The sequence below is a fragment of the Peromyscus californicus genome, unplaced genomic scaffold, assembly GCF_007827085.1.
Source record: "Peromyscus californicus insignis strain IS unplaced genomic scaffold, ASM782708v3 Scaffold_21__1_contigs__length_65335640, whole genome shotgun sequence".
Lineage (NCBI taxonomy): Eukaryota > Metazoa > Chordata > Mammalia > Rodentia > Cricetidae > Peromyscus > Peromyscus californicus.
Genome location: NW_026294514.1, coordinates 35,459,342 through 35,531,430, shown reverse-complemented (window position 1 = coordinate 35,531,430; position 72,089 = coordinate 35,459,342). Strand labels below are relative to the sequence as shown.

At 40.4% G+C, this 72,089-nt stretch overlaps 1 protein-coding gene and 1 long non-coding RNA gene across 15 annotated transcripts; both read right to left on the bottom strand.

Annotated features, from left to right (window-relative positions):
• Positions 1-13,072: 13,072 nt before the first annotated feature.
• Positions 13,073-67,896, bottom strand: Agfg1 (ArfGAP with FG repeats 1). 14 transcript variants are annotated; one of them, XM_052750055.1, is made up of 15 exons: positions 67,652-67,896; positions 50,320-50,413; positions 37,609-37,724; positions 33,983-34,145; positions 33,119-33,272; positions 29,332-29,451; positions 28,618-28,689; positions 27,230-27,439; positions 26,034-26,214; positions 23,519-23,595; positions 23,253-23,345; positions 18,852-18,899; positions 16,749-16,907; positions 15,785-15,870; positions 13,073-15,238 (listed from the first exon to the last, which is right to left on the bottom strand). In XM_052750055.1, the coding sequence occupies exons 1-15, from the start codon at positions 67,816-67,818 to the stop codon at positions 15,179-15,181; spliced, it is 1,800 nt and encodes a 599-aa protein (XP_052606015.1). In that variant the 5' UTR covers positions 67,819-67,896; the 3' UTR covers positions 13,073-15,178. The 14 variants fall into 14 exon arrangements, with proteins under 14 accessions (XP_052606015.1, XP_052606019.1, XP_052606013.1 ...); XM_052750059.1 differs by having other exon boundaries at positions 15,785-15,876; positions 26,034-26,151; XM_052750053.1 differs by having other exon boundaries at positions 15,785-15,876; positions 67,652-67,895.
• On the bottom strand, positions 51,290-67,326 carry LOC128117766 (uncharacterized). The gene is made up of 3 exons (XR_008220901.1): positions 67,180-67,326; positions 66,763-66,817; positions 51,290-65,229 (listed from the first exon to the last, which is right to left on the bottom strand). It is a non-coding gene; the product is annotated as an uncharacterized LOC128117766 (long non-coding RNA).
• Positions 67,897-72,089: the final 4,193 nt, after the last annotated feature.

Genomic DNA, 72,089 nt, shown 5'->3' with positions numbered 1-72,089 from the left:
GCAAGAACAGCAGCACACACATCACAACTGAGAACTGAGTCACAGTGACCCAGTTTCCCCGATCTCATTATCCCAGGAAATGAGACAAAGAAATTTTAGATTATTTACATATAGCTTCTCAGCCATTCTCTTGTTTGACTGCTTAAAAACATTAAGGAATGCCTACCACTTACTATGCACTAACTTTATGCCAGACATTCAAATGAAGTTTGCATGCTTCAGTACAGAATATTGGAGTGTGATATTTTACTATTGTATTTAAAAGTGAGATATATATTTTAAAAAAAGTGAGATATAGAGCCAGTGATGGCTCAGTGGGTAAATGTGTTTGCTTCCAAGCTTGATGGGAGCCATATAGTTAAAGGAAATAGTCCACTACTGAAGACTGTCCCAACTTTCCTATGTGTGCACTCATCCACCCCACATGCAAATAGATAAATGTAACAAAATGAGATAGAACTATCACACAATTAACATTTCTGATGGAGATGTCATTCTGCATGCTGTGAATATGTGTTGCTCTGATTGGTTGATAAATAAAGCTGCTTGGCCAATGGTGAGGCAGAATAAGGTTAGACGGGACATTCTAACTAGAGAGACAGGAAGAGAAAGGAGAGGCAAGACAGACGCTGCCAGACACTGTCTGCCGCCGCCATGAGAAGCAAGATGGGAAGGTACTGGTAAGCCACAAGCCACATGGCAAAGTATACATTTATAGAAATGGGTCAATTTAAGATATAAGAGCTAGATAGCAAGAAGCTTGCCAAGGCCATAGTTTAAAAATAATATAAGCCTGTGTGTGTTTATTTGGGTCCAGGAGGCTATGGGACTGGTGGGTGAGAGAGATTTGTCCTGACTGTGGGCAAGACAGGACATAGGAAAACTTTCAGCTACACATTTCAATTATAATTAAAATTTTATAGTACATGAAATATATCTCAATTTCAGTCTATTCACAAAATCTATATTAATTTCAGGACATTTTAGCACTCCCACCCCACCCCACCCCACCCCCCATCATAAAAACAAAACCAAAAACAACTGTACCCATTAGTGGCCACGTACTACTCTTTCTCTACCCCCATGTCATCACCATTCATCTGTCTCTTTGGTGCTCCATTCTAGTTAGCTTTCTATTGCTGTGATACACATAGTCAAAAGCAACGTGGGAAGGAAATTGTATTTGTCTCACACGTCTCAATCACAGTCCATTATGAAGAAAGGAAAGTCAGGGCAGAAACCTGGAAGCAGGATCATAAAAGTTCTGTTACTTGGCTAACATGACTACAAACTCCTTAGTTGATTGATACAATGGGCACTTGTCATTTCACTGGTCATTTAATTTTATTTTGGGGGTTGATACAGTTGACTGCACATTCTTCTGTCTTCAAAAGATGGAACTGAATTCTGCAACAAGTTAATAATTTCCAGACCAACTCTCCAGCCACTTCTGTTACTCAATGTCTTTCTCAAACATCCCACCACAGATCTGCTCACTTTTAGACACCTACTCCTTTGAGGCCTAGAAGGTATTCTTTCACAAGTTTACTTTTCTGGGCTCTATAAATTCCTTTCCAAAGATCTGTCATGTTAGCCTTCAGTCTTTTTAGTAGTGAATGAGTGGAGGCAACACACTCTTTGCCTTCACTGATCTATCTGTATCTCTGTATTCCCAAAAAACAGAGATGCTGTTTATTGGACAGCTTTCCCCCCTCCATCATTTACAAGATCTGGCTCTAGGATTCCCCAGACACAAGGCTTCTGAAGTCAGATGAGGTCTTCCACTGGCATGATCACTTTCTCCTGAGCTTTCAAGATTCATTCGTTTTGTTTTCAGCTTGACTATGAGGTGCTCAGAGACCTTTAAATTACATACATTTTAGAGGAGATTCTCACAAAATGAGCAGATGGTAAAAACTTCCCATATACCTCTGCTGCTACTGAGAGCTTCCTTCACTCCTCACGCCTCCACGTATGCAGTATTTGTTACAACCAATAAGCATATAATGAGAATCTCCTTATCCCCTAATGCCCATAATTCACATTAGTTTCATCCTTTAGTGCAGCAGGGTTTCTGTTTGGAGAAATGCACAATACACAAATCCCATGAAGGAACTGCCTTGCTCTTAAAGAGTCATGTGATGGGCTAACAGGATGACTGAACAGGTCAGAGTGCTTGCTGTCAAACCTGATGACCTGCACTCATTCCCTGGGACTCACGTGACAAAACAGACTCCCAAAAGTTGTTCTCTGACCTCTAGATCTCACACACACACACACACGACCAAATAAATGCAATTATAAATGACCAATGTAGGGGTTCATTCTTGAACACTAGCAAAGCACACATTTGGGGCATATCTGTTGTCTCCAGAGACTGCTGACTGAAGTGAGGAAGACCTGTCCTGAACAGGAGCTGCACCATTAGCTGGGCTTAACAGAGAAGCACTGGGCATCTACATTCCTTTTTTCCACTTCCTGGTCATTCCTTTTGACATGTGAGCAAACAGCTTCCTGTTGCCACAAGCAGGCCTGCCTGTTCCCATCTCCATCCTTCTCCACTTTGAAGGGCTGTATCCCCTGAATTGTGAACCAACACACATGCGCGCGCGCGCACACACACACACAATTTGTTCCTCCATTGCCAGCTACTTGTCAGGTATTTAGTCACAGTATTGAGGAAAGCACATCAACATACTCTTGCTCCCAGCAACCACTGATCTTTTACATTATTCAATTTTTATCAAGTTTTTAATTTACCTTTCTGGAGGGATTCTCCAAGATTTCTGAGTCATCTACCTAGGGGTTTCAGTAAATACTTACCCATTAGTTCCTCAAAATTTTGTTCAATATTTTTTCTTTGGAACTCAATTACTCAGAAATTAAATCTTTTGATATTTTCTGATGGGTAACTCAGTTTGTTTCTTATCTGTTAATAACTTTACACGGTGGTATCTTCAAGATTACAGACCCTTTGTTATCTCCAAGCTGCTATTGAATTCACCAGACTTAAAATTCTATTCTTCAGTTCAACTATATGCCTTTGGTAGTTTCTCTGTCTCTCCCTCTCATACATGAAAATAGGTTCCAGTCATCCTGTATCCCAGGCTAACCTCAAACTCATGGAAATTCTGTCAAGCTTGGCCTCTCAAATGCTGGGACTGACTACAAGCATGCATCACCACACCTAATTTACTCCATACTAATGATGTGCACACTCAAATGTATCTCTCAGGCTCAGACCTCTCACTTGAGTCTCATTTCTTGATGATGATTAGCTACATGCCCAGGGCATGTCTAAAGCTGAGCTCGATGTCTTCCCATCACCCAGCTGTTTCCCTAAATCAGGAGAGAGCACTCTTCATCCAACTTTCCCACTAGTTGCCTGAGAATTAATTGCTCTCACCCTTACAGTCTCATTATGCAGATTCAAGACACTAAGATATTTCTGAAGTTAACACAGCCTTGTAACTTGCCTCACTGTGTTCCTTTTTACATCCCCTTCCCTCTGCAGCCAGTCATATCTAAAATCATAAATCTAGCTGTATTCAACTCTGTAAAGTTAGAATTGTCGACAGCCTAGGGAATCTGCCCTACCTTCTCCTACCAGTGCAGCCTGGCCACATGTTGCCTCCAGCCTTCCTTTTCTCCATGCCATTATTAGCTAACCTAAAAGTTTGCACGAGCCCTAGATTCTTGCACTACCTAACCTCCATGCCTGTGATGCTCGACTGTGAACGACATCATTCTTCCTTGACTTCACGTCTCAGCTGGAGATTTCTTTTTTATAGAAGCCCTTTACCAATGCTCTACTTTGGTTTAGGCACTCCTCTGTACCCGTAGCACCTCAGCTTTCATCTTGGGAAAAATTATTTCCCAAGAATTTGTCTATATTCCCTCACTGTACTATGACTTGAACATAATTCCATGTTTGCCACTAGATTTCTGGAACAGCGCTGTATATTAGCTACAGTTAAGTCCTAATACCAAATCAGTACCTGGCTCATGGTACATTCTAGATATTTGTGCAGATGAAGATAAATTGTTCAAAAGGTATGAAGCAATAATTTTCAAGAACTGTTACTTTTAAATGTTAAGCTTATTTTTTGCATCACTGAATCCAAAAGAACACTCATCGACCTAAGTAACACTGAGTATTAAGCACATATAGCCAAGGGGATGCCACAACTGTAATTCAGTCAATTACTGAAGAACTACTGTCATGGAAGATGTCACTGCCCAGTGGGCAAATCAGTAAATGACTTATAAAACTATGCTACTCGACTAGACATCATGGGACATAAATATCCCAGCACTCAAAAGACAGAAGTTAAGAGGCAAGCTAGTGAGAGCCTGGTCCAGGCTACATGCTAAATCCAGGATCAAAATAATTTAGGCTAATCGAGAAGCATGCATGAAATACACAGAAATGCAAGTGACCAGCAACCGTATTCCAGTTCCTCACATGGCTGAGGTAGGATCACCTGAGCCCAGGAGTCTGGGCCCCATCTGTGGAAGTGACCTAGGGAGGGAGGGAGGAAAGGAAAAAGACAAACAGATCAGACTTTATTGTCAGAAATAAATCTGTACTTCCAGTGTCGACTTCCATGTGCCATGAAGAAATCTGCTAAGGTTGGGATTAAGCAAATCAACAAGAACCAGAACAAGCAAATGCAGATCTTAAAAAGGACCTAGGGCCACTTTGAAAATGTTACAGTGGTATGTATTAAGGAAAATGAACACCTCTATCTTAAGGGTGAAATGTGTGAACCCAGAAAATACCTTTGTAGTTAACAGGGCCTTACAAAGAGGAACCATGAAAGTTAATCTGCACTTAAGATTTGGATCTTTCCAAACAACACTATGGACACACGTGTGTATGAAGGTCTCCACTAAAATGGCCTGTATTCTGGGATGCAGATATAGTTGTTAGCCGAGTGCTTCCCTAGCATGCGTGAAGCACTGAGTTTGGTCCCTAGCACAAATACAAAACAAAGCAAAACTAGGTAGAGTAGTTCAACATCTTCAACCGCCCAGGGAATTTTGAGGCCAGCCAGGGATACATCAGATCCTGTCTCAAAAAAGAAAAGAAAAAAAAAAAAAAACCAACCAACCAACCAAACCAACCAACCCCTGGAAAACAGAGAAGGGAACACTTAGAAAGTATGTACCTCATTATGAGATACTATGTGGTTATCAAAATCCTTGTTTCAGCCAGGTATGGTGGTACACATCTTTAATTCCAGCACCAGGGAGGTAGAAGTAGGTGGATCTCTACATTCAAGGCCAGCCAGGGATACATAGTGAGACACTGCCTTAAAATTTTTTTTTTGTTTGTTTGAACTGGGGTTAATACTCAGGGAAATGGGCAAGGCCAGCCTGAGCTTTTGGCAAAGCTGTCTCAACACGCCACCCCCACAAAAAAACCAAAACAAAATCCATCCCAAACTCGTTTCCTACACAATTATGTACAATCATTTTCATTTTGGTGGGTTAAATGGGAACATGTAAACTCATAAAGAATAAAACTGTCGACTATTTAAGATGTTCATCTTTCTACATTTGTCTGATAATCAAAGCACGTCAGCAGCTTGTTTGTAAACTATTTCAAGCTCTGTTGTCCACTGCCACAACTACACAGTTCCCTTTTTTAAAGGCCAGAGCAACAAAATAAAAAATGGATTGGGGTTGTATCACAATAAAATTTTGCTTATAAAAAAAAAAAAATGAGCAGGATGTCAGATTTACCCAGCGGGCAGTACAGGGTTTGCTGACCTGTGACCAAGCCAAAAAAAAAAAAAAAAAAAAAAAAAGTGACCTGCCTTTTAATGGATCTACAGGACTAGGAGAAAGTTAAGCTTTCTACTTGATTTTTTATGTCTGTTATTTCGTGTGCAGGTGTTTTATCTGCCATGTATGTCTGTGTATCATGTGCATGCGTGGCGCCCAGAGGCCAGAAGAGGCATCGGATCCCCTGAAACTAGAGTTCCAGATGGTTGTGAACCATCATGTCGGTGCTAAGAATTAACCCTGGTTCTCTGCAAGAGCATTCAATGTTCTTAACCACTGTGCCATCTTTCCAGCCCCTTAAATGCATTAATTACAGCAGCAAACTTATGCTCAGTACTCTTTACATACTTTAGTTGTCTAGTCACACACGTTATTTGCTTTCAAAAAACAAGTGATTAATTTCTACTTATACACTGAGTACCCTTCTGTGAACCCAAACTCAAACCCTTGTAGCCAAGATATGAATTTACATAGTACCCACTAGTTTTCTTGAGGATTTTTTAGAGCAACTAAGTGGGCACTTTTTTCAACCAGTTCTTACATCAAATTCCCACCAAATCATCCAACTCCCCAAATAATCGAGTTACTATTTTAGCCCCTGAATGTTCCCTACTTTATTTTTTATTCTTTTTTTTTTTTTTGGTTTTTCAAGACAGGGTTTCTCTGTGTAGTTTTGGTGGCTGTCCTGGATCTCACTCTGTAGCCTGGCGTTCCCTACTTTAATTAGCAAGGGCAGCTGATGTGCATCCATGGGGCCAGCACTAAGAATGTGAAGACACTGGCTGGCATTTTTAGCATCTGACTGCATACAAGCAGCACATAGAGAAAACCAACACTGTTTTAAAAAACACAAGCAAATATGCTTGCTGAGCAGGCATAAAACACCCTGGGTTCAATTCCAAGCACTTTAACCAAAAACTACATTTTGTTATAGATGTTTTAAAGTCTTGACAGCATTTTTAAAAAAGAACTGTATGGATGTGTATGAATGTCCAAAATGCAATGTACACAGGTATAAAATTGTCAAAATTAAAAAAAGTCATACTGAATATCATGTGTCATTATTAGAGCTGCTTACATTGTGTTAATTTGTAGATATTCTGCTAAACATCTTTTAAATACCCTGTAATTCTCCTGAGAGAACTTTACGGAAATTTTGTATGCACTGACAGTGATAACTACAAACATTGTAAATGATGAAAATCTTGTAAGGATTCCCAAGAATTTTACCTTGTCCTTTAAAATCTTTTTTTGGGCAGAGCAGTGGTGGTGCATGTCTTTAATCCCAGCACTTGGGAGGCAGAGCCAGGTGGATCTCCGTGAGTTCCAGGCCAGCCTGGTCTACAAATCGAGATCCAGGACAGGCACCAAAACTACACAGAGAAACCCTGTCTCGAAAAGACAAAAACAAAAACAACAAAACAAAAAAGATAATAATAATAAATAAAAATAAAAATCTTTTTTGGGGGTGGGGGAGAGGGAAGTAATGTCTTGCTCTGTCACAGGTCAGCCTCGACAGCACTGGAATTACAGGTATATACCACCATACCCGGTACTTTGGAACTTCTACTGATCAAAGGTTACTACAAAAGAGAACATGTGGTGATACTGTGTTCCCCAAAATATTGTATGCCCTAATAGACTTATCTGGGGTCAGAGAACAGAACAGCCACTAGATATAGAGGCCAGAAAATGGTGGCACACACGCCTTTAATCCTAGCATTCCAGAGGCAGAGATCCCTCTGGATCTCTGTGAGTTCAAAGCCACACTGGAAACAGCTAGGCGTGGTAACAAGAGCCTTTAATCCCAGGAAGTGATGGCAGGAAGCAGAAAGGTATATAAGGCGTGAGGATCAGGAACTAGAGGCTGGTTAAGCTTTTAGGCTTTGGAGCAGCAGTTCGGCTGAGATCCATTTGGATGAGGACTCAGAGGCCTCCAGTCTGAGGAAACAGGATCAGCTGAGGAATTGGCAAGGTGAGGTGGCTGTGGCTTGTTCTGCTTCTCTGATCTTCCAGCATTTCACCCCAATACCTGGCTTCAGGTTTGTTTTTAATAATAAGACTTTTTAAGATTCATGATACGAGAACAGGATAAAAAGTAGGGTTTTTGTTGTTGTTGTTGTTGTCATTTGTTTTTTAAAGCAACACAGACTCAATTAAGATACCAGATTCCCTGAACAAACATTCACTATCCAGATGTGGTGAAACTAAGCAAAGACAAACCGTTTCTGTAGGAAGCAGACACAGGAGAGCCTCTGACTGTGTCAACCAGACACTGAGCACTCCTTCTCCAGCAGCAAAGAAACGCAGCATTGTGGTGGTATTGTGTTCCCCAAAATATTGTGCACCCTAATAAACTTACCTGGGGTCAGAGACAGAAGAGTCACTAGATACACAAAGGCTAGAAAATGGTGGCACATGCACCTTTAATCCTAGCACTCCAGAGGTAGAAATCTCTCTGGATCTCTGTGAGCTCAAGGCCACACACAGGCATGGTGACACATGCCTTTAATCCCAGAAAGCAAGCCTTTAATCCCAGGGAGTGGTGGTAGAAAGCAGAAAGGTTTATAAGGCGTGAGGACCAGAAACTAGAAGCATTTGGCTGGTTAAGCATTTGGCTGGTTAAGCTTTTAGGTTTTGAGCAGCATAGTTCAGCTGAGAGGCATTCGGATATGAGGACACAGAGGCTTCCAGTCTGAGGAAACAAGACCAGCTGAGAAGTGGGCCAGGTGAGGTTAGCTGTGGCTTGTTCTGTCTCTCTGACCATCCAGCATTTCACCCCATTAACTGGCCCTGAGTTTGATTTTATTAATAAGAATTTTTAAGATTCCTGCTACACAGCATCTCTACTCCTCTAACTGCATGCTTGGGACAGGAGTGCCACTGTGACTGACACACAGAGGCGCTTCTCCCAATCTTTCAGGCACTGTGTTATATGAGGACACGATTGAAGAGGCCATCCCAAGTGGTACACAAAGTCACGTCTTTATTTTAAAATTTTTTTTTCAATGTTTCACAATGAACAAGAAACTCGCTAGACTTATCTGTAGAGCATTTGCCTAGCATGTGCAAGACCAAGGGTTCAAATTCTTAGCATCTCCAAAAAAGAGAAGAAATAATTATCAAAATCAGTAAGTTTTATACCTAAAACCAATTCCTGCACCAAGACTGAGCTTTGAAAACCTTAACCTATGAGCATTTTCCAAACTCAGCCGCCCACAGCCAGACAGCCCCTTCCCACCGTCCTTGGAGCTCCCCACCGCCGCCGCCGCCGCCGCCGCCGCCACCACCGCCGCCGCCGCCACCACCACCACCACCGCCTCCGCCTCACTCTGCACTTTCACTCTTCACATGCAGAGTGAGTTATTTAATTGGTGATTGAGTTGTTCTTACTCAGTTATTCAGTAAGCTTTCTTCACTAAAACCAACTTTGGAGGAAGTAAGTCCTTTGCATAACTCTATAAATGCATATTAACTTCTGTAAGAAATCAGGATCCACTTGTAGACTTGTTCCTCAAGCTTTTCCAAAGCAAAGGCTAGCTTAACTTGGAAGACAATGAGTGAAGTCTGGGTGTCAACCAGTGGACTTGCACTTTCTTCTCATAAACACAGGGTCACTCTCCAGGCCGAGGTGCATGAGGAGGTGCAGAATACTGACAAACTGTAAAACAAAGTCTTCAGGCTATTCTTTTAGAAACAGCAGGAGTCACAGGTGGGGGTGACAGAAAGAGTAAGGTATAAAATAAGACACGAGATTCCACAGCAATCACACTGAATGGCTTCACAATTTAATTTAAATGCTGGGAAATCCCATTTGAGAGATCTGAAAAATCTCTCAGATGGAAATACAAAAACAAATGTAAATAGCTGGTGAGTCTCAAAATAGAATTATCTGTTTTACTGAAAGTTTCCTATCAGACAAAATCAAGAATTTTCATATAAGCATATATATTTTAAAACATGTTCCTCCAAAGGGACATCCACTCCTGGGTCCTGATGTCATTTATATGATGGGATAGTGCTGAATGTGGTAAAATAGAAAGGTGTCCAAGTTAAAACAAAGGAACAGACTGCAAAATTCTGAATTTTTAAAACGAAGAACCATGCATAGATACACAGACTGACATAATAAAAGACAGCATTCCTGAAAACTATGAAGAATACAGGAACAGTATTCCCCTGGGGTGTGAAAATAAGTCAAAGAGGGAAATGTTCTGTGGTTACCAAATAACCTGTGGACACTGCACAACGGTAAAAAAGCCTACACATGTCATTTAGAACATATAAAAACCTCTAAGCCTTTAAAAACCTGGCTCTACTCACCACACTCTAGAACACTGACTATGTAACATTAGTTTAACAACCTTTGCTGCCTCAAGCCACTGACTCAATAGTCATAATCACAAGGCTCCTTGAGTATTTGTTAAGATTGTAACTTAGATAACAAGTCACCAAGATTTTGGAGAACAAACCAATTTAAAAGTTTGATCAAATGAACATGTTTATCAGCAAATAAAATGTTCTGTCTAGGATTTTTTTTCTTTTTACAAAATTCTGAATCACAACATTCTGTTTTCATTAACCCCCCCCAAAGATCGAGGTGCTGAACAAGTACAGATTTCAAAACAATGAAACCACAGGCATAAAACAAGCAGAAGGGATAGGGTATTAGATGCACCATCTTGGCAGAAGTCTTCATTGGAAAAAACCAATATAAAGTCCTAAGTCAAAGGAAAAGGTGTCAGGGAAAAGCCCTACCTACCTTTTCTACCTATTCAAGGTCTACCTATTCAAAAGCTTATCCCTAAGCAGTGGAATTTATGACCAAGAACACTAGGGTGGGAGACAGAAGCCCTTCACAAGTACATGCTCCACCCATGGGACTCAAACTCAAGTCTTGAGAAGCACTATCCCAGCTGCACATCAGCAGAGAGCATAGCACCTGTACAGCCCTATACCAGAGAAGTCCATTGTCTTCTCCAAACCTTTCACAGCACTTGGACATTTCCAAATTATAGTGTCCTTTCAAGAGTAAACTAGTGTCCAGATGAATCACTAATAATATAAAACTCAAGGTTTTTGAAGTCTGCATACAGTCATCAAAGGACGGATAAACCTAGTCAATGGGTTGCGGACTCGCACATCACTGCTGTGCTGGAGGGTCTAACAGGCTCTGGAGATGCATGCATTTCACGATGTCAGACTGCTAGTCAAATGTGCCTGCTACTACAGAGCAGCTTCCTGTTCTTTTCTTCAGATGGCTGTGAAACACCAGCACAGTCCTGGGTATACACTGGATACATACAAGTATACCTTCACTTGTTCACATACAACACATGAAAGGCAAATTAATGATATCGCTTTTAAAATCAACAAAGTTCAACTGATTTGAAGATAAATTCAATACAATAAGCTAATGTATACAATTTTAAAATTTCCTTTAAAAAGCACATTTTAAAATTTTAAGGGGAAGAGACTACATAAATGAAACTCATTCTCTTTAGGCTGAGGATGTCGTAGCGGTAAGAACTAGTAGCTGGCTGCTCTGCTTCTCTGATCTTTCAGTTTTCACCCTGATATCTAGCTCTGAGTTTTTTATTAAAAGACCATCTAAGATTGGAACAACAGTAAGGTGCTCCACACAATGAGTCACTGTCAACTTGAGGGACAAGGCTATCCCACTACTCTAAAGGTTAGTAAGATTCTAAGCGGGGGAGGTGGCAAGGCGGGAGGACCTCTGTAAGTTCGAAGCCAGCCTGGTGTACATAGTGAGTTCCAGGACAGTCAGGGCTATATAACGACCCTGTCAGAAAAGAAGAAAACAGAAAAACAAAAACAAAAACTCAGACTCTACAGAGTAAATGGTACATAGTTCATCAAAATATCAAAGAATTCATGTTAAATGATTTAAGTATTTTTGAGAAATACAGGAAGTGACTTAAAATTTAAAAATAAAGAGAATCTAATCACACCTAAATATTAAAGTACAATTTAATCCAAGTACCTTCTCCCAAGAATAAAGGCTGTAATGAGCTTACCTGTTTGTTCTATGCCTTGTAGATTCCATTACATGAGCTGATAGAAGAAAACCACTCAGTGAGTACCTGATACAAGAAAGGGTGTAAAAACACCACACTCACAGTATCACCATTAGTATTTTAACAATAGTCACTAATGCTAACAAGTTTATGATTTCAACTGGAATTTCACTTCTTCCCAATCAAGGTTCAGAAGGAACAAGGTTTCCCACAGGTAAATATACCAGAAACACAAATTTAAAGTGCTGTGTTCTCAAAATGTGATCTGGGGGCCCGTCAAGTGCTGCACCAGGTCAAACTGCCCTTTACTAACTCTCAAGACGGTGTGCACCTCCCTCGCCATCTGGACTTCAGGCGCCCACAGTGCAGTTCCCAGTGCTTTTCTGTGGGGTGACCACGAGTCAGAATGTAAACAGTGTGCAGACAGAATGCAAACAGTTTCTACGAAGCCTGACATTGAAAAGGCCGGCAAAACAGGAACAATGTTTCTTTCCATTTTGGAAAAGTTATTTTCTATCAACTCTCTAGGTTAACAAGCAATAGGACTCCTACAGCCATATTTCAAAGCTATGTTGGAAATCCCTCTGTACTGATTTGCAATATAACTTAGGAAAACTCAAGTTTCATAAACAAAAGCTCTTTGGGGGATCTCAACAGTTAGAAAAACTATGAACAGAAAACATGGTTCAGAAATGCTGGCCCAGTGACAGCAGCCAGCTACTCTCTCTGCGACTGACAGGAACTACTAGCACCAAAGCACCTCCCGGATAAGGGGTGTTCTACTTACAGAACACATTATCTCACGGGAGAAATGACAACCTATCTTCTATTTTCAAAAGGATCTAAAATAAAACATGCCTTGTGTCAAAAATACGAGAATAAGATGTTTTTAAACTTAGCCCAGTTTTTGCCACCCTAAAAGACAAGTTAATTTCTGATCAAAGACACAACAGGGAACACGTTTCAAGCAATATGCCGGGAGTGTGAAGATCCTCTGCCTTGTCACCCGGAGCACTGTGCTTCAGATGCTCGACACAATGACTAAAACTAGGAGCAAAACAAATTTAAGCCTAAAAGAAGTGGACTTTTAAGAGAAAAATCATGAGAAAACCCACTTTAACACTGGAGCTCTTCTGAATCTAAGTACTTGTATTTTGATTATGAGTACTCATGGAAAGTTAATACAGGTTACCCCCATTTAATTACACATCTCAAGATCTACTAGAAAAAATAGTCTTTAAAACTATTTTGATAACAATTGTTTAATTTACTTAATAGATGGAAAACCTGGTAGGTTATTTGGGTAATGGCCTACAATTATATAGTATAACTTTTGTACATATGAATTGATTTGAATCTAATACAATCTCAAACAGAAGTTTAAAGACATTAAGTTCTCTTCCACGAAAATAGATGAAGCCCCCAAAATGTACAAAGAATTCAAGACTATGCCCAAGGTGTAGCTGAGCCTGAGCAGCAATAACTGGATTCTCAGTGGCAAGCTGCTCTGAAAGGGCTGAGTCTCAGGCATGTCACTTGTCAAGTACATATAAAGCACACCTTCCACTAAGGAGGACAGCAGACTGCAGCCCAAGTAAACACCCAGACTTTAAAGCATGAAGGCAATAGCAATCACTGCAAAATGCATCCAACATGAATAAAATGTTTGAGCAAGCTGATGCTTACATCACCTAAAACCAAACTTTAAAAATTGTTTAAATCACTTTCACACAGGCATTACATACTGTGTATGCAATTTTAGCTTTTTGGATGGCACAGAGTCATTACCAAATGTACTAATACTGCTGTCCTCTAGACCAGATTGGCTGTCCCTATGGCCTTTGCCAGTGCAGGCTCTCCATCGTCATTTTGGACTCCTTCCTTTCATCAACACAAATATGCTATGGATCAGTAAATCAAATTATCAAATTATTAAACTCACATTCAAAGAAACATGTATGCTCTACATACAGAATCATGACTTGGGGCATTGTTCGAAGCTTTTCTTTCTATTTTTTTTAAATCATTTCAGTTCTCTTAGTTGTGTTTCATTTTGAAGAGAGTGTCAGATTACCTTGGGATGAACGAGGCATTACTACATATAAATATTTAAACAAGTTCATTTGAATATTAACAAAAAGAAAAACTAAACTTAGTATTGCTACCTTTTTATACAAAGTATTTCATCACTTTAAGGTAACATTTGGGTTCCTGTTTCTTTACCCCAAAACAAACACAAACAAATGTTCTATAGATAGTTATCAGTCTGTCCAGAAAATGGGGGGAGGGAGGGGGCATGAACTCAGGTGCAATCATGTCACAGTCAAGGCATGTCTGCTTCCAATACATTCAAAGACAATTAAAACGGAGAACAGAAAAAAAAATAGTTAAAATAGGCCTTTTGCAGTCTGAGAATTCAAGATCTTTAAAAAATATTTGTAAATACACATACATGCAAATTCTCCATATTTACAAATTTCACAAAATTAAGAAGTTGCAGAGAAATTAGAAGTAGCATGGTGAATCTGACAAGCTACATGTAAATGCTTTTCCACTGTCACAGTCCTGAATATAGCAGTCCTAGTAGTTTTAATACATTTTCTACATGGCCTTTTAAAAAAAGTTAGTCACTAGAAGTCTTTAAGAATTCAAGATGTTCTCAACTCACTACTCATTATTTAAGGCCACTTTGGTAAAGGCATTGCAGCAAGAACACAAAAACAATAGCATATTTTCTAATATTTATTTTGTTCACCTGCAAACTGTAGCAAAACATGATCAGCTTTATTCCGCAGACAGGTGTCCTTCACATCTTTAAAGAATTTAGCCGTGTATAAATAGAAGAGCTCTTTAGAAGGAAAAATTCAAGAATGAATAAAACCTTCCGATTTTGACTTTGAACTTTCCAGAAGTGATGCTTCAAATGATTTTAATCATTCATTCCAAGATATATGACAGCACCTTAAAAGTGGCTGATCTATTCCCCAGTAACATTTCTCACATAACAATGTGTTAAAGTTACAAATACTGATATGCACAAATAGCTAATTTCTAAGAAAAATATGTACAGTACTGCAGCATAATGAATGTGGGATCTGCAATAACTTAACATTAGCCAATTTTTAATGTACATGATGCCGCTACCTTTTTCTGCCAATTCACAAGTGAAAAGTTGTTGCTGAGCCCTCTGTTTCGCACGCATTACCTGGTGTTTAATACACAATGCAGGCTTTTTAAAGACTTCTCTCATGTTTAAAGCTAAGATCAGTGAAACAAGACAACAGTGCAAGAGGCGGAGAGATGTAGTATGATCACAGAAAAGTTCGTTCCAGTACAGTGTCTGTGTAAGGCTATAAGAAAGGATTGGTTGATGAGCTTCCTGTTGGAAATTGTCCTGTTGGTGCACCAGGCTATCGGAAAAAACACAAGAACAAAATAAACAGAAATGATGTTTGTATGAAAGCATTAAACTGTACTGAAAAACTTCAAACTTTTGTTAAGAATTTTTTATTGCCAACCTTTATTCATTTCTGTTGCTGTCAACAAACTGTAAACCACCTCCTACTTGTTACAGACTATACGGTCCTTTCATATATATTTGTTTATACAAGTGCTTTAATACTGTCTAAAAAGGAGCCTGGCACTTAAAAGAAGTACTTGTACCTTCAAAAAACAAACAAAAATCTCATTCTTAAGACTCCTTTTCCCTAAATCCAAAGGTTTCTTCAAGTATAATTCTGGCAAAAGTGCATGTATTTCATATTATAAAATAGCGAATCTATTATCCACACTTTGATTTGCAACTAACTTCTTACAGGCACTGTAAGGGCCATACATAATCTATAGCATCATATTAACGGAACACTACGTTGTATGCAAGGATAGTCACATTCTGTTTTCCCATGTTAATAAACTGTAACTTATTTTCTAAGGTGCTAAAACTGAAATTCACTCACCATAAAAGGATTACTAGACACTCCAGCAGCTGCAACTTGACCAAAAGGGGTCACTACTGGTTTTGTTTGTCCAAATGTTGCAAAACCTGCACCTTGTTAAAAAGAGAGAGCCACCAGTTACAAGCGACACTGCCACCAAGAGACGATCTGATCCCAACCTTAGAAGTCTCATAAAAGTTCTTACCAGATGGCAAAATAAAATGCAACATTAGGTCTCATGTCTTTTCAGACACTAGAGACAAACTTCCTAAGGCATTTATTAAGAGCCTCAGAGCTCGGAAACAATCTAATTCAGCCCAGAGTAGGTCACTGACCTTTAAGGACTTAACTGACAGATGGGTGTGTGACTACTTGAGGGAGGCATATGGCCAATACAGTGGATTCTACACACCACCACAGTATTTCTTATGAAACACGTCATCATTTATGACTATTTGATGCACTGTATTTCCTAACTACTGAATGTATGAGATCCGAGAACATTCTTGAAAAGTATGGATTTCAAACTTCAGCAACTAAGAAACCGGGTAAGAAGAAGGGCTAAGTCAATCTCCTAGCCAGTCACCAAAACAAGCTGCAAGTACATCACTGTTGCCTACTTAAGAGAGTTTGTCTAAAACACCACTACACCAAAAAGGCACGCCAGCAACCACTCTTCACAAAAATGCAATTTCCATTTCAAACCAAGAAACATATGAGAACACAAGACGGACTTAAAAGACAGAGACATGGGTGATTCTAAGAAGAGCGTTACAGTCACTGGGGTTGCCTACCACATGGTCAAGGAAATGGATAAAACCACAATCTTCTCATGTACAGCCCAAACTGCCAAAGGCTCTCTTCTGGAGTCCCCACTCGGTGCACAAGACTACAGCAGTCTAAGACAGTCTTCATCTCAAGCACTTAACACCACACTATGTAAGGGGCACTGATATCATGCAGCTGGCCAGATGTTCAAGCTTACCATTGGGCTGTTGAGAGAAAGCTGTCTGCTGAGGAAAAGCTGCTTGGGTCGGGAAGGCAGGCTGCTGGAAACTGCCACTAAAGCTGGTGGGGAGACTGTACGGGGCAGGAGTTCCAAATCCTGCCGGCATACTCATGGACGCAGTGCCAAAGGTTGCCGCTGACAAGAGAAACATGGGGGGTCAGAGACACACAGCAATTCACAGTGTGCAATGCACCGCACCTACCTTGAAAACACTAAGACATACATTAAGGGCATCTGAAACCCCCAAATCCGACAAAGTCAGCATAGACTAGCACTGTCGACTGTAACTATAATAGAACCTAAGAAATTTTGTTCTGAAATGCAGTGACCAGAAAGAAACTACTAAAGCTATCATTTGAACTCCCCCACCCCAAATTTCCCTAAGTAATTACATAAAGTCCAATAATAGCCTGCTTTCAGAAGCCAGTCATACTGTGATGCGTACAGGAGCACACATCCTGGGTTTGAGGCAGTTTTCCTATATCTAACTTAAAGAAACCTAACTTTAATTACTAAGGTTCATGTTTCTGTAGAAAAAAATTTAAGACCTTTTAAAGAGTTCATTAAAAATAATAGGATTTATAGGGCAACTAGGGTGAAAGGCAGGGCCTTCAAAACTACAGTTTTATAACTATAGCCAAAGACAAAAGAAAGAAAGAAATTCTATTTAAAACATTAATGCAATTATAAGAACATAGTAAGTTCCTACTAATTATATATATGTATATATATACAACTTTATATGTATATATACACACAATATATATAGACATAAGTGTGTGTGTGTATATATATGTACATACATACACAAAAAACACACACACACACACACACACACACACACACACACACACACACACACACGGACACATACTTCTACACCCCCATTTCACAAGTCTAGAAGAGAATGGAGGCTATCTGGGGTTACTGAGCTGCACAAGTTGGTATCAATGCACGAAGATTGGAAAAGAAGCGCAAAGGGCATTTTTACAAGAGATGACTATCAGGCCCATGGGTCCTGTGTCCATGTTACTAGCTCCTCCTTGGCTTGCTGTGCTTGGTGGGTAAAGCATGAGCTGGACTCTATGTGGGAATCACCAATGTTTATGTGATATGCCTGCATCAAGCCCTATTTACATAAACAACCACATTTATAAACGAACTCTCACTTTAGAGACGTGCAGTAGTGGAATGCTGTGTGAGTAACTGGTAGGAAATACATAAAACAGCACCTTCCCATGATCCGATGGTATGCTTGTTATCAGGAAGGACTGAGTGAAATAAGTGACAATAATGTTGCTTTAACTGTGTACTCCTGCTTAAGGATACAGTGAAATATTACTGTCAAAGCATATCAACTTATTTACTGAATTTCCTCATTTCAAAAACTTTACCAAACTGGTGACTGATTCAAGGCAAAGAAATTAAATATGAAAAGCACTTCATAAAATGTTCTTATCTAAAAACCAACTGAAAAGTGTTATAGCAATCCTAATGTTTATGACAATGCAAATTTGCTCAAGGAACCAAATTAGACTCAGAAGGTTTCTGGTTTTTACATCTTTACTGATAGGATCGGGGGAGAAAAGAACAGGCTATTGGGAAGCAAGTGAATAAAAGAAAGAAAGTCTGAGCACACTGCAAGGAGACAGGAGGGTGTCACTGCAGACACAATGCGCTGATGCAGCTGACAGGTCACTGTGGAAAGCACTCAAAGCAAAGCTCGGACAGTTAGGCAAAACCAAACTCCATGAGATAAAGCAGGAAAATGATTTGGTGCATCAAAAGATATCACTTACAGTACTATGGATTAAAACATAAGAAAAACAATCAAAATAGGTATTAACGTTCTACTGTGACCATGGAGGTAAGCAATAATAAATAATAATAACATAAATCATTATATAGGATTTTCGTGTTACTTTAAATACAACATGACCTTGATGCCACACATCCATGCCCACTCCATATTAAAACATGGAAATAACTTAACTCTACATGCAAGGATCCAGAACACTAGCAGAAGCTTCCACAAGCAGCTAGACAAATTGCCACACATATCTAGTTGTGGCCACCTACCAAAATGAGCGTGAGGAAACACTTGAGAATGCATTGCTCCAGAAAGGCCTTATGGGAAGCCATAAAGAGACCAAGGTCAATCAAGTTATGTACAGTTACTGTTAAAGTAAAAGTTAAATGGTTTCATTAAAGAGCTCTAGAGTTAGAATGCAGTACTGCCCACTGGGGGTCACAGGAATATACAGTAGAAACTCACCCACAAAAAGAGACCTCTTGTTTCAATTACATTCACGACATTGTAGTATGTCACTTTTAACAGTTTAGAACAATAAATACCAAGTGAAGAAAAACTAATGAAATATATTCTTAAAAATAATCCTTCATAGCTGGGCACAACAGCTCATACTTTTAATTCCAGCCTGGGAGGAGGGATTATCTCTGTGACTTTGAGGCCAGCCATATCCTATATAATGAATTCCAAACCAACCAGGCCTACAGAGTGAGACTCTGTCTCAAAACACAAGTAATCTTAGCTTTGTTTTATCATGTGAAAATAGAACTATAACCATAAAAACAGTACAGTAAGAGCCAGGCATAGGGGCATACACTTGAAATCCTGACAAGTTTAGAGATGGAGGCAGGAAAATCAGTAGTACAAAGGCCAGCCTCAGCTACAAAGTAAATTCAGGGCCAGTCTGGGCTACATGAAACCTTATCTCAACACACACACACACACACACACACACACACACACACACACACACACACACACACACACGCACACATGCACGCACAGACACACACACAGTAAGCATCATGAGACACGTCCAAAAAAAAATGTTCCTTTACCAACTGAAACTCCAAGTCTTGAACAGAACACCTGAATAACACCAGAATGTTTTCTTCACAAATCAAGACATTAACTAGAAATATCTAAAAATAACTTAAATGAGCTAAGAATTATGAGGAGAAAAATCATCAAACATATAAAATTAGAAAGTGAGTCGAGCCCCTTTAGTTGACTGAAAGCATCCTGACTGACAGAATGGAGAAAGGCATCCTGTGCACGACTCACCTGGTGGGCAGGAGGACAGGGCCTCACGTATCTATGCAGGTAACAGAAGAGACTTAGCTTACTGGAGTCTACAGCTCTGTTCTGCTGTTGTTAAATAGTCTCAAATGGGGTTATTTCTAAAATATATTTCTGTGCATTTTAGACTGGAATACTTTTTAGATTAGCAAAAATCGGAGGCCCAGGGTGATAGAGGAAAACAAGTCTGAGTCTTGGTTCTGCCGCTTCCTACCTCTATATTTTTAACTAATACAAACTTCAGTTTCCTCATTTGCAAAGGGGTGATGGAAGGACAGAGAAAACAGGACCCATGTACTTCACAAAGCTACTATAAAAATGAAGTACAACAATGAGTTCATATACTATGTGGAAAGCAAAAAGTATTTTTCTTGCCTATTTAAATAGATTTTATATTGTGTTCTAAATTTAGCAAAATGTTGCAAAGGGGGCTGGAGGGATGGTACAATTGGTAAAGCTCCTACAAGTACAAAGTCCTGAGTTCAGTCCCAGAACCCATAGAATCACTTCTCTGCCTTTTGGCTAAAATCCATGTGGATATTATCAGACGTGGTAGCACAGGCCTGTAAACCCAGACCGAGGAAGCAGAGACACAAGAATCCCTAAGGCTTCTAGGTCAGCAACTGTAGCCTACTTGGTGAGCTCCAGGCCAATGAGAGACTCTGTCTCTAAAGAGGTAGATGACATTCCTAAGGATGACACCTAGTGTCATCTTCTTGCTTTATGAACACACCCATGTGAGCATGTGTACATGAACACAAACACACTTTTAGAGCTGAAAAAAAAAGGTTGGCAAAGAAGAGTTCTGTGATAAAAAGTTTGGTCAATTTAACTCTCTTCTTAGAAATCTAAAAGCTTCCACTAGTCTTGCATCAGTAATGCTTGCTAAACTGTGCTTTCTCAGCACTTCCTCTATGCACTTACTGAGGCACAAAACTCTCTCCCATTGAAAACTGCTTTGAAAACTTCTCAAGGCCAGCAATATGGCTCAGCAGATAACTAAAAGGGCTTGCTGCATAAGCCTGAGTCTTGAGTTCAATCCCTAGATCCCACAGTGGAAGACCTGATCCCCAAAGCTGTTCTCTGACCCCCACACAAGTTCTACAGGCCATTCACAGTTCCCACCCCCGCCCCCGGTTTCTCTCGAATAAAACAACTTTAAAAATTCTCAGTCAACAGTGACAGTTAACCAGTATTAAGCACCACCATACTTTAGTCTGAAGCAGCTGACAGCCCAGGTTGGTACTTATGTGTTATTCTTCAAGAGCAGAGAACTGTCCCACACTGTTCTTCCAAAGCTATCTCAAAAGAAGATTTCACAGGGCTATTAACACATTTGAGAGAAACAAAGAGCACTCCAAGAGTCCAAGCTCTGCAAAGGCCTGGAAATTCCCAAGGACCACAGTGTAGCTGTCACAGCATCGCAGTGCGGCAGCTTCAACATCTGTTTCAACTTAATCAATTTCATAATAACCTAAAAAAGATATCCAATGGGATACATCAAAACACCTTATAATGCAAAAATTACTTTGAAATAGCCAGGAATGGTGGCACACGCCTTTAATCCCAGCATTTAGAAGGCAAAGGCAGGCAGATTTCTTTCAGTTCAAGGCTGGCCTGGTCAACATACCAAGTTCTAGGACAGGGCAGTCAGGGCTCCACAGAGAAAACTTATCTCCAAAAAAAGGGGGGGGGGGGGGCAAAAAAGCAAAATAAACAAAAGTTATTTTGAAATAAAAATTTGTATAGTATTTTCTTTCTGATAAACTTCAAAATTAAATACTGCTTATCACCTGTAGATCTTATATATACTACTACATTCTATATAGAAGCTTACCTCTTAAAATACTTTCAAAGGCAGTAAAAAATAAAGAAGTGGGGGGTGGGGTCCCAGGCTCTGAACAAATCATTTTTAAAAATTAAATCTGATAGGAATTTCAAATACTTAAATTATGACTAATGTGTTTGTATAAATGAAAAATAATACTTATTATTCTGGCTTCTGGCATCACAATTTTTAATTTTTGCTGCTTTGTTTAGCTAGGTTCTCCCTGCAGTAGTCCAGACTGGCCTCCAACTCCTGATCTTCCTCTGCCTCTCACTGCTGAGTTAACAGACAAACACCACCACACTAGCTCTGCCATCCTAATTCCTAGTCTTGCCAATGATAAAGACGTTTATCATAATTACTAATTCTTAATGATTAGGTATGTTATAATGGTATACTCTTAGAACTTCCTATCAACACTTGCTGTAACTGGTGTGGAAGCTCTGGTTCTGACATTCTCTGAAACACACAGAATCGAAGTTTCTGGAGTCTAGTCACACCACTTACACCTGCTGATGTGCCATGCCAGGAGATGGCAGCAAGTCAAAACCAAGAAATGCAGTGAGAATGACGTGACTAGCCTGGGTGTGAAACAAGTATGGAAAAAAAGATAGGAAGGTAAACAGAATTAAGGCAAAAAAAATAGTGAAAGACAAAATGTTCAAGTACTGAACTCCAAAATGAACAGACATTACAGTTTAGTTCGTAGAATGCATGCCTAGGATGCAGGAGGACCCAGGCATAATCCTCAGCTCTCATAAAAAAAGAAAAACCAAAAAAAAAAAAACCACATAAAATACGAAGCTGAAAAGAGGCACTAGGGATATTTAATTAGAGTTAATATAACAAAATTCACTCATCCGATATAATCTCATAAGGCTTTTTATGAAAGCGTTTTGTTGATACTGAATGCCTAACAGCCATTCTAGCACCAAACAAGCAGAACTACTATTGTCAATCAAGTTCTTCTGCCCATATTTGAGCTTCCCAATCTGAAAACCCAAAGTTTCAGCCAGAAGGGTGGAAACATAACTTCTCAGGTCCTTTGTGACTGTTAAACCCCTAAATGTCAAAAACTTTCAGTAGCATTTGTCTTTTTTTTTTTAAGACAAGGTCTTTCTTTTTCTTTTTTTTTTTTCTCCCAAGAAAGGGTTTCTTTGTGTAACTCTGGATGTCCTAGAATTCACTCTGTAGACCAGGCTGGCCTCCAACTCACAGCACTCCACTTGCCTCTGCCTCCCAAGTGCTAGGATTAAAGGCATGCACCACCCACCACTGCCCAGCAAGGTCTTTCTATGTGGCTCAGGCTGGTCTCATACTATCCTCCTGCCTCAGCCTTCCAAGTACTGGGATGAAAGATATATGCACCACACCCAGCTGGCATCTGTGTTTCTGAACACACTCACCTACCCTTTCCTGCACTACGCTTCAGTAGAAAGAGGTCTCATGTTAGGTATGATTTATAATAAATGAGTAAATAAATAATAAATAATAAACTCCTTTCCCCACGGTTATGATTCCTTGATCTGTCTTTTCTTCTTACCTGTTGCTCCTCTGGCATTGGTCTGAAATGGGTTTGTAGACGATGCAGCAGAAGGACCAGTAGCAGCAACAAATGGATTCGTAGAAGGCGTAGCTTTTAAAAAAGTATAAAATATGCTGTAAAATCTTAATATTTTATATTCAAGATTTTTAAACTTTCTTCACTATTTTTGAAGACAAAAATGTGTACTTTTTGATAATAAAATGTTTCTTTCTTACTATCTTCCAGCACCCCTAAAAAGAACATTCTCTATGAAAAGTACATACCCCCAAATGGAGCGGGCCCACTTGAAGCAGGCTGTGTCTGAGCAGAAGCACCCACAGGCACTGTTCCAAACACACTGCTGAAGAGAATATCAAGAGTCAGCATTTAATAAAGAAACAAGGTCATCTACCTACAAATTGGCCACAAGATTCCGAAGCACATAAAAATTAACCTTTCTACACACCACTGCAGTTCTCAATGGTAACTCAAGATGAGTTTACATAAGGAAAATTTACTGAAATTCCAGTAACAAATTATTTACATGTGCCATCTCTGTCAATCAGAAGTATATAGAAATTGAGAATTTAAAAAAATATGCATCCAAGATTGGCTTCCATTACACAACAGCATTAAGTATTTTTAATAACTATTTTCAAGGAAAAAGGAACTTAACTTTTATTGCACATTTCTACTAATCCATGTATATATTACCATTTGTTTGACATGTAGGAAGAACATGTACCTTACTTATATGCATACTTAACAACAGGTAAGAGTGTTTCATTTTCTTTGATATGACACCAAAACTGGCAGTTTCCTAAAGGTTGCCTCAAATGGGGAATTTAAAAGCTATCAATGAACTTTTTCCACCCCACAAGGTCAAAGTTCACTACATCTTCACTTTCCAGTTTATGGTAGAATGCACAAATTTCCCAAACTTCTAACATCCCATTTCAACAAGTTTTGTTTCTTTTTTGAGACAAGATTTCATACAGCAAAGGCTGGCCTGGAATCTGTTCTGCAGGGTGATCTTGAACTTCCCTGCCTCTACTTCCAAGTACTGGTCATAAAGGTGTGCACCTCTGTGCTGGGAATCAAATCCAGAACTTCCTGCATGCTGTGCAAGAACCACTTGAGCACTGCCCTCAGCGTAAGGGGTAGTCTTTACAGCGATCACACTCTTTGTAAAAATATCCGACAAATACTGAAATCCAAACCACCATAATATGAGTAGCTGGCTTGTCCCAAAACTTAACAACAGTAAATTTCTTTTCAAGACAAACATATGTTTTACTATGCATCCAAACTATGCTACATAACTAACTTAATATACAGAAAATACATTTAATGGAAAACTAATTAAAGTTGAAAATGCTACCATTTTACCAAGAATATTCGTTAGAAAAGCTAATCAACACTATTTGTAAGGTAAAGAGAGAAATGGTGTCACATGGTATTTGAGAAGATGCGTAAGAATCATGAGTCCAACACTAGTCCAGGCAACATAAGGAAACTTTTTTTTTTTTAAAATCAGAAATAAAACTGTGTCGTGTGCAGAAATCCAATGTCTGCTCTGATCTGATCTGAGGACACTACCTTAATTTCTGCAGCAAGGCTTTCCTGCCTCATTGTATTTTGTGTACCATCAATACAAATGTCAATCACTGAAAAATCAAATTAGCATCTCAGAATTATGAAAAAGGTCTGAATTTACAGATCCTGTAAAGAGTCTAAAGTAACTCAAACATTCCACAGATCACACTTGTAAACTATTAATGTATCACAATGCAATATCAATAATCCATTCATCACATGGATTTCATCTATATTTCCAGGCCTTATGGCTACCTTGTTACTATTATTAAAATATAACACAGACTACAGTATTAGTGAAGCAAACCAAAATAATGCCAAATTTTATTACTAGATTCAATTTGTCCCATTTCAAGTAATTAGACTTTCCCTCTAGAAAAGGTGCCAAAAGGAAATAAACTAAATAATAATAGTAATAAAGCAGCTATATCTACAGAAATGGAACAAAAGAAATAACTAGAATGGTTATACTTTCCATAAATGTAAAAGGGTTGTTAAAAGTCTAATGCTCGCCAGCCTGGGCTACCAAGTGAGTTCCAGGAGAGGCGCAAAGCTACACAGAGAAACCCTGTCTCGAAAAACCAAAAAAAAAAAAAAAAAAAAAAAAAAAGTCTAATGCTCTTCTAGGTTTGGAGGCACATGCCTGTAAGCACTCTGGAGACAGAGACAGAGGACCATGAACTCACAACCAACCTGGACTACATCAGACCTTATTTACCACAAGGCTGGTATTTTAAACATGTAGTCTTCCTGTTCTCTGGAAAACCTTTCCACAAGGTCTGTGCAAGCACAGTAGTGCATATGCGGTTTACAATACTAAATGACAATGATGAACCAGAGAACTGACAGGGGCAATGGGGTTCGGTGCAAACAGACTAAACACTGTGCCCTGACATATGCAACTTGACTACTAATCAATTATCTGCTGAGTACAATCCATATGCAATTGTCCATTTAGCAATTTGTGTTCTTTGAAGTATGTTTAGCACCCAGGAGTGAAAAGGACTTAAGATTTCTAAATAAAAGAATATGGCAAATACTCAAGAACTACATTTTAAACAGCATATTACGTTTAATTTCAACTTTAGATCTATTTTAACTTAGAAACTCTTCAACTATGTTTAAGTTACAATGCGACAAAAGTCCCTTTAAACTATGTCATTCAGACATGGAAACAGAGGTCCAGGTCAAGAGTGTGTGTACCTGCTGGCGTTACTCGTGGACGTGTACGCGTTACTGGAGGTGGCTGCGGAACTGAACACGCTGTCTAACTCTGCCAGCGCTGCGTACTTGTCTGAAGATGCACTTGAGTGACTGGGAACTGAAACCACAGAACCAACAGGAGCTTTACCCGTGGTCCCAAAACCACTCCCTTGATCACCTCCTGAAGGCAAACAAACAAAAAAGTTACACCAAAACTTTAATATTGTAGTGTCAGTTAATCAACCGTATTTGCCATGAACACAGGTAAACCCAAAACTGACTTGATCTAAACATTAAATAGACAGGGTTTAAAGAACTCTAAGACAGATGGTTTCATTCAAATAAACACATAAATTTAAACGATGGACCTAATGTATATAGTATTAATAGTACCATTCTTCCAGAGTTTTCTATGAAAAAAAATCAGAGATAATTATAACAGTAAACATTTACTAAGTGCTTCTTAAGCTTGGCACTGCTCTAAATGCCTTCCATGCAATAATTCACAAAATGTAAGTCCAAGATTTTTATTCTATGATCTCTCTCAGTTTAGAAATGAGAAAAACAATGTTAGAGATCAAGATGCAGAATCCAGTGTAGGACAAATCCCCACTGTTCTCCATTCAGCTATACACTGTTAAAGGGGAAATACTGATCTAAAGGCCAAAACTTACTACAAAAAATGTTAGAAAAATAATGGGCGGATCTCTATAAGTTCAAGGCCAGCCTGGCCTACAGAGTAAGTTCCAGGACAGCCAGGACTACATAGAGAAAGCTTGTCTCAAAGGAAAAAAAAAAGAGGGGAAGGGGCAAAATGTTAATAAAAATAGTTCCAAAAGCATATATAATAGAAATTACAAAATAGTACTGCAGTCAGCTCTGTAAATAAAACATTTGACCCTTTGTAGCCACAGAATAGGAAAGCATGTTTTTAAAGACAAAAATACAATTATTTTCAATTACTTTCTTTTGAAAATCATTGTTTATATTATATATATTTATATATATATATATATATATAATTTCTATGTCTTCAGTTTTCTAGTTGATATTTTATGTGCAAAAATGCCAACAACCCTTTACTCAAAACACTGAATGTGCACATAACTTCTATACAAGTGAGAAAAGCATTGTCTCCTCAGATTGAACGTATGTAATTTAGACAATTAGTATCTGTTTTGTTTACACATCGATACCTTGCCCAGCACTGAAGATATTGTCTAAATTGGCAAGTGCCGCGTATCTGTCTGCTGTCTGTAAACCAGCTTTGTTTGTAGAAACTTTACTAACAGGTGCTGCTGTCTGGTGACTCTGGGATGTACTGAAGGTTCCAAAATCAGCACTGGAGGATTTGGGGAAGTTATCAAAATGAGCAAAATTAGCATTTACTGATCCAGCACTTCCACCTGTAACAGAATAAACAAAACATGAAATTTCTAGGCTTCTCTCAATCTCACTGGTAAATTATTTGTGATCATTTCTGCCTAAGGGAGGTGTCCTATAAGGACACTCTTATAGCCATATGACTTTTATGAATTATGAAACTTGGTTTTCTAAGGCCTTATTTGTGGAGGTGGAGAGCTGTCATGGAAGCGCTGGAATTACATTCCTTCTAGCTATGTAGATAGTACCATCACCTTACAGTTCTTCAACAGACTGTGAGTAATGTTTAAGAATATGCTGGTAATAGTTTTTAAAATCCTTGACCTTTTCACTTGAAGAGCCATTACTTGACTCTACACAGCAGCTCAATGTGTAATCAACAGCCTGATCTTCACAGGAAAACTAAGCCCTACCATGTAGTTCAAAGTATAAAAATTGAAGTGCATGACAGTCATTTTTGGCGTCATAAAGCACAACCCACCTAACAGTCACTAGCATACTGCCTGCTAAATCTGTGCAGTACATTCTCAACCACAGACCCTCCTGAGCACTCAGAGACCTCAAGCAATGCCTTCCACTCTATGCTTTGAGTCCTTCTTCCTAAACTGTCAAAATAGTGTCCTACACACTAAGGTACAACAAAGGTCAAAGACTTTTTTTTAAGTAGAATGGATCATTACCTATGCAAAAGACCTATCATCAATCAATTCTTTGACATTCCAAACCAAATACAAACTGATCTTTCTCAAGAATTAAAACTCTGGCTGTTTCAAAGAAAACTAGGCATAGTGACACATGCCTATAATGTGACTTACTCAGGAGGCTGAGGCAGGAGGAATGCCAGTTCAACATTAACCTGGCCAGCACAGCAAGTCTCCATTTTAAAAATTAGGTTTTAAAGAAAAATCAGCTAAAACTAACATAGATAAATATGTTAAAAGACAATGATCTATTATGACTAGCTAGCAAACAAAATAAATACAAAATTTTTAAGATTTTTATGAAAAAATTTCAAATTATTAGATCAACTAACTTTCATTAAAAACTGTATCTTTAACTCTGAGTTTAATAAGAGAAGAGAGAGTAAAACGAATTTATGAAGGCTTACTAAGAATGATGATGTTCTATAACTGAAAAAACATGAAATAACACAGAAAGCATATAAATTAATACAAGATGCCTACTGGACAACAGAACTTACTGTGGGTAGCCTGGAGAGGAAAAGCTGAAGTAAATTCACCAAAACTGCAGCTAGATGAAAGTACTGTGAATGCTGGACAGCCAGAAATGTGTAAATGATCAAAGTTAAAGGAGGAGGCGAGAGAAAATGGAAAGAACAGGCTTTAAGACAACACACACAGAGTTCAAAGTTGAAAGAAAAATAGTTAGCGAAAAAGCTAAATAAGGGTTCAGTGAATTTCTGAAAACAGTACACTTTATGCAAGAATTTTCTTGAAAACCAATTCCTGCACAACACCATTTCCATACTTGATTAAAGTGATCATTAACAATTTATACTTGACTAAATAACATTAAAATGTTTTTCTCAAGCTTGCTGCTCCATAAAATAACTTATTTTTATTTCTATTGAAGCTATCAACTAGCTTCCTTATCTAAAGATACAACATCAGCTTTAATCACTGTGTTTCAAACGTACTTAAAAACTTGTTGCTTTACAACCTCGGTGGCTGGAAATTTCAAGGCAGAACCCTGTGCAGGAAGAGGAGGATGAGTGCTGGACAGCAGACAATGACCAAAGAGTTCAGAGAAACAAAGAGTTCAGGTTTCCCCAGAGCTTTGTGAAATACAACTACTTTAAAATTAGGTCACTAGAGAATTTAGTTTTTCAAAACTACATTTGGAAAGTCTTGTTTTTTAAAGCAAACATTTAAGCACAATGCTGGAGAGGCTCTACCTGTAGTTTGGGGCTGAAAAGGAGAGTGACTTGCTGTGGGGAAACCTCCAAAATTACTCGAACCACTAGACTGTCCAAATGCATCAAAGTTTGCAAAATCTGCATTTGCAGAATTCTGAGCTGTAATGGCAAGGACAACATGTTAATGAATATGAAAACTACAACTGAGAAGACATGACAAATGAATTTAAGAATTTTATGAAAATGCCAATGCAATTTATAACTCACTTTAAAGAGAATTCATTTAAAAATCACATCTTTTTAACCCAGTTAGAAGTATATACTAAACGGTATCCAGAAATTTCTAAAAGTGCTTTATAAAGTCATAGGTCTGTCTGTTCACAATACCCTTTGAATGGACTTAGTCACAGTATTATTTTAAAGGCTCTAGTAACAAAAGAAAGCTAATTCAGAACATTAAGTACATTCGTTTTGGTAAACAAAACTGTGGATACAGTCTAGGAAATCCATTTTGATTTTTGGTTGTATTTCTTTGTGTGTACATGAACAGAGGACAAAGGCTGACTTCAGGTGTCTTTCCAGTCCCTCTCCACTTTTGTTCTTTTGAGGCAGGGTTTCTCACAGAGCCTAGGCTCCCTGTTTCCACTGCTGGATACTGAGGCACAGGAACCACCAGTCTTTGCCTCAAATGCTAGGGTTATAGATGCACACCTCTGTACCCAGCTTTTGTGTGCGTGCTGAGAATCTAAGTTAAGATCATTATGCTTACACAGCAAACTTTTACTCAGCCATCTTCCCATCCCAGTAACTCACTTTAAAATGATAATGAATCTGAAAAATAATTTAAATACCTAAAATAATGATAAAGAGATGGTTTAATCACATTAATAAAACACTTTTGTTTTGCTTTTGTTTTTAGTTTTGAGAAATAGGGTCTTTACTATGTAGCTTAGGCTGGCCTGTCCCTCATGATCTCCTGCCTCAGTTTCCCCAGTGCTGGGATTATAGGTATGGACTATCACGCCCAGCTTTCTGGTTTATCATTCATAAATATGTCCACTATGAGTACATGAAAGTGGGGGAAATGTATATGGATACAATCACTAAAAAGCTAAAGATACTTACATTTTAGGAGCTATTTAAAACTCATTAAAGTTTAAGAAACAATAAAAGATAATTGCAATTATAACACAAACCTAAGATCAAAATTCTAGAGTTCTCTAAACTTTAAATATATAAATAAGATCATTAAAAAGCATTTTGAAAAAGGAGATAAAACCATATATTAACTCATAGGGGCTGGAAAGATAGCTCAATAGTTAACATTTGTTGCTCCTGCAAAGACCCAGGTTCAGATCCCAGCACCCACATAGTGATTCACAATTGTCTGTAACTCCTGTTCTAGGGGGTTCAACACCCTCTTCAGGCCTCTGCAGGTACTATACACATGGTACACAAACATACATGTAGGCAAAATACTCATACACATAGACTAAAAGTAAATCATACACACACACACACACACACACACACACGTATGACGTTATGAGGTAGGAAGCAAGACCTTGGTCCCTTGTTTGGTCAAAGAGGCGTTTTGCTACATAGATTACCTAAAAGGGAAGGGGAAAGATTCTCCTTATTTGAGAGATCTTGCTAGATAGGTTAACACTGGGAAAAGGAAACCTGTCATGTATTTCAACAACTGAAACCTGCAGATTTCTAACCCTTCTCAAGCTCTCAATATGTAGCCTTAGCTGGCCTGGAACTTATCATGTAAATCAGGCTAGCCTTAAACTCAAGAGACCCAACTGCTCTCTCTTCCTTTAAAAAGCAAACCAGGTCCCTTGTTTGGTCAAAGAGGCATTTTGCTACATAGGTTACCTAAAAGGAAAAGGGGAAGATTCTCCTTATTTGGGAGATCTTGCTAGATAGGTTAACACTGGGAAAAGGAAACCTAGCCACACTCCCAACATACACATAAAAACCTCTAGTTTACCTAGCAGTTTCCAACCCTGATAAGAAACAGACACATCTTCAACTGATGTAGTCTCCAGATCCAACCACTAACTTACAAGCAATACAGAAAGAACTTTTAAAGGAGGACAATTAATAAGTTCAAACTACCACAGAATCCATAAGGCAAATAATCTACTTTCTCTAACAAATCACAAAGATAAAGGGATGAAGGAACAACCTATAGAAATCTAACCAAAATAGATTTCAATTACAAAGGATACATTAAAAAACAACCAACCTGATTCCAACAAATCCCATACACATTGTGTGTGAGAGTAAGTGTATGTGTTTATACATATATAAAACACATACTATATATACAAACACAAATTTGAACTAGAATGAAAATCTGAATACTGACTAATGAACTTTTACCATTATTTACAATGATTCTACTACTTACTGTGATATTTAATAATGAAAACTCTAGGGTCTGGACAATGGCTCTCATTCAGCAAAGTAGCTACTACGAAAACATGAGAACCTGAATACAGATCCCCTCTGCAAATATAAACAGCTGGGTTCAGTAATGTGCCTGTAATCTCAGTACTTGGAAGTAGTAAGATTCCTGGGGGCCAGGTCCCTGGAGCTCGCTGGTCAGCTAGTCTAGCCAACAGGTTACCTTCAAGTTCAGTGAGAGAGCCCGTGTTAAAAATAAGTGGAGAGAGCCGGGCGGTGGTGGCCCACGCCTTTAATCCCAGCACTCGGGAGGCAGAGCCAGGTGGATCTCTGTGAGTTCGAGGCCAGCCTGGGCTACCAAGTGAGTTCCAGGAAAGGCGCAAAGCTACACAGAGAAACCATGTCTTGAAAAAAACAAAAAACAAAAAAATAAGTGGAGAGAGACTGAAGAAGACAACTAATACTGACCCAGAGGGTACATGTAGATATGCGTGAACAGATAAAACACACATTGGGGGGAGGAGGCACAGACACAAAATATTTATGTCTAAAATTCGCTTCAAAATCAATTAAACAGAACTAGTGACATGAGGTTAATACCTAAGTTACATTACACATTTACATTTGGTCATTTGTAATTTTCCATAAAAAAAAAGGTAATATCTACATACACATTAAGATCTTCTCTCAAGCCATGCTGCTGATGGCATGGCTCCGTAGGGAAAGGCACCTGCCACCAAGCCTGCAGACCTGAGTTTAATCCCCAGGATCCACATGATGAAAAAGGAGAGAGCACTAACTCCTACAAGTTGTCCTCTGACCTCCACACACTCACCATGCAGTGTGCACACACATTCTCTCTCTCTCTCTCTCTCTCTCTCTCTCTCTCTCTCTCTCTCTCTCTCTCTCTCTCTCTCTCTCTCTCACACACACTCACACTCACACTAAAGAAATGTAAATACGTATCATCTCTTTTGTAATACTTTGGTACTTTTTCATGGATGACCAGGCAGTGGTGGCCCACACCTTTAATCCCAGCATCTGGGATTAAAGTTCTTTCTGAGGCCAGCCTGGTCCACAGAATGAGTTCCCGGACAGATAAGGCTACACAGAGAAAGCCTGTCTCAAAAAAAAGAAAGAAAAAAAGCCATGGTTTAGTGGTGGAGTGGGATGATAAGGAGTTCACAACCATCCTTAGCACAGAGCAAGTTCAAGGCCAGCTTGGGCTACATATGACCCTGTCTAAAAAGTTCCCCTAAAGTACCATGGTGTTATGTCTATATGGTACAATGTTCATGGGTGACCAAAATTCCTCAGTGGACTATGCTTACTGATACTTTATAATAAACAATCAATATGTTTCTGGGTGATTTACACACATCCTGGCAAAAGCTATCAGGAAAAGACATACCTGCATGACTGTTAAAATGTGCAAAATTAGCAAAATTGGCTGTAGCGGTTGACTGAGGAGCCGGAGCAGCAAAGATGTCTGAGCCAAGATCACTCAAAAGGTCAAACTGCTTCTTCTCCTGCTGCTGCCCTTGAGAGCGACCTACAACTGGGGACTACAAGCACATTACTTACTCATGGTGTTTCTAAAATACACACTTATGCATTAACTATAAAAGACTTTTCAGCAGATCTACTGAAGCTTTACATACAGCTATCTATCTCCAATTCATGATACTAAAAGGGCATTTCTACACAGGAAGAGATTCAGTATCCTGACTTCACTCCGTTCTTCATCGTTTCCACTTTAACTTGTGAAAACAGGATTTATTCAGAAGCCTAGAACACACTGTCAGAGGGCAGGATTTAATCTGCTGTGCTCTGCTTCAAAGCCATTCACATATAGTATAGTGTAACAATGTTGCACAGTAACAGTCTAACATCATCTACAACAAAATAAGTATTTAGGTATCAACATATAAATGGTTTCAGTCTGTTCAGTTTGGAGAGTAAGATACACTGCAAAGCCATGTGCATTTCAATGATAATAAACATGCTACATAATCAGGTATATAGAAATCCTACTATTTTCTGCTACAGCACCACAGAACAGAGGCTATTGTTCTGACTCTGCTGGTCACCAGACATAGACACTCAAGATAGACAAACTAAGCATCTTTACAAAGTGTTGGCCAAATCAACAAAACCACACATTCCCACCACGTTATCAAACAATCTTATGCATTTTACAAATGGCACAGATATACTGTTAAAGGTCCTCAGCACTCCGCCTTCTGTCCATCTTTAAGAGTTACCAACCCCTCACCTGACTAGGTGTGCCCTTATTTAAGTGCAGTGCTGGTGCAGCGTCTCCCAGCAGAGATTTCAGGGGCTTGACCTCAGGGGTGCTGCTCGTGCTGCTGGCAGAAGACCCGGAAATAGATGCGTGAACCGATGCCACCACTTTGGCTTGCTCTGGTGGAACATACCTGTAATGTGAAAATCAGGACAGACTGCTAAGAAAAATCGGAAGAATCCATATTTAAAGTATTAAATTTAAATTTATGTAACACTCTTACAATATTAATCTTACTTAAAAAGGTAGCACTTAGAATTGACAGCTTAAGACTATTAATTACCTGAAACTACTCCAAGAAAAATAAGTATCAGTTTACTCATGGCTTTTTTTTTTTAGACAATTTTTATAGACAATACACTATAGCAACTGTTGTTTTGAAGATAGAAGATCTACAGTTAATCATCACAATGAACAGCTAACATTGTAAATTTTAAAGTGAGAAATTCTTAAGATTATAAATACCTGGAGATACATGAAATTGGGAGGAAACACTTTTAATTAATGGCCGCAAAGCATAAATCATTAAAAATAAAAAGTTCACTTTAAAATGGACAAAAGAAGCAAGTCATAAAAAATATGAAAACTGAAACCAAATAAAAATGTACATTAATGCATTCACCTCTGATCTATATGAACTATGAATTTTTAGTTGCTATCAAATGAAAATACATATACAGGCATGTTCTATACTTCATATTATTACTCCTAAAAATCTTTCCTCAGCAAGTAATTAGATAACTATATATACATATTATATTACTCTTGCAATCTTAATTTTAAAAAAACTGGGAAACAAAGCTAATAAATATCTGTAAATAGAAAAATATTTATATACATTATGCTAAAATGTATATAATTCTGCATAGCTACTCCCCTTCTTTGGTAGGTATAGATGCCCACATGACTCACAAGTCTTTCAGGTCTATTCCGTGTCACATAAATAGGACCTGGGGGAGGGAATGAGGGACAGAAAAAAAGAATGCAGGAATATAATGCCTAAATGCCTGCAATGCTCATCTCTAGGGAAAGGAATTCATGGCAACTTTTGGTCTCTATAATTTTAGGTGTATTCCTACATTCCTCCCCATTTATCATATCAAGTAGATACAAGGAAATAAAACTCTAAGGTAGTTAAAAACATTTATTCAAGAGACAGAGGTCAAACCCCAGTTCCACCACTCAATAGCCGTAAAACTTTGGGCAAATGAACTTCAATTCCATTTTTCACCTATAAAGTTGCTGTGGGGTTTAAACAAATTCACATTTGTAGTGTGGTTAGAATTAGCTGCCAGTGTATTAGCTATGATACAACCATGTAACAGTCACAAACAATTAAACTAACAGGACATGATGAGAACTAAGAATGAAATGAGCTCTTATGCTCTCCAGTAACCTGGCATTGCACTGACTACATGAATTCTTGGGTATGGCCAACTGTGATCACAAGATAAGACAAATAATAACTGACGGCTAAAATGATTTGCCCCACTTAAAGAAAGAATGTATCTAAGTGAAAAGAACCATCTCAAAACTTCCTACAACATCACCCCTGGTGCACTGCTTCCTACAACAAGCGTTCTTAGGCTGTTTTCAGTGGCTGCTGCTCAGACCAGGTGCAAAACCATTTCACTGATCTCTAATCACGTTAGAGGTGGCATGAGGCAGGTGGATATGCACATTCTGGCTCTTGAGAGTGATGGTCAACACAGCTCCATCCATCACTTTTCTTTTTTTTCTTTTGTTTATCGGCCCTGGCTGTCCTGAACTCATTCTGTAAACCAGGCTGGCCTCAAACTCAGAGACCCATCTGCCTCTGCCTCCTGAGTGCTGGGATTAAAGGCGTGCACCCCCACTGCCCAGCCCAATCCATCACGTTTAGAAAGCTTGTATCTGTAATAGTCTTACTTATGACTACTGTGTTTCTTAGGAAAGAGGAAACAATGAACACAAACTATTACTTGAGATTTTCAGGTTTTTAGACTGTGGTTTGAAGGAGAAACCTCCTGTTACAAATGTGGGAGAGGAACTGAGGACTTTAACTATATCAGTATCATTCACATTCCTTCTTTCTCACATTCCTGCTTCTCTTTGCAGCTAGAGCTAACCTCACTAAAATCCTAGCCAGCTAACTTCTAAAGCAAACTGACTTTCTGAAACAGCTATGCTGGGCAACAATATAAGGAAAACAGTTTTATCTATAGGCTGGGAGACGTAGAAACTTAAGAACAAGAATGATAAAAGGATGATGGTTTAAAAAAAAAAAATCATTTAATCTCTGTGAGTTCAAGGCCAGCCTAGTCTACAGAACTAGTTCCAGGACAGCCAGGGATACATGGAGAAACCCTGTCTTAAAAAAAAAAGGGGGGGGGGGGGGGGGCGGGGAGACAGGCAGGAGAATAGATAAATAAAATTTAAATAAATAAACATGTTTTTTAGCCGGGCATAGTATGTGGTGGTACATGCCTTTGATCCCAGCACTTGGGAGGCAAAGGCAGTCAGACCTCTGTGAGTTCAAGGCCAGCCTGATCTATAAAGCAAGTTCCAGGACAGCCAGGGCTGTTACACAGAGAAACCCTGTCTTGAAAACTTTAGAAAAAAAAAAATCACTGTGTATCATATTTAATTATCACCCTAGGGACTTTCTAATATTTTCTTCTTTCTTGAACTAAAATCCTACTGGTATATTTTCACCTATTCATACCTAGTGCATGAGAGAGTCCTAGTTAATCTAAACTTAAAAGAAATGGCCTATTTAAGCAATGTTAAGAATACAGATTGTACAGAATGTGTAACTTGGAGCAAATGTGCTTACTGTTCAAGGGTATCTTCCCCATAACCCTCCAACCAATACTACCTTTGACTATATCACTCCTTAGGTCAGAACACTGTTCCTCCGGGAAACAAGAGGCCATTTGCTTCCCAATTATCCATTCCCTCTATCCTCAACTCTCTCACCTTCTTAATCCTCTAAGAAGGAATATGTACAGTTCAATACTAACTGCTATAAACAGAGATCATAGTTAATTAGTCAGTACTGTACTTAGTTATTTCATAAAACTAAAGCTGAGGAGCCCCAAATACTGAATACTAGCTCTACAGTTACAACCCATGTTCTGTTGAATGGACATACTGGCTTTAGTATAATATAGAGAGAGTGGGGAAAAAAGATAGAGCAAAGATTTCCAGCAAGACACAATTAAGTGGACAGATTACTATTCCACAAGAGCTTTAACACAGTGCCTGGAAGATACTACTCAATAAATACTTACTAAAGGAATAAAAATTGTAAGGAAAGAAGCATTACGGGACTAAAACATCTAAGGAAATTAGCCGAAAATTCAGAGAGATCACTGGCTTTCCTTGGCAGGAGTCTTGACATGGTGATGAAAGGCTGTTTACTGCTAGACATAGATGCACGAAGATAAAGTACAAGCCAAGGTTTCTGGAAACCAAGTCTAATGAAAAGTCAAAAGGTAATGAGGCTGTACCTGCCAACCATCATTCAATTCCTTCTGTTTGGCCTGTCTACCTTAATCGTGTCAATCAAATCTGGCCCACAACTGTGGTTTGGGAGACTTTCAACATCTACTCACCATCTTTTCTTTTCATATTTTTCCTGTAGGAACTCCTTCACTTTTTGTGGATCCCTGAAGTCTGGAATTGCTGAAGATCTATCATCAAATAATCCTAGCCAAATCTGTTTACAGACCTTTGGAAAGAAGTAAGAAAAAAGTGTTAAATTCAATATCTTCATTTAATAAATTTCAAGGGAAAATTCTGATTCTTTTAGAAAGCTATTAACAATGCTGCTTCCCATGAAGATATTCACTGCAATCCTAAGTTCAGGAACTAAACTTATTTGCATATGCTGCAGGACATTAATTTCAGCAACAGCTCATAAAGAGAACTTCCCAAGGAAACAAGCAGTGAATTGAGATTAGAGAGCACTGGGGCTCTTGGTTTCCACATGATCATGAACTGTAAACCATAGCACTCAAATAAACTGTGGGAACCTCAGTTCCTTTACCCATAAAACAGTAAGTTCATCAACAGCAATTTTAGGGGTCCTTTAGGAAGCTAAAAACCAACCAAAAAAGAACACATAAATACCAGAGTCGTGAACAGTCTGTTAAGAAAGTATCATAATAATATAAATACAAGCAGAACAATTCTAGCCTTATAATTGGAGTCTGTGCTTTTCTAAACCAGATGAGAGTCCGAGACATGTACTCTTTTGAAGAGAAATAAAATGATTCAGAACTCAAAGAAGACATAAAAAAGAACTATAAAGGAGAAAGATAATAAAGTAGGTTTCATAAAAACATAAAACTCTTTCCAAAAAAACTTAGGAAAAAAGACAAAAACCAAGTAATGAAGTATTTAAGAACTTTGAAAGCCCTTGAATCCAGAACACATAAGAAACTCCAAGAATACAACTGTTAAGAATAAAACCACAGGGCCATGCGACAGTGGCACATGCCTTTAATCTCAGCACTTGGGAGGCAGAGGCAGGAGGATCTCTAGAGTTTGAGGCCAGCCTTGTCTATAGAGCGAGTTCCACGACAGTCAAGGCTACATAGAGATACCCTGTTTCGAAAAAAAAAAATTTAATTAAAAAATAAAACCACAAAGCACACAACAGGAGTGTGGGGACGTGGGGGTGCTCTAAACAGTCACTTCACCAAAGATGTTCACACTGCACATAAGTAGTATAATACCATTTGCCACTGAGTCGGATGGTCGAAACACTCACAGGATACAGATACATAGTCCATACATTATGAAGTAAGAGTAACTTACTTACTGTACTTAGTGATGCTAAATATGGAGCAACTAAAACTCTCCAGAATACAAAATGGTGCAACACCTACAGAAGGCAGTTGGGCAGTTTCTTAAATACTAAATATACACCTACCCTATGACCAGGTCATTTTTGGAGGTATTTGCTCAAAAAATAAGAAAGCACATGTCTATTTGCAGCGTTATACAGAGCTGTTCACAATAGCTTTACTGATAAGCCCAAACTGGAAAGAATATAACCATGTATAAAAGGTGGCCTAAGAGCTAAAGGATAAACAACTTGCAAAAATCACTTGGGCAGGGGTGCACACCTTTAATCCCAGCACTATACAGCAAATAAAAGAAACAAACTTCAAGACAATTGTGCTGGTGGAGAGAAATGAAACCAAACATAAAAGAGGGCCAGCAACACAGCCCACAGGTAAAAATGCCTATGGCCCACCGAAGTCAATCCCTGAAACCCACCATGGAAGGAGAGAAACGACTCCCAAAAGTTGTCCTCTGACCTCCACATGTAGGCATGCCATGGTAGGCAGGCGGCATATGTACACATAAAAAAATACTAATTTTTAAAAAGACCTCCATTCTTTTGTGCAACTGATAGCTGATGTCACATACTTCTATGTAGTACTCTTTCTACCAATAAGGAAACAAGTATTTCTCAAGTTTAGTCAGTAAACCTGTCACTAAGCTTTCCCAACACACCAAAACCCTCCCTCTTTACCCCCTGCTGATCTACTCTCACATTCTGGTCCCTGAAAAGCTGGGTCTTTCTCCCATTATCATATTAAAACAGCAAATAGCAGTCTCCTTTCCGTTCGGTTTTAATAAAATTAAACTGGAAAAAAAAGGATTTTTCCCCCCTTAGGGAAGAGAAGGAACAGAGAGAGCCAATTAAAACTGCAGGTAGTACTGTGTACTGGTGGTAGCATGAGGGAAAGCAGCCTGAATGTGTTTAAGAACGGTATAAACACAATGTTGATTTTAGCTAGTCCAACAGGACAAAAGGGTGGGGGGTGTAATAAGACGGACTCTAAGCTAGGCCAAGAAAAAGATGAAGGCAAAGTGTTTAGCGGAATGAAGGTTCTGGTAGCTGACTACTGTAGTTAAGCTTCATAGTAAAAGAACTGGGAATAGAGAAAGGATCAGTGGGGGTCACACAGAAAAATACTTAAATTCTAAATCTAGGAGGTGACAGAGTTATTGATGGAAAATGGGAAATGGGATGTAGGACCACTGAAGACAAAATGGAGAACTCAAGGGCTATGTGAGTGATCCATGTGGACACTGGTGGGGAGTTTAATAACAGCAAGAAAGGTAGTTTCTTGTAAGGAGTTAAAGTCTAAAGTAAACAAATCTTGTGTGACAAAAAGACACACGAAGTAATAACATCTATTAACATGAGGAACATGGGATGTGGGGCTAGAAATAGTACTGAAGAATAATAATGACCCCTAGAAGCCACTATTTGTGAGGACTCAACACATAATGGGATTAGTTCTGATGATCTCTTTGTGGAAAAGAAGTGGATAATCATCCTAATTATAGCGTAACGTGGCTGCGGTGCTTGAGAGCCTGAACTAGCTTAGTCAACTCTGGTTAGCTGTCTGATATGTCTTTTTATATAAAATGCAAATAATAATGGGATTTACTTGCTAGGGATAGTGGGCATGTTCCATGCGTTAACACACTGGAGTGTATACTATATTATTATAATACTATACTAATACTGTACTAATATAGCATTAGTATATTAGTATTGGTTGTGCTATTTCTGAGAAATCTACAGTGATTAGACAAGCATAGGCTAATAAGGGAAAGTCTTATCAGGAATGCAGGAAATTAGGTCCACCTTTAATCCTGCTGCAGGCAGAATCTAAGTGGTCTTGAATAATCAATCTCTGCTCAACTCACAAAGTGCTTTATAATTTTACAGCAAAAGCTCATTACAAACTTCCATATGTTAGACTCACTAAGTATGTGCCTCATGAAATACTTCCCATCCCTTACGATGCTTCTATAAGTTGAGCTGTAAGTATTCAATAAACAAAATGACTCAAAACCAATCTTAAGGAAGAATTAAAAATAAAATCAAAGAAAAAAATGAACTGACACTAGCCAACAAATAAATTCATAAAGCTTTGAGTTATTTTTTCTTTACTCTAGTGCTAACTCATTTCAGAATTACCATCATGATCACCAATTGCTGTGGGATGGTCTGTATGTCAAGTGTGTTGCTGATTGGTCAATAAATAAATCACTGATTGGCCAGTGGCCAGGCAGGAAGTATAGGTGGGACAAGGAGGAGAATAGAGCTGGGAAGTGGAAGGCTGAGTGAGAGACACTGCCAGCTGCCACGATGAGAAACAGCATATGAAGATGCCGGTAAGCCATGAGCCACGTGGCAAGGTATAGATTTATAGAAATGGATTAATTAAGCTGTAAGAACAGTAAGCAAGAAGCCTGCCACGGTCATACAGTTTGTAACCAATATAAGTCTCTGTGTTTACTTGGTCGGGTCTGAGCGGCTGTGGGACTGGCAGGTGAGAGAGATTTGTCCTGACTGTGGGACAGGCAGGAAAACTCTAGTTACAACTAATAGCAGAATGTAAAGGATTTGTAAAGTATACTTTATCGGTCAGTTTGTTGCCAAATGGACACTCAATGTGGATAATTGGAAGTTAGCCAAGAGACTAGTGCAAAGCACAGTCTGGCGGTAAGGAAACCTCAAGTTAGAGCGGTGGTTCTCAACCTTCCTAATGCTGAAACCCTTTAATATAGTTCCTCAGGTTGTGGTGACCCCCAACCATAAAATTATTTCATTTCTACTTCATAACTGTAATTGTGCTACTGTTAGGAACTGTAATGCAAATATCTGTGTTTTCTGATGGTCTTAGGCAACCTGTGAAAGGGTTGAAAACCACTGAGTTAAAACATAGCATTCCGCCGGGCGGTGGTGGCGCACGCCTTTAATCCCAGCACTCGGGAGGCAGAGCCAGGCGGATCTCTGTGAGTTCGAGGCCAGCCTGGTCTCCAAAGTGAGTTCCAGGAAATGCGCAAAGCTACACAGAGAAACCCTGTCTCGAAAAAAAACCAAAAAAAAAAAAAAAAAAAAAAAAAAACATAGCATTCCAGGCTGAGTAACAGCAGCACTCCACCAGCCACTGTAATAAAACATTCAATGAAACCTCAAAAACCAGACAGCCTATGGGAGCTGTGAGTGTTAAAGGATTCAATCATGCTGCAGAAATCCAATCACCCCAACAGCAGAACCCAGCCAGAGACCAGAAACAAGGGCTTCCATTTTTAGGTCCAGACAGACTTGCCACCTACACTGAAGTAAGGGCCAGAGCTCCAAGAGCAGGTGTGACAGTTGTTGGCACAGCAAAAAACCCTGACAACAAACATGCATGCCCGTGTCAACAAATATGCATGCCCGTGTCATGGCCAATGCCCAATCACTTGTATAAAAGGGAAAGGTAAGAAAGAGCTACAAGCCTGAGGAGGAGGAGGCCAGGAGGAGGGCAGGACCACTACTGCTGCTTTCAATCCTCTCAAGGAAAGCAAAAGGAAACAGAAACGCTAACACCAACATACATATTCCCCTTTATGGAGATAAACATTTATTGTCATAAAAAGGATAGAGAGAATAAACAATGTGGCGCAATTCTGTTCACTTCTGGATGAGAATAAAGAATAAGAGCAGCAGGAGGAGTTGGAGCATCTTTTTTCAATAAAACATCTCTACACAGAACTTCAAAATTTTGTCTGTTGTCTCCTATATAGAGATGGAGTACTGACTCCTAATAGTAAGACATAATAAAACACTTAATAATATTGCCCCTAAAAAATGCAAAAAAGTTAAATAAATATTTCATAAGTACCTGATTCCTACTTTTTAGAAAAAAAGAAAAACAAAACAAAAAAACAAAAAACAAAAAACCCTGAACAGTAAAAAGTATTAGTTACAGAAGAAATGCTATTAGAAACTCTTTTAGATAGTTACTATGAACCTATACAAAAGTCTACTACCAACTTCTATCGATTTCCTTTCAGGGAGACATGGTCTTGCTATGTACATAGTCTAGGCTGACCTCAAACTGCCAATCCTCCTGTTTCAGCCTAGCATTACAGCACTATAGATGTTAACTACCACACCCAGTTCTATCACCAACCCTCATCCCCAGTGGTGCTAGGAAATCAAACTCCTGTGCACAGGGACAAGCCCTCTACCTCTGAGATACTCTGACCTATCACCAACATATTACTTTGCCCATCCCTCCCCCAAGAAAAACCTAAGTTAAATTGATGTAGTGGCATACACCTTTAACCCCAGCACTTGGAAGGCAGAAGCAGGTGGATCCTCTATGTTTGAAGCCAGCCTATTCTACATAGCAAGTTCCAGTCCACGTAGGACTAAATAGTGAAACCCTATCTCTAAAACAAAACAACAACAACAACAAAAAATACAAGGTAATAGGAGTCTATGATGAAAAAAAATATTCCAAATACATGTCATGGTCCAAGTAACACAATAGCAAAGCAAATACAAAATAAACATTTCCATACATACGCAGTAAGCTTAATTCGCTTGGCTATGCTAGTATTCTAAACTACCAGCTCACACATATTTCTCAGTGATAAAGTATCCAAATGATATATAAACTGAACAATGCTTGCAGAGACAAAAAACAACCCCCATTATTATCCATGTCTCATGCAAAAGAAAGTAACAGTTCTACATTTATATACATTTCAGAAACCATTATATTCCATCTCAACACTTTGCTTTTTATAATGTGCTAGCAAGAATTAACAGGTGCACAACTGAGTGAAAATAGGCAGAAACAGTTTGTGCAGACCAGGGACATCGATTTATAACCCGGCCACATAATCATGTGAAAGAATATGAGACTTTGGAGAGACCAAATCTAACTTCCTTATTTTATCGTAGGGTTTTGTTTTCATTTTTATAGTACAGAATTCCTTGCCTTATAATGTCCTCCTAGGAAAAAGCATCGAAGTGCTTACCCTGACTAATCAGACCCGACAAACCCGACTCTAGATAACTCTTCAAAGATGTCTGGTAGTATTGCTCCTTCCAGACACATTGTGCTCAGCAAGTCCTCCCTGCCCGTCCAATCCAAAGAGAAAATGATACAGCAAACCCCAGATGCACACTATAGGATGTGCCACTCACTCATGACCTCTATGTGACAGTTTTGAAGTGTCTATTTCATGAAGCATGAACCTCCTGTCTAATGCACTATTCCTCTACTCCACCTTGAGGTCCAGCAGGCACAAGACATTTAAGCAAAAGCATCTTCCTACCTCCCTGAACCATCCATAGAGTGAAATGCTTTTCTCCTTTGTTCTACCTAAAATATGTATGCTGACCTAGAACATTTAGTTTCCCAACTTACTTAGTCAGAAATAATAAATTCAGTGATCTAAATTCTCAATATATATAGGCCACAGGTCAGCAAATCACATCCTGTGAACTAAATCTGGCCTACAGTCCTCTTCACAGACCAAGAGTTATTGAAATAGCCATGCCTACTTGCTTTCCTAGGGTCTGCCTAGTTTAGGCTACAATATGTGTATTAATCAGTTCCAACAAAGACCTTAAACTATTTACATCTCATGCTTCATAGAAAACACATGCTGGTTCCTGTTGATTCCTAACACAGGAGCAACATGGACTAACAATAACACCACCCAAGCATCCAAGAATAACATTTAAAGAGAATAACTGAAGCCTATTTAGATGAAGCATTGTAAAAAGGACACAGGAAACAATGCTATAAAATGATGGAAGTCTTTTCCTGGAGGCAAACAGACATTATTACATGGTGCTGTTGAGGGGGAAGTGGGGTAGTTTTAAATGACAATATCTTACAGTAATTCCTGTTTGCCTTCAGTGAAAGATTTCTGCAAAACTCCCTGTATACTCAATTCTACTCAAAGCACACCATGTTCCTTTGTGATAATTATTTTCTAAACTTAGGAGTCAATCAGAAAAGTATCTTCCCACATAAAAGTGCCAGCTTACATCAACATAATGTATCAGTTTTTAAAATACTGTTCTTCAAGCCTCAGGCAATAAATAATACAGAATCCATTATAGATTACAAAGGAAAATGAGGCTCGAGAGAGAAAAATGGTTTGCTTACGGTCACAAGGTTCATAAATTAGTGGTAATGAAATGAAAACTGCAGATTTCTTTTCCTAATCCTATTGTGGAGCATTTAGTTATTAGTTTTTTCTTTTTTCTTTTTTAACCATTTATTTATTTATTATGTATACAGTATTTTGTCTGCATGTATATCTGCAGGCCAGAAGAGGGTGCCAGATCTCATTACAGATGAGAGTTGAACTCAGGACCTCTGGAAGTGCAGCCAGAGTTCTTAACCGCTGAGCCATCTCTCCAGCCCTATTAGTTTTTTCAAATCGGGTTCTAGTTATAAAAACACAGATAAAGTGGGCAGCCATGGAGAAACATGCCTATAATCCCAGCACTCAAAGTGCTGAGACAAGAGAATCACGGTGGTTTTTGAGGCCAACCTGAGTTAAACAGGAACTGGAGTTAAGTCTGGGCTCTATAGTGAGACGGTCTCAGAACCATCAAATAAAGAAAGAAAGTGAGGGTGGGGATAAGAACCCACCCAATCATCCCTAGTGGTTATGTACTGCTTCTATTTATTAGATAAATCAGTTCATTACAATCAAGAATTTTTTACATACTCTAAACTTACCTTGCCAACCTCCCTAAAACATATTTCTTCAAAAATTCTGCTATATATAACAAGCGTGAACCTTGAGAACAAACAGCTAAACTAATTTGTCTAAGAAAGGACAAACATTATATGATCTCCTTCTATGAGGTTCCAAAAATAGAATGGTGGCTACCAGGAGTGGAGGAGGAAACCAGAAATGCTAAGGCTAGGCATCAAAGCAATCTGCTGAATAACACTGCGCCTGCCTAGGGTTAGCAACAATGCATTGCACAGGTAAAAATTTATCAGAATATGCCTCATGTAAGTGTACTTACCAAATTAAAGACATAATCTTCAAGCTTATTATTTGGGAACAAGTTTTGCTCAACACAGTAACATAAATACTCAATAACAGTTCCTTGATAAAGGAGGTGATTGAAAAATCACTTTCAAAAATAAAGAATGGAAGAGGCTGGACATAGCTTAGTTGGTAGAGTACCTAGCATACATGTTCTCAATCTAGCAGAAAGCTCAAGCACTAGCAAGCAATGAAGGATGCTGTTTATACGCATAGAGTGCACACCTGCAGAACATCAGCAATAAAGCTTTCCTCAGTCCTTTGCTTACATGCCCTACCATGTAAGAAGGATAATTTACTTCTAGAAAAAAAAAAATAACTATATAATTGTTACATTTTCTTTTCTACAGAATTACCTAGACCACCATTCACTGGTGGTCTACTACTAACTCTGAGAATCAAAAGTGAAATTCCTTTAATTAAAAAGCCAAGATTACGCCGGGCGGTGGTGGCGCACGCCTTTAATCCCAGCACTCGGGAGGCAGAGCCAGGCGGATCTCTGTGAGTTCGAGGCCAGCCTGGTCTCCAAAGTGAGTTCCAGGAAAGGCGCAAAGCTACACAGAGAAACCCTGTCTCGAAAAACCAAAAAAAAAAAAAAAAAAAAAAAAAAAAAAAAAAAAAAGCCAAGATTTACACACAGTGTCACAAAAGAAGACAGTGAAGGAAATGTTGGTGTTTCCGTGTGTGTGTGTGTGTGTGTGTGTGTGTGTGTGTGTTTGTGCGCGCGCGCCAGGCTTCTTAAATGTAGGCTCTAAGAATCTGAACAAAGGTCCTCATGCTTATACAACAAGCCCTTTACCAGCAGAGCCATCTTCCCAACCTATCCTCAGACAGAATTTTTAGTGACTTTTTGACAGAAAGGAAACATCACAAGACACTTTCAGATTACAGCAGGATGGATCTAGCATGTAACCCAAAAGGCCATGTGTTAACAGCTTAGTCCCAATGGTGGTACTATTGGAAGGTGCTGGAACCTCTAAGAGGAGACCTATGGGAGGTTTTCAAAGTCATTATGCAAGCCCTTAAAAACAACAGTGAGAGTCCAGCCCTCATCCGTCCTGCCTGGGTAATGAGCCGTGCAGTGTTGCTCTAAGGCTCTTGCTGCGATATGCTACCTCCCCACAGTCCAAGTGACCATAGGCTGAAACCGCCACAATTCTGAACCAAAACAAACCTTTTAAGGCTGGGCATCATTCAAAGACTGATACAGGGGGGTTACAGAAATTTCTAGGCCGGCCTGAGCTATAAAGAGATGCTGTTTCAAAAATAAAATACAAAGCTCGGTGGTGATAGCACACACCTTTAATCCCAGCACTCGGGAGGCAGAGGCAGGGGGACCTCTGTGAGTTCTAGGCCAGCATGGTCTACAGAGTTCCAGGACAGCCAAAGGTACACAAAGAAACTTTCTCAAAAACCAAAATAAATAAATAGGTACATAATTAAATAAATACAAAAACAAATTTAAAAGTCAAAGTAAATATTTACTCTTTACAGGTTACCTCAGGTAATTATTATAGTGACAAAAAGTTGACTAAGCTTCCGGGTAAGGTGTGTGGAAAAAGTGTGTGAAATAATTTGTTGGCCAAAAACACAGCAAATAAATACAGCATCTTGCTGTCATGTATATCCTTACCATCTGGCTGGCACTCCAAGCCCTATGACTTATAAGAGATATATTTCACTACATCTGCTCCCATTCTATGAGAGTCTAAACACACTTAATAGCTGAATAATTTATAAGCCTATCTATAGAAACTAAAGACATACTCTGTAAAACATCCAGCCTTGGTGCATATTTATAAATAACAGTATTAATCGCTTAGCAGCCAAATACAGAGGTACTTCATTTATGACTATAGCCATTAGTTTTATAGTTTTTCAAAATAGTGAACAATTCTTGACCAAGTTCTGAATGATGGGATAATCTCCCTAGATGGATACATGTGATAAGTCAATGCACTGAGGGTTACAATTGATGGTTTCATGTTTCCATGCCTTTTGCCTTGAATCTTGGTAATCTTTCCCACTGGTTCTGGGTAGGAACATGTAACACAGGATTAAATTATATGTGCATATGGTTGTATACATGCTTGCCATTATATAAATGCCTGAGTGACCATATACAGCACATGGCATGCAAGTAAGTTCTATTCGATACATTATTACAAGTTATCCATCACTCATCCATGGTGCTTTCCAGATTAAATTAACAATGTTTCCAATAGTAAAAACACTCAAACACATCCTCCAGCACACTGAAACTTTACCATGGTGAATCAGAGGGAAAAGAAAAGACCTAAGAACACTGCCAAAACCAATATACTTTCTGATCTCCTAATTCAGAATCACTCATCTCCAGACATAAATTCATTCATGTACAAGATGTATGACACTGATATTTTAATCCTAAATATATGGTTTAAGTATGGCACTGTTTTAAAAAGATTTTTTTGGAGGGAGGGGATAATCAGGCAAACAGACAAGACAGACATAGCATACAGGGCTCTTGGTGGTCAGAAGAAGGCATAAGATCCCCTCAAGATGGAGTTATAGGCAGTTGTGAACTGCCTGTCTTGGGTGCTGGGAACTGAACTCAAATCCCTATACTGAACAGTATGTGCTCTTAACTGGTGAGCCATGCCATCCAGCTTTGTAGCTTCCTATATTGTACTCAAATCATCTACTAACTCAAAATACTTTATTGCTGGCCAAAATGAAAAACTTTAAAGTGTGCTCTATTCTCTTAAATATGTATTTTAGAACATTTCACAATTGTGAATTCATTCTTCAACATTTTAGAAACAAAAATACATGTGCATCATAGTAGGCAAATAATTTCTTTTGGTTTTAGACAGGGGTCTCATGCAGCCCAGGCTGGCCCAGAATTTGCTATGTAGCCAATGATGACCTTGAGTTTCTGATCTCTCTCTGAGTGCTGGGTTTACATATGAACTACGCAATGCTTAGTTCGTTAGGTAAATTAAGTAATCATTCTAAAGCATTGGGAAGAGAATAATATTTGTACGCCTGACATCCTATTTTCTTCCTAGAAAACAGGAGTTTCCTGTGAAATAATGTTTTTATCAACCAAGCTGAGCTAACCCACTCAGCCTTGCCAAGATTAAAAAAGGCATAACAGTGCACACTTTTGATCCCAGCAGCAAAGGGAGGTGGATCTCTGTGAGTTCGAAGCCAGCCTGGTTTACATAGTGAGTTCCAGGACAGTCAGAGCTATATAGCGAGACCCTGTCTCAAAACCTCCCCTCAAAAACAAAACAAAGCAATTCCATGCTCTGTGGAGGCCCACAAAGGTTTCCTAGTGAGATCTGGGCTTGCTTTACCCAGCAGGGCTGCTTTAGTGGATTGTTTTACCATATATGTGGTTACAAGGTGATTGGAAGAGTCTACACTTGGCTGTGCTAGGGGGAGGCCTTTTGCCCCACCCCTTGGCATTCCCATAAAAGGCCCTTTAGAAGAGACAGAAGGGGCCGGTGGATAATGATCCAGGCCCTCCTGAGGCTATCCTGTGTTTCTATCTGTTTCTCTCCCCTCTATCCTTCTATCTAAATATTTCTCACTTCACCCTCTTCAAGAGTATCCTGGGGAAAAAGTGAAAGGGGGCCTCCCACAGACAAATGGGCAAAGCTCCCCATAATGCTCTATTAATTTTACCCATGTTTACAATAGATCACTACTTTTATTAGTAACAAAACTCAAATCTAAAAATAAATAAGCAAACAGCATGAGATTACTGAAAGCCCATTAGAGATCACGGTTCCCCTATGACACTATGCTACCCTTCAGAATTAGGGACCTCTCGCTGTTGGGCACCTGTAAGCACTAGACATCCATCACATACATCTAATTAAAATGTTAGTTTGAAAGGATGGATGGCCTTGAGAGCTCCTCTAGTAAGACCTGAACAAGTTTAGAGCAGTATGACAGAGCTAGCTCTTCTCTTCCTTCCTCCTCCCTCAGGATACTGACACCCACCAAAATTGCCTTCTACGGCTAAGTTTTTTTGTTTTTTTTTTTTTTTTTTTTGGTTTTTCCAGACAGGGTTTCTCTGTGTAGCTTTGCACCTTTCCTGGATCTCACTCTGTAGACCAGGCTGACCTCGAACTCACAGAGATCCACCTGTCTCTGCCTCCCAAGTGCTGGGATTAAAGGCGTGCGCCACCACCGCCCGGCTCTACGGCTAAGTTTTAAGTACCTAGGTTTTACTTCTAAGTAAAGTTTTAAGTACCTAGGTTTATTACGGGGAAACACTTAGGCATTAATTCCAAATGCATTATCAAATAAGAACTTTCTTAAATATCTAAATACAGAACACAAAAATAACATTTTGAGACAAGGAAACATCATTTTAAGCAACTAATTAAATCATATTAAAATGACTGCAACAAAGTTGAAAACTGCAAAATACTTACTTCATTTCCATGTTTTTGCAGGAATTCAATTTCCTGTTGTGTAAATGTTGTCATGGAGATAGATTTCACCCTGTGAGGTGGATTTAGTCCTCTCCTAAAAGATAAAATATTTTACAAAATTTAGTACTGTATATTTTTAAATTATTCAAAACATTTTAGTGTATTTAAACTTATAAGTATTTTCATTCCATAAACAGAATTATTTAACATTAAACTATTGCTTATCATACAGATACAGTAAATTTAGCTCCACAGTACTAGCATTCAAACTGCCACAATCTTCCTTTGATTTACATTTAGTTTTGATTTTTATTTAAAATGTATATCTATTGTGGGTGGGGACATGTGCATGCACTTGTTCAGCAGAGAGCAGCACATGTGGAAGTCAGAGGACAATCTGCAACAGTCAGTTCTCTCCTTCCACCATTTTGGTCCAGGTCCTAAGAATTGAACTCAGGTCACCAGGCTTGGCAGCAAGCATCTTTATGCATTGCTCTATGTAGCTGGCCCAGATAGATAAACTCTTTTTTAAAAGAGTGTTTACAAGGAAGATAGAAAAGTAAAAGCTTTTCTGGAATAAGGAGAGGCAAAGTAGCAAAGTAATAGGAAGTAGGCATTGAGAAGGGGATTTTTTTTTAGGTTAAAAACAAAATGTGGCTGGCCGGGCAGTAGTGTTGCACACCTTTAATCCCAGCACTTGGGAGGCAGAGCCAGGAGCATCTCTGTGAGTTCGAGGTCAGCCTGGTCTACAGAGCGAGATCCAGGACAGGTACCAAAACTATACAGAGAAACCCTATCTCAAAAAAAAAAAAAAAATGTGGCTGGTGAGCTAACTCAGCAGGTTAAGACACTGGTGACCAGAGCTCAACCCCTAGAACTCACATCATCCTGAGAACAGCTGACTCCCACTAGTCACACACATGACCTCTGTCCTCCACACAGGTGCTGTGGCACACCCACACCTGCACACATACACAAAATAAATATTAAAAATTTTAAAGAATAAAAAACAGTATCAGCAACAAATAACCAAGAATGAACTATATTATGCAAAGCAACTGGCCAGAAAAATGTAAGTTATTAATGTAAAAGAAAATACTTACAAAGCACCTACACAGGCACTTAGTATATTTACTATCTTCTTTTGATGCTAACAGTATGACAGACAAGATATTCTTTTGGTTTTGTTGTTCATTTGTAATAATGTGTGTGGATTGGGAGGTATGTAGATGCCAGTAAAGGTGCCAGGAGGCCAGAATAGGGTACAGGAATCCCTAGAACTGGAGTCCAGGCCAGCGTGAGGTGCTGGAAACCAAACTCAGGCCCTCTGCAAGAATAGTACAGTCACATAATTGCTGAGCCATTTCTCCAGGACGGGGAAGAGGTGAGAAGGGAGATGGGACACTTTTCAAATCCCAATTTCTTGAAATGAAAACTTATAAATGTGAAAGTTAAATTTTCAGCAAACCAGTTAAAAAAGCAGATTAAACATATCTGAACAAAGGCCTGGGTGTGGTGGCGCACACCTTTGATCCCAGCACTTAAGAGGCAGAGGCAGGTGGAGACCTGCCTGGTCTACACAGCAAGTTCCAGGACAGCCAGGACTACATAAGGAGAGCCCATCTTAAAAAAGAACAAAAAACAAAATAAACATACCTGAGCAGAAAATTAATGAACCAGAAGACAGAAAGGCAAAAAAGGATAAATAAACCAGAAGGTAAGACAAAGACAAAAAAGGAGGCTATGATTAGGAAGCCTCAGAGACATCGAAAACCAGTTCCACAGCTAGAGAGCTAAAGGAATGAAGAAGATACATCTGAAGAGACAATGGCTGAGGTTTTCAGATCCAATAAATGAGCTTAACAAAACTGTGAAAAATAAAATCTACAGTTAGAAACACTCTGTCAAAATTTCAAAGACTTTAAATGAAATTATAAGCACTTTTCATCGGGATGAGAACATTATCTTCACGTGGTAAAGGAAATAGCTGCTGTGATCCAGAAAAGCCATTACTGAAGAACAAGATAAAAATGGCAGTAGTTTCAGATTTAAAAAAGTTTTTACCCAGGAGACTTTTTAGTAAAGAAACTTACATCATACACACTTTAAAAAACAAAACTACAGGCTGTGTGGTGGTGGTGCACCCTTTTAATCCCAGCACTCGGGAGCCAGAGACAGGCAAATCTCTGTGAGTTCAAGGCCAACCTGGTCTACAAAGCGAATTCCACAGCAGCCAGGGCTACACAGAAAAACCATGTCTGGAAAAACCAAAAAAAGAAAAAAGCTACACAAAATTTTTGAGATGCAAAGGAATAAACACAGACAGACCCCAGCAAACAGGCAAATTTAAACATACAATGTCAATCTGTAAGAGTAAAGGGGGACACATTTAAAGGTTTTAGCAATAATAATACCTGAGAAAGCATTTCATATTTCCAACTATATATTATCAAATTAAAAATACTGATTAATCACAGAATGTTAGTATGAATAACAGTTTCAACAGTGACTAGTAAGTATGGAATTTGCAGCTTCCAAAACCAGTGTAAGAGAACACCAGGACAAGCCTGTTAAAGATAACACACACACACACACACACACACACACACACACACACACACACACACACACACACACTACATGACCTTGTAGTAAAGGTCACAAGTGAGATATAAATCTACATTTGCACTCAAACTTGCCTACTTCTGTTTACACCTTCTCTAGTCATACACAACAGAAATTAGAAACAATCTAATTGCCTCTCACACAAGGAATGGCTTTTAAAAAAAGTCATGTAACAGGGTGAAATAAAGAGTGAAAAGGACAAGCTACTGCAGGCAAGTCTGACTTAACCTTACAGGTATGGTGAGTAAAAGTGAGCAACCGGAAAGCTGTTCTCAGAACCAAAGTCAGATCCTAGTCAGGGAGAGAGAAAAAGCCTAAGAGTTTTACAGGCTGATGGAACACCTCCATGTTCTGATTGTAGTGGTAGTTACAAGGAAACACACACACACACAGAGTGTTGGGGGGGAGGGGGTGTCTTAGAACTCTATGAAGAAATTTACACTGTTGTGAGCTTGTTTTCCCTGAGACAGGGTCACACAGTGCCCAACTCCACCTACAACTCGGTCTGTAGCATGCTGTCCTTAAGCTCCTGATCCTCCTTCTGCCTCCATTTCCTAAGTGCTGGGATGACAGGTGTGCAGCACCATGTCCAGCTAGCAGATTGTGTCTCTACCTACCAAATGTAATCTCTTAAAAACAAAAACAGAATCCTGGTCAGGGCAGTGGTGAACATCTTTGATTCCAGCACTTGGGAGGCAGAGGCAGGAGGATCTCTGTGAGTTCAAGGCCAGCCAGGTCTGTTACACAGTAAAATCCCGTCTTGAAAAACAAACAACAAACAACAAAAACAAAGAAATAAAGGAGAAAAAAAGAAAAAGAAAAAAAAAGCCAGAATCCTTAACGGGTCAAAACTGACATATTCTTAGCATGTACTACTCCTGGAAGCTGATGCCACTTCTCCTCATGCTAGTCTACTTATCACATGAATACAGTGCTTACAAAATAGCTCATTATAATGATATGAGTCACACTATCTGATGAAAGCATTGGGGGGAAAAAAAGTCACATCATTTTCTTCAAAGCCAATACTAAAGCAATGCCCACCCTGAACTCTAAAAATACGTATTTTCAGTCTCCAAATTTGGGCCAACAATTTTTGACTCATTTAGTAAGTGCAACATTGATGTTTTGAAAGCACGTATGCCAGTGAATTGGCTTTAATTTCCAAAGTAACCTGCCAGTGGAGCCCAATATGTTTCTGCAGTATAATTAAGTCATATACAGATCCCCAGGAGTTTTGTTTTAATGACCACCACCCAGGTATGACTGTAACCAGATGGTATGACTCACTGAGTATGTATGTCTGCCAGTATGCTCTTAACTATGCCTCAATCTTTCAAATAGTCATTTGTTCAATTCAAGTACCAATCTGTGCTAGATGAGTAAGAAAGCTCCTCTGGTTGATTTATTAATAGTTTTTTTTCCCTACTGAGGGAGAAGCTGTTTAAAATATTTTAGCAGGCTACGGAAATGTATGTGGTTGTTAATACTACTGTCAGAAAGTAATAAAGTTAATTTGACATTAGGTATATCCTAATCCTAGTTATTTACTTAAAATAAATCACATATATCACATTATAAAAATTACACATTTAGCCGGGCAGTGGTAGCACATGCCTTTAATCCCAGGACTTGGGAGGCAGAGGCAGGCGAGTTCGGGGCTGGCCTGGTCTACAAAATGAGTTCCAGGACACCTAGGACTGTTACACAGAGAAACCCTGCCCCCCCCAAAAAAAAACAAAAACAAAAACACATTTAAAATCTGAAACAGATATAAGATGCCTTTAGTAGGTTAAGATTCTACAAACTGTAGGTTCCAAGACACCTATGTACTTAGACTGTTCACCCATCCAGAGTGCAAAATCAGCCTCCTTCTGTGTGTGTGTGTGTGTGTGTGTGTGTGTGTGTGTAAATGTAAGGCACAATAGTTATTTTGTTTGTTTGTTTTTTCGTAGAAAGCCACAATCACAAGATCCTTATAATACTCAGGGCAACATCTAAAAAACAATACTCAAGTAATGAACTGATACACAGCAGTAACAGTGATGAACAAAACGAACAGCAGTGTATTCATTAGATCTTCAATACCCCACTGGAAGGACAGCACAGAGTAAAAAGATCAGTCCACAAGAAACAAGGGAATGAGAAACACTGAAGAGCCCCTACAAACTCTGTTCTTTAATAGCAAACTTTGGAAGAAGAAAAAACTAAACATGCCAAGCCAGGGCCTATAGTTACAGCCTCTCAGGAGGCTAAGGCAGGAAAGTCACCTGAGGCCAGGTGTTCAAGACCAGCTTGGACAATACAGTGAGTCCTTGTATGAAAAACAAAGCAAGCAAGCATAAACATGCCAGCAGCAGCTGACTGTAGTTAGCCATAAGAGAGCTCCTGCAGAATGGGAGGAGCCAAATGGGTGACACTGATTCCCACCACAGGACCCCCCACACACAGCAAGATAAACTGAGAATGGACGCAGCTAGAGTCACAACCCAGCACCGTCCCTCAAGAGCCACCAGCCTACCCCCTCAATAGGCCCTGAGCAAAGTCTGAAGGAAAGTTTTCGCTAGACAAATTCTATGAAAGACTGTGGACACAAGCATACTGGGGATTTGTTGGCCTCCATGCTAAAAACTGACTATCGGACATACCTAATACTGAACGGCAGATTTCATGTCCACAACCTGACTCCAGAATAGTGGAAGCCAGGCTTTTTCATTTCAAAAGGAGGACAGCACACACCTCTGAAGTTCATTAAAATAAATAAATAAATAAATAAATAAATAAATAAATAAATAAATAAATAAAAAATTGAAAAAAATAAAAAAGAATTCCCAAATCAAGTATTAAAAGAATTTTAATTAAAAACCTTTTCAACTTAATAGAGAAACACTGCTGGAGCCATGGCCCAAAGCAAGTTTAGCAGTGAACACTTCAAGTCCATTGGTTAAGATACGGCTTCTAGGGGGTGGGAGGAGGGAGGGCAGGGGAATCTGTGGCTGACATGTAAAATTAAATTAATTATAAAATAAAAATATTTTTTAAAAAAAGATATGGCTGCTAGTAACCGCAATGCAAAACATGGGAAAGAGACAGAATGAAAGATGAACAGTTGAAGAGGAAAAGCCTCCAGAGCATGTACACTGGGTCAACACTGGTGAAAGGGAGGGCCAGGGACTTCCTTGGAAGGGGCAGGATCTACTATTGACAGTATTCGGAAGCCAAAGAAAACAAGATTGTGGAAGTTAACCAACCATTTCTTAATTCTCAAAAAAAAAAAAAAGGAAAGTAAAGAAAAGGGTAAAGGAAAGTAACACAGAAACATTTTTATAGGATACTGAAACTGATGCAGCTGTTAGGTCTCAAACCTAGGACAACAGAGGAACCTATTTAACATATCAAAGCAGACCTGGCCACCAAGTTCTCCCAGCATCCCTCAGTCCCTACCTGTTACAGGGTATAGCTGGTATACCTCACCCCCTATCCTAAAGTTCTCCAGCCCAAGGGCTGGACTGCCCTCCCTATATAATCCAGCCATTTTGGCTATCAGGCCCTTTGTGTCCATCCTCCTGACCTCTTGGTCTCCTAGCTTTCCCCTTTGCCCTCCTCCCCTTTTCCTCACATGGCCAGGCTCAGGGTCATGTCCACTCTGGACTCTCCCTGATGTCTCTGCCTCTGCTGTGCCCTCCCCCATATCTACAATAAACAATCTCCTCCACCATACCTAGGAGCAGTCGTGTCCTTCCTTTTCTATTTCCCTTTTTCATTCAATGGCAATGCTGCTGACAAATCAAGAAGCTTCAGCGAAAGTCTCCACAGACAGGAGTGGATGAAATGGAAGCATTCAGAGGGGTGGTGGGTGCCAGCAGGAGGCAGAGACGAATACCCTCAAACTGTAACAAGACTAACTAGGCACTCTTGTCCAGAAGATCAGCTCACTAACTGCTGGCACTGTTTTCTGACACGTGTGTGTGTGTGTGTGTGTGTGTGTGTGTGTGTGTGTGTGTGTCTGCGCTCGTGTCTAATCTGGGTTGTAAAATAGTAACTACAGTGAACTACACTCTACCTATCAAGTGTGGCATGTGGGATCTGGAAGTACTGACAGCTGTTGAGATTTATTTTTCTTTGTTTTTGTTTTGCATCAAAAGCACCAGTTAAGAGAGTAAATGAAATGAAAGCTTTCTGGAGTTGCTCCCTTTGACAAAATCAAATATTTGATACCATAGTGTATTCCCCCTTGTATTGAAGAACAGCATTTTCTAAATGTTGGGGAACCCCCTAGTCATTACTCAATCAGAACTTATTTTTGTTTGTTTGTTTTTTGTTTTTTTTCGAGACAGGGTTTCTTTGTGTGGCTTTGGAGCCTGTACTGGATCTCACTTTGTAGACCAGGCTGGACTTGAACTCACAGAGATCCGCCTGGCTCTGCCTCCCGAGTGCTGGGATTAAAGGCACCACCGCCCGGGCAGAACTTATTTTTAACTGGTATGCAGAAGGACCACTCTGGTAGTTTTTGTTTGTCTAGATACTTATGTAAGTAAATATTTTAAAAGTATTCACCAGCCTAACAGTGGCACATGCCTTTAACCCCAGTCCCAGGGAAGGAAAAGCAGATGAGTCTCTGTGAGCTGGAGACCAGCATGGTGCATCTACACAGCAGGTTCCAAAACAGCTGGAGAGATGGCTCAGCAATTAAGTCTCAAGGGTTAAGAAAACATACTGTTTTTGTTGAGGACCAAGTTCAATTCCCAGCACCCTTATCAAGTGGCTTACAACTGCCTGTAACTCCAGCTCCAAGGGGATCTGATGTCTCTGGCCTCCAACAGCACCCCCACTCCCATGTACGTACAGACACACACACACACACACCCTACCTTTGTCCAATTAAAATTTAAAATAATCTTTAAAGAAATGATACTTCACCAAAACAAAAACCATGGTTCATAGTCCACATCTATGAGAATGCATCATTCTGAGAAACCTAAGAAACTTTCATAAGAAAGGCCCATTAAGGGAGATTCCTCTGGCCCAGAGAATGAAATCACTTGCATCTGTGGAGACCTAACATTCCAGTAGAGCCTGGGCCAGGGGACCACCCTAGCAGGCTCACCTTAAGCCATGCTGCAGAGCTAGGTGGAAGCTGTACTTTTCCTCCCTAGAATCCCATCCCTACTGCAGCAGCTTCCAAAGTCCACCCACTTTCCTGAATCACTGAGGAACAGCCTGACTTCTCCCTTCTTTCTCCTTTGTAAGCATGCTTCCCCTAGCACAGGTTTTCCCCAGGACTCTGGGCTTTCTCACTTCTCTAAATCCCGCTCCCTACTATGTGCCCGCTTGTCTCTCTCCCACATGTCTGACCCCATGTCAGTTAAATGGCATGGTCTTCTTCTCTCCTCCTTCACAGCTTGCCTTCCCAAGGAGTTTTCCTTTTAAACTCTAATAAAGTTTTCTTGGAGCTCCCATGAGTCCATTCTTAAATTATTTTATGAGATTTAAGAGTGTCAAAATGGAAACCCGATTTCCTCTGTATCAAAATCATTTATGATAAGCTTAACTTTTTCTCTAAAGCCATAACATTTGATATTAAATATATGATTCTTACAGTTTGGGTGAAACAGTTTAAAAGCAGCCACACCAGAATTCATTTTTCTATCATCACATAAATACAGTAATTTATTTGCAAAGTGTTATCATTACTAACTTGCCACCAGACAAGAAAGCAAGACAAATCCTCATTCAGGCTGTTGTATTTAGCTAAGCGAGATTTAAATGGACTTGTAAGTGAAACATTCCTTTATACAAAGTTGAAATTTGTGTATTAAAAGGCTATGATTCAAGAAATATCTAAGACTGCTTATATAAATGCAATCACGTGGGGTTGGAGGTGTTAGCAAGTTAGAGCCTGCAGACATAAACGGCTAAACATTTTACAATATAAATATAAGTAACTGATCTGAAAAATAAACAAATAAATAACTGATCCGCTTGCTTTTTCTTTATCAACTCATTCATTACATGTAGACTTCATCTTTCAGTGTCTGGGTTAATAGTTCAGAACAGTAACTTTATAATACTAGAATGTTATGTGATAGTGTAGTTAACTTTACTGTAAATAATGGTGAATGGCTGCTGATGAGTAGTTTCCTATTTTTATATATTTATTGATCATGTGGCAGTGGAAGACAACGAACTCTCAGTTCTCTCTCACCATGTGGGACCTCGGGTAGGCTGTCAGTCCTCAGGACAAGTGCCATCACCACGGAGCCACCTTGCCATCTCCTTAGTTTTACATTTGAAAAGGAAAGAAGAAAAGGCCTAACACAAGCGAACACAAGACCTATACCAAAATAGTCAACATTTCAAACACAGTTCAGAACAGCAGAGATTAAAAACAAAAATGCCCAGCCAGTGGTGGGCCGTATGCCTTTAATCACAGCACTCAGGAGGCAGAGGCAGGTGAATCTTTGCGAGTTCAAGGCCAGTCTACTCTATAAAGTGAGTTCCAGAACATTCAGAGCTGTTACACAGAGAAACCCTGTCTCAGAAAAACAAAAAAGGGTTAACTAACTAACTAACTAACTAACTAAACTCTCAAAAAGGGAAGAAAACATGGCACAGAGAATCATAGTAAGAATGGCATCGGGCCAGGGCGGTGGTGGCGCACACCTTTAATCCCAGCACTCAGGAGGCAGAGCCAGGCGGATCTCTGTGAGTTCGAGGCCAGCCTGGGCTACCAAGTGAGTTCCAGGAAAGGCGCAAAGCTACACAGAGATGGCTCAGAGGTTAAGGGCACTGGCTGTTCTTCCAGAGGTCCTGAGTTCAATTTCCAGCAACCACATGGTGGATCACAACCATCTAGAATGAGATCTGGTGCACTCTTCTGGCATGAAGGAAGAATACTGTATAATATATAATATATAATACTGTATAATAAATAAATAAATCATAAAAAAAGAACAGCATCACCTGCAACCCTGAAGCTGAAGAGCAGAAGACATTTTCAGCCAGTTTGCGAAAGTGACTCCCCATTTATCCTTAATCAAGAAAATACTAGAGTGGAGGGGCAGCTAAGAGCCCAGAGCTATAAGGAACTCAGAATGAAGTCAGAAGCAGCATCCCTAGAAAGTAGCTGTACAGAGGCCTAGAAAGTATCACTGCCAAAGCAGATTACAACCACTACCCAGAAATGACTTATCAAAAACCAGTAATGCAATTGACATGGGCTGGGGAAAGATGGTTCAGTGAGTAAAAGCACTTGCTGCACAAGCCCCCAGTTCAATTCTCCAGAAGTCACTTCAAAAGCTGGGTGTAGTAACTCAGGCCTGTAACCCCAGCTGGGGCTGGGGGATGGAGGTGATAAGTGGGTGCCTGGAGCTTGGTGAATGCTAACCTAGCTCTAGGTTCAGTCAGTCTCAAAGAATTAAAGTGGAGAGTGGATAGAGCAGGCATCCCAATGGCCTATGGCCTCCAGACAGGCACATTCACATAATAAACACACTCACACACCCACTCAGTTATAAACTAATATGTCTTGTACCTCAGCCACAGATAATATCTAAAAGCTGAGTAATTTTATCCATACACTAAAGCAAAACATTTCAAATGAATAAAACTAGACAATTAAAAATGTAAGTGAGGATAGTGAGGAAAGCCAAATCCTATCTTCCTCCTACAGTAAAAAAGTTGGAAAGAGCCAAACCTGGGGAAAAAGAGAATAGGAATATTGTGTTAGCTAAAAACAATAAATATGGAAGGAGCCAAAAGGGCTTCAAATCTTTTTTATGGTCATCAGAAATTGGAGTTAGTGTGGAAGAGACGGCTCAGTGGTCAAAAGCTCTTGCTGCTCTTGCAGAGGACTACTGTTCACAGCCTTTACTTTTTAAAATTCTATGTGGTGCTCTTTAAATAAGTAAATTCTGTAACATTAAAATAAACTCAAATTACTCTTCAAATTTCAACTTAATTAGCACATACTTACAGGGTTTTTTTCCATCTGGTGGAAAAAATATTACTATAAAACTTAAATAAGTTTCAAGAATTTCAAGATCCTTACTGTACACCAGCAACCTTTAAGAAAACACTATTGAACATGTGCTGTGGGATGTTCTGTATGGCAAATGTGTTGCTCTGATTGGTCAATAAATAAATCACTGATTGGCCAGTGGCTAGGCAGGAAGTGTAGACGGGACAGGGAGGAGAATAAAGCTGGGAAGTGGAAGGCTAAGTTAGAGAGACACTGCCAGCCGCCACAATGACAAACAGCATGTGAAGATGCCGGTAAGCCACGAGCCATGTGGCAAGGTATAGATTAATGGAAATGGATTAATTTAAGCTGTAAGAAAAGTTAGCAAGAAGCCTGCCACGGCCATACAGTTTGTAAGCAATGTAAGTCTCTGTGTTTACTTGGTTGGGTCTGAGCGGCTGTGGGACTGGCAGGTGAGAGAGATTTGTCCTGACTGTGGGCCAGGCAGGAAAACTCTAGCTACAAACATGTGTTCAAAAGTAGAACCTACAAGATTAAAAGCTTGAAAGAAAAATGGGTTCACATGTTCCTATATTACTAGCCCCACTAATTTTCATTCTAATTCCACAAAAGGCCTTCAAAATTCAACAAAAAGCGGAGAAAAGACAAGAAGCTCTAGACAAGACAATTCTAAGAAAGCTTCCTTTCCTTTTCTTGCACAGGTGGTACCTACTTCCCCTAGAAACAGAGTAACACGGAAGAAATCCGTAACTCTTTTACTACAACAGGCTACATTATCTCTACAGGAACAGTTTGTACAGTGTTCCCACCCTCCCCAAGACTTTTCTTCTTTAAGATAACAGCATTCCTGCGAAAACTCATCTCACACTCTCTTGTAAGTCTGTACTACCTTCATCACATTCCTTAGTACACATTCCAGTTTGTTAAGGCACCTCTGAAAATAAGCAACCATAACAGAAGGGTATAATTACCACCGTCTCTTTAGAAAAGATTTATGGTATTAATCAAAAGGATTAATACTTTACTGAGAAGTCTTAAACAAATTACCTTCAAACTTTTTTTGCTTGTTTGTTTTTCGAGACAGAATTTCTGTGTAGCCCTGGCTGTCCTCAAACTCACAGAGATTGGCCTGCCTCTGACTCCTGAGTGCTGAGATTAAAGGTATAGACTACCGTCTCCCAGCAATACACATCACACCCTGTGTTTTACACAATTCGAACAAGTTTACTGTCCCCGCTATAAAGTAATCTTTTTTCTTTTCATCATGGAAAGTCAGGTGTCTCTGGAGCAACAGTTCTCTGTACAAAGGCAGTGAAAGGAAGTCATAAAGACTATGCAACTGATGAAGTTCTCAAAAGTTATAAATGACTCATCTTTTTATACACACAGTGGAGAGTAGGGGTAGTTGTCTGTGCTTCACCCCTGCAGTACTGCCCCTAGTAGGCAGCAGGTAACTGCTAGGTAACTGCCCCTACCCAGGACTTGGCCGAGACGGGGACTCCTTAAGATCTGAGATGCGAATGTGCTCGCTCTCTTGCCTACCTCATGATCCTGGATGCTGGATCGAAGACCAAGTCAGAGTTCTCCAGAGAACCACTTTGGACTGCACCTCACCTCTCCTGGATCCCTTAACCAATCCCTTTGCTTGCTGTAAGTTTACCCAAAACAAACCTCTTTGGACTAGCAGATAAATTAAGTGGAACTGCCTCATTAATTTTCACTATAGTAGAGAAATTCTCATTGTGCTCCCTAGACTTTCATTACTTTGACCATTTGAAATGGAAAAATACACAATGGGAAGAAACTGGGGGTAAAGATATCCAATCCCAAAGTTGTCCTTAGGAGTTTCTCACAAATGTATCATGTATACCTCATTAAAAAAAGATCGGCTGGAGAGATGTCTCAGAGGTTAAGAGCACTGACTGCTCTTCCAGAGGTCCTGAGTTCAATTCCCAGCAACCACATGGTGGCTCACAACCATCCGTAATGAGATCTGGTGCCCTCTTCTGGCCTGCAGACATATATGCAAGCAGAACACTGTATACATAACAAATAAATCTTTAAATAAATAAATAAGATCAAAAAGATCAGTCTAGATTTGTTTGTCCCTTATCCCACCTGCTGAAAACCCATGTTTTGACTTCCATGCAGTGTCTAACTCAATGGGCATCTATCTGATGGTGAGACATCCTTCCAGCTAAATTCTACACTGGTTAAGAGCTGTCTGGAGCCAGGCATGATGGCACAAACTTGTAATTCCAGAAGCTAAGGAAGAAGTATGGCAAGTTCAAAGCCATCCTGGCTATATGGTGAACCACAGTCTCAGAAAAAAGAAAAAAAAAGGCAAACTGTTTCTCAAATGTGACTGTTTTATTTTGCCTAAGCCTTCACTAAACAATCTATATGTTTTTTGTTTTTTCAAAATAATCTCATATTACTTACGAATTCCACTCTTGGCAGTCTGCACAAAACAAATAATTCCATCCCAAACTAGTCCTTAGGTCCTACACAGTGACTCACCAATAATTCCAGCACCCAGGAGATTGAGGCAAGAGGACTACTTCTAGCTTACAGCCAGTGTGGACTACAAAATAACAAGAACAAGAGGCAGGATGTGGTAGCACATGCCGGTGACCCAGCACGTGGGAAGGAGTGGTAGCAGGATCAAAAGAGTTCAAAGCAGGAGTTCAAAGTCATCCTTAACCCCACAGTGAGTTTGAGGCCAACCTGGATGTCATGAAACCCTGTCTCCAACAACAAAAAGTAATCCCACATCCTAGCCTCAGTCCTGGAGAGTAAACACAGAGCCATGCTCAGTTAGAATCCCAGTCCCATGAAGTCAAGTTTTTACTGCTGTTTACAGTTTATGATTTGTACCTGTTCATAACTTAAGTATTCTATAAAGAGAAAGTGAGAAGCAAACCAGTAAGTCAGTTCATGCCTAGTGTGTCTCCCTAACTGAACTGCATCTAAATTGCAAGTTTCAGAATTTGCATTGAGTCATTCTGAATGAGCACCATCTGAGCATACAAGACAGAAATCTGGAGAGAAACAAAAAACAGGAGAGATTAGCTGAGTCCAGTAGTATCAGCAATAAATGGTGGCTTTGTTTAAACAAAGATATTGTTAAGGAAATGATAAAAGACAGGTTATAAGTCGGGAGGTGTTGGCGCACGCCTTTGATGCCAGCACTTGGGAAGCAGAGGCAGGCAGATCTCTGTGAATTTGAGGCCAGCCTGATCTATAAAGAAAGTTATAGGACAGTCATGGCTACACAGAGAAACCCTGTCTCAAAAAGTTTTTAAAAGGGTAGGTTATTATATTTATTATCCTAGAATGCAGAACTCATGGCAGACACCAGTTACCTATACAGTGACACTGCGCTAGAGAAATCCAACAACAGCCAACATGCCTTATCTCATACTTGCACCTCCACTGCTTAGCCCTCGTCGCAAGTACAGTATGTGTTCAGTAAGTTAGTACAGTACATGTACTATTCCCCTTTAACAGCCACGAGCACACACAAAAAGTCTGCCATCACAAATTTAAAATCAGAAGCCAAGGGATGGATCCAAGCCAACATGCACATTATACCATATCATCTACCTAAGAAATACATAATTATTATTCCGTTCTTCCTAATTGTTTTCCAGCATTATGGCTTTTCAAAGATAAACATCCTCAGGAGCTAGTTTCTCCAAATGCTACAGCTGCAGCATCACAATTTCTTTGCAAGAATCTGAGGCTGGAGCATGCACAGGGCACTAGCTCAAGGTAGCTAGTGACTGGCGGACCCACCTGGACTCCTTTGCAGTTTGTGGTTCCAGGAGCTGAGGGCAACCATCTTTTCAGATGAGGGCATAAAATATCATTTAAACCCAATCAGCAAATTGCCTTCATATTTTTGAGTCAGTTTTCAGGTTACAGCCCAAAACTTGGATCTGACAGACTCTGATGAAGGCGCTTCTTATATCAGTGTCTAACTTTCTGTTTCCGATCCCTTTTGTTAGCAACACCAACTGGGCATCTATTGTGTACCAGACATTGTATGAGGTTCTATCTCTTTAGTACGGAAAACCAATTTGCAATAGAAACTTTTATTCTCACTATTTCATATACGAGAAACTGCTGAGTAGATATTTTCAGTATTAATTACAGGGCTTTTAGAGGCAAAATGAAAAGCAGTGTCACTTAGCTCGTTAAGTACTCCTCTCTTCCACTACAGGAAAGCTGCTGCTACCTGGAACTTGTCTTTGAAGATCTTCCCTCAGACATCAACTCTTCTGTGAAGTCTCCAAACCAACCTTCATATATTCCAAAGACAACACACTCATGTGAAAAAAAAAATCCCTTAAAATAAAAATTATACTGGGAGCCCAGAGACAGCTCAGTGGCACTTGCCACCAAGCCTAATGACCTAGTTCAAACTCCAGGATCCACAGGATAAAAAGAGAGAGCTGACTCCCTCAAGCCGTCCCTGGATAGCACCTAAGCCACACAAGTGTTATGGTGCACACAAATACATGTATGCACATGTGCACAAAAAAATAAATGTCTGCATGTGTGTGTGCAAACAATATAAACAAGTATAACTTAAAAAATTATACCAATAAGCCTGGCGATGGTGACAAATGCCTTTAATCCCAGCACTTAGGAGGCAGAGGCAGGTGGATCTCTGTGAGTTCAAAGCCAGCCTGGTCTACAGAGCGAGATCCAGGACAGACACCAAAACTACACAGAGAAATCCTGTCTCAAAATAATCAATCAATAAATAAATTATACAAATGTAAACATGTATGTATCCCAACCCAAAGAAAGGCTCAAATGAATCAAAGGACCTCGTGTTTGGAAGACGCAGGACATACTTCTTAAACATATATTAAAAGTAAAGTACAATTTAAATAAATTGGACTATTAGTTTAAGTTTGGAACTGAAGTTGCATAGCATAAGTGACTTTAATGTTCTAATTCTATTTCATTTATAAGTGAAAACCATGAACCACACATACTATCTCGACTACTTGCTATGCAGCTGTGGCAAACTCGGAGTGTTTCCCTAACCACAAACCTGAAAGTAACCTTTGGGGCTCTCTTACCATCCTACACGCAAGTTCAGCACAGCATCCAGTCACTTTTCTTAATGCTTTCCCATTTTCTCCATTAGAACGTAAATGCCAAGAGAATAAGGCCATCGCACCATCTATCACTATACCCTAAAGCTTCATACAAAACCTAGTAAGTACCACCCAAAATAATGTAATGCTCATGGAGAACCAAGGACGCCTCCTTGCCCAAATTTAAAACTGGGGAAATAAGAGCCAATACCGGACTATTAGCCATGTCCAACATTTTCCAACTTTTTAGAAATTCGTTTTCCCACGTGTGATGTACTTTGTTATTAATCTCATAGTAAAAAATGTGGGGCACACGCCTTTAATTCCAGCACTCGAGAAGCAGAGCCAGGCGGATCTCTGTGAGTTCGAGGCCAGCCTGGTCTACAGAGTGAGATCCAGGACAGGCACCAAAACAACACAGAGAAACCCTGTCTCAAAACAAACAACACACACACACACAAAAAAAAAAACAAAACAAAAATGTGGGGAGGGCCGGCAAAAAGGCTCAGCCGGTAAAAGTGAACCCAAATATACAAACTCATGGCCCACACAGACACACACACACACAGACACACACACACACACACACACACACACACACACACACACACACACGGTAATATTTTTTATAGGCCCGAGGAATATTAACTACAAGCTCATTAATAGCTTATATTGAATTCAAGATGCTAGCATATAAGAGCATCTAATCAGTTCCACAATTACCTGCAGTCTTTCCAAATGAAATTTCACAGGAACGAAAATTCCCATCAATACACAGCTTAAACAGAGAAGCCCAGACATAAGCCATCTGAGTAATTTCAGGCGGCCATCTCCATCTTCTTCTTTCTCAATATTGTCTTCCCTGTCCCCATTTCTCCACACAGCCAGGACACTTGGGTACTGATCCAGAAATCTCATCGAACTCCTGATACCCCATTTCCAGTAAAACTTTCCCCAACTCACAACACTTGGGAGCCATGCAGCCACAACCCTCGTGCTTTGGCTGCCTCCCCCCTTCACGCAATCCATCCTCTAGGGAGAACTTTTCTCCTGGGATTCACGTCTCAACCATCAAGGCGTTTTAACGCGGATCCCCGCGCTCCCCCGCCCCCCCCCCACCCCGCCCCACGTCCCAGTTACCTAGGTGCTGTGGGCCGCAGAAAGATTCCCCAAAGTCTGGGCGTCCCGGCTCTCTTCCCCTCCCACCGGCTCCGCGGCGTCGGGCAGATGCCGGGTTCCAAACCGCGGAGCTGCGGGGCGCACAAAAGGCCCCCCCCCCCCCGGTACGGCCCCTCTTGGGGCTGCTCCCGGCCTGCGTCCCCCCCCCCCCCAACCCCACCCGGAGGCCGGGCCACGCCCGCTGTGCGGCGGGAAGACGACGGGATGCTCCGCCGGGCCGGCCGCTCGCTGACCCCGACCCCACCCACGCCCCACCCACGCCGGCCACCCCAAGGCTGGACCCTCGCCCGGCCAAAGCCAAAGAGCAGCATCCTGGACCCCGAGTCCTAGGGGACGACTGGCCGTATCCCAACGGGGGGCCCCGCCGTCCCGGCCCGGTACCCTGGGTCGTCCTCCCCGTCCCGTCCCCCCCCCCCCCCCGACCCGCACTCACAGGCTGCCGGAGCAGGAGGTGCACACGAACGAGCCGACCGTCATGTTCACGTAGGTGGGGCCGCGCTGGTCGCAGTCGAAGCACTTGCGGTTGTGCGGCAGCCCCGTCATGTCCCGCAGCATCTTCAGGTGCTTCTCCTCCTGCTTCCGCTTCGCGCTGGCCGCCATGGCCGCGGCTCCGACCGAGGAGGCCGGCAGGGCCGGGAGCCGGCGGCGCTGCCGGAGGGGCGGGGGGGGGGGGGGGCCCGCGCTCCCTCCCACGGGCCGCCCTGGCCGCGGCCGCCGCCGCCTCCGCCCTCCCCTCCCTTCCTCCCTCCGCCCGCCCGCGCGGGCTCCGGCGGCTCCGGCGGCTCCGGCGGCTCCGGCGGCTCCGGCTCCGGCTCCGGCCTCGGCCTCGGCCTGCGGCTCGGTCCCGCTTCGGCTGGACGAAGCGCGGACGGACGCTGCGCAGCGCGCGCCCCGACCGGTCACACCAACCGGCCGGCCGGGACAACCGCCGCCGCCGCCGCCGCCGCCGCCACCTTCCCGACTTCTCCTAAGGGGAAAAAGACGAGGCGGGGGGTGGGAGGGTGGGGGGGTGGGGAGGGGGGGGGAGCGGCAAGAGGGAGGCCCGCCTCGGGCGGCCAGCGGCCAAGTGCGAGCCGGCGCCCTCTGCTGGCCGGGAGGAGTCACTGCGGGCCACGCTGCGGCAGGGGGGTCGAAGCTGGGCGGGGTAGGAGGGAAGGCACAAGAGTGACAATAAATAAACAGACCTTATCCTCCCTGGGTGCCTGTACGTGCTCAGCGCTTCGCCGAGGCTATCATCCTCCCCGGCAGACACGTTTTCCCGAGAGCTTCTCGCTGCTTTAGGGGTAACACCCCCAATTCCTCACTAGCCTGGTCGACTTCTTGCGCTTCATTCGCTCAGCCACTCTCGACTTAGGTTTGTTCCCTCCAGCACAGCTTACTTCTTTTTCCTTCCTGCCCTTGCTGTTCTCTGTGCTGCCAGCAAGGTTTATCAACTTCACCGCTCCTGGCATTTTGGAAGAGTTTAGTTTTGGCGTCGGGGCTGTCCTAGCTAGGTAGGTGGTAAGGCATGGTTTGACGGGAAGCATGCCTGGCCTCTAGCCACTAAATGCCATGACTACGTGGCCCCTCTCTTTCCAAAGTACGGCAACCAAAAATCCTTACACATTACCAGATGTCCAGGGAGGTTGAGAGGAGTGGGGACGGCTCCCGCTTGGGCAAGGTCAGATACGTTGGTCACATGAGGTCCCTAAGGTTGCAGCTCAGCCCTCTGAGAGCTGCTCTCTTTCAAACTAGTATGTTGTATTTCATAGCGGCAGTCATTCGAAGTACTGCTCCCCCCCAGCTCTAGACTCTCCCTTCAGGCTCCCAGTGGTCTACTCCTTGTGTTTCTTCACTGCTCCGCTCATAGGCCTCCCAGAAGCGAGACTCGGAGCTCCTTGTTTGTGGGATGAATGAATGTATCAGTTGATCTTCATGGCTGAGCTTTGAGCTAAGTATGATTGGTGTTTCCATGCCACCAATTGGGAGTATGGTGCCCTGGGCTAAATTTACTCCGGTATTCACCTGCGGAAGCCAGAGTTCCAAATCTGTCCAACTGCAACACCCCCACCTCCATCTCTGCTGGAAATCACGACCAGCGCCTAAGGCAGTGTTTCTCAACCTGTGGGTCTTGACCCTTTGGGCGTCCAAAGACCCTTTCGGAGGGGTCACCTAAGGACATCGGAAAACACCTTTTTACATTGTGCTTCATAACAGTAGCAAATTACACTTAGGAAATAGCATCAAAAATAATTGTTATGTTGGGGTGTGTCGACAATATGAGGAACTATACTGAAGGGTCGTGGCATTAGGAAGGTTGAGAACCACTGCCCTAAGGTATGAGAAACCTTCTGTGCCCTCATCTCTTTTTATAGGAGTATGGGGAGACTCGAAGAGCTGAGTTACAAAATTCTCTTTGCCTCCACCACAGATGGGGTAGTTTTCACAGGAGAATTCAAGGTTTTTTTTTTTTTTTTTTTTTTTAGCTGAAAGTGCTGAGTCAGCCCAGGGAACCCACAGGTTAACATAACATTATTAATAATAGTAAATACCTTTATTATTAAAAGAAGGGGCCAGATGGGTTGACTAATGCGTTTCTGAACCGTTTCCTTTATGAAAAGTATTAAATATCCCCGAGCCCCTGGTTCACCTTCAACTATCAGCTTTATTGACACCCTTATCGGATCTCTATCCCCTTTCCTAATTTAAAGTAAAGTGTAGCTATTATATCGTTTATCTTAAAACGCATCCACTTATATCACTGAAAAAAATAATTTCAGGACTGAGAATGTAGCTCGATGGCAGGGTGCTTACAATGTATAGGCAGGCCCTGGGCTAGATCCCTAAGCCCTGGAAAAGCGAGACACTCCCCCCACCCCCCCATCCCCCATTCCTGCTTCCTGTAACTACAGTACAACTAACACACACAGAAGGTTAGGAATAAATTCTTGAAAACCATCAAATGTCCCACCACTCTTGAAGTTAGCACTAATATCAGCAATTTTTTAGAGTTTTATACTTTCCCTGGCTCCTTAGTGTACAATTGTAGTTAGGTAGTATCGGAGCACGGTCCAAGACTGGAGTCGTTATGAGATTTCTGAGTGCTTGTAAGAAACTGAGACACGAGTCCTGTGACTTCAGGTTCTTCAAAAACACAGAATTGTTCTTGGAATGTATTTCTGTGCTCTTCCCAGGTGTAACTTATAGGAGTGAGTTTACTTCCATTACTCCCGTTACAAATGGCTATTGTTATTTGTTCATGTGCCTCTATGGAAAAAACATTTTCACCACTTGAGGCTTGTCCACCACATGCTGCTTGCCCTTGTGACTGGACACTTTACTCATATGACTGTTTGTTTGTTTGTGTTTGTGTTTGTGTTTGTTTTTTTCAAGACAGGGTGTCTCGGTGTATCTTTGGCTGTCCTGGAACTCACTCTGTAGACCAGGCTGGCCTCCTGGGTGTTGGGATTCAAGGTGTGTACCACCACTCCTGGCTTCATGTGACTCTTCTTAACCTTCAGCGTGTAAATTGTCTGATACTCTGAATAAAGTTGACTATTGCATGAGATTTTAGTCTGCGTCATTTATCAGCTCCCTTCTACTAGACACCACCACTTCTGGAGAGGTGAACAGATAGTATATCTCATGCTGTCTCCTTCTGCTCACATTCTCTCTCTTTTTGTTCTATAGTCTCTCACTGTGTCATTTAACATACCCCCCATTCTCTCTTTTGGACAAATAGGAGGTTAGATCTAGTTTGTATCCGGTTCAGTTTTAGGCAAGAACATTATGTTTTTCCATTAGGAGGTGCATAATGGGGGTGTCTTTTCAGGTTAGCAGGCACTGACAGTTAATGCCTACAATCATTGACAATTACAAAATAGTGGTTTTCTGGTTCTGTCATTCCCATGTCTTCATTTTTTTTTTTTAGCTGAAATATTTCTGTTAAAATGGTCAAAAGACAAAGCCAGGCATTGGGATGCATCCCTTTAATCCCAGCACTCAGGAGCCTGAAGCAGGTGGGTCTCTGTGAGGTCAAGGCCAGCCCAGTCTACAAAAGAGAGAATGGGGGGTATGTTAAATGACACAGTGAGAGACTAGAAAAAAAGAGAGAGAATGTGAGCAGAAGGAGACGGTATGAGATATACTACCTGCTCACCTCTCCAGACGTGGGGGCATGTAGACTGGCAAGTTCCAGGCCAGCTAGAACTACATGATGAGATGATGCTTCAATCAATCAATCAATAAGAAAAACTTCCCCACATCTACTAATTGCATGTCAGAAAGACACAATAAATGTTCCTTGCCTTGCCTTTACTCTCAGATTTCCAAGGTCCTCTATTGGATTCATTTCACCTTCTCGCAGTGATCACAGTTTTTAAGTACCATTGTATATAATCAAGAATCAAGATACATATTCGTGATCCATTACACATCACCATTGCTGACATCATCTAGCCATTGGCCAATGAGAGACTCTGAGTAGGCTCTTGTGTATTTTGACAACACCTAGACTTAGGATCCACTAAATTGTGTTCTGGCAAGAGCCTGGACTGACCAAAAGATGAGGGCATGCAGAGTACAAGGCTATCAGAACAGAACAAAAAATGCTGACCCCATTCTAACTGGAGAACACCACCATAGTCTCTTACTCATTACCAGCAAGTGCTTCCCATGCCTCCACCCCCCACCCCCCTCACCCCCACCTCCAACCCCCACCCCCATGCACTCCCCGCCCACAGCTTTCGGCTTCTATTTGTGCAGGGCTCCCTTGTTATTTGTCGGCCTTCTGGGGTGTCTCATCTGACAAAGACCATAGGAGGACGGGTGGATAGCAACAGCTAATATAGCTAGTTAAATGAGTGGTTGTATGTGTTGCGTGTTTGTTGTTG

Coding starts and splice junctions, on each gene's coding strand:
- Agfg1 (XM_052750053.1), bottom strand. CDS start 67,818: ATGGCGGCCAGCGCGAAGCGGAAGCAGGAGGAGAAGCACCTGAAGATG. Junction 50,414..67,651: donor ACCTCCTGCTCCGGCAGCCT/GTGAGTGCGGGT, acceptor TTTATCTTTTAG/GAGAGGACTAAATCCACCTC. Junction 23,596..26,033: donor TCCACGAGTAACGCCAGCAG/GTACACACACTC, acceptor TATTCTCTTCAG/CAGTGTGTTTGGAACAGTGC.